General features: G+C 38.3%; 2 protein-coding genes across 3 annotated transcripts; both read left to right on the top strand.

Annotated features, from left to right (window-relative positions):
* The first annotated feature begins 11,325 nt into the window (after positions 1-11,325).
* On the top strand, positions 11,326-16,434 carry LOC132117878 (complement C1q tumor necrosis factor-related protein 7). Its single transcript, XM_059527211.1, has 2 exons — positions 11,326-13,051; positions 15,478-16,434. The coding sequence occupies exons 1-2, from the start codon at positions 12,820-12,822 to the stop codon at positions 16,104-16,106; spliced, it is 861 nt and encodes a 286-aa protein (XP_059383194.1). The 5' UTR covers positions 11,326-12,819; the 3' UTR covers positions 16,107-16,434.
* A 2,757-nt stretch (positions 16,435-19,191) lies between these two features.
* Positions 19,192-41,331, top strand: cc2d2a (coiled-coil and C2 domain containing 2A). Of its 2 annotated transcripts, XM_059527219.1 has the most exons (38): positions 19,192-19,584; positions 19,676-19,751; positions 20,014-20,070; positions 20,541-20,621; positions 21,309-21,432; positions 21,540-21,631; positions 21,723-21,824; positions 22,441-22,533; positions 22,719-22,940; positions 23,360-23,519; positions 23,607-23,743; positions 23,839-23,970; positions 26,724-26,933; positions 27,008-27,114; positions 27,207-27,347; positions 27,418-27,574; positions 27,659-27,903; positions 29,407-29,584; positions 29,675-29,828; positions 29,906-30,053; positions 30,142-30,280; positions 30,550-30,753; positions 30,882-30,974; positions 31,589-31,680; positions 33,284-33,451; positions 33,531-33,636; positions 33,718-33,827; positions 35,031-35,127; positions 35,219-35,317; positions 35,550-35,726; positions 37,806-38,009; positions 38,101-38,190; positions 38,279-38,392; positions 38,555-38,689; positions 39,514-39,636; positions 39,900-39,958; positions 40,240-40,417; positions 40,849-41,331. In XM_059527219.1, exons 1-38 carry the CDS (start codon positions 19,559-19,561, stop codon positions 41,035-41,037), a joined length of 5,019 nt encoding a protein of 1,672 aa, XP_059383202.1. In that variant the 5' UTR covers positions 19,192-19,558; the 3' UTR covers positions 41,038-41,331. The 2 variants fall into 2 exon arrangements, with proteins under 2 accessions (XP_059383202.1, XP_059383203.1); XM_059527220.1 differs by lacking the exon at positions 20,014-20,070.
* The last annotated feature ends 21,591 nt before the right edge of the window (positions 41,332-62,922 follow it).

Raw genomic sequence — 62,922 nt, 5'->3', positions numbered from 1 at the left:
ATTTGGTGGCTGTCACGGTGATGTATCTCTGACAGTGAAGGGGTAGGGGTGTCTCGATTCTCTTTTGGTTGGAGTCATGGGGTAAAAGGAAGGTCTATATAGCCCTTCAAACGAAGATTTTTCGGGACCACACTTCAAATGAAGGGGTATTAGCATAAACTGGCTACATGGCAGCCTGAGCGAACGAAAAGACTCATAAATGTGTGCATTTGTGGGGTTAATCAAGTTAAAAATTAATAATTTGTTTTATGTTACATTACATTCATGTGTTCATTTTTACAGTCATGCAAAAAAATGTCACGTTTGCTAACGTAAATCTATTACTGACTACACGATAGTCCCACAACATATTTTCATGTCTGATCAGGGGGATAACCACTGTAGACATTGAAGGGGCTATTCCCCACAATAATTAGAAATCACTAAACCTTTTTCTCAAATATTGCCAATTCGAGAGCGAGAGAGAGAGAGAGAGAGATGAAATTTGTGTGTATGCGCTTCTGTGCCTCTCTCTTTACAATTATTTCAAAAACAGCAATATCCTATCATTGCAGGAAAATATAATGTAGCGATTCTTTTTTGTAGCTAGTTTTTTAACTGTTATTAATAAAAGTTGTTGGGCAGCATTGACAATGACAGCATTTTTATTTTTTTTGCTCCTGGATGTATGAACTTTGCAATCTCATATGTGGTCTAAATGTATTTATATGTATTTATGTATTCTTTGGAAGGCGTAAGTCCAAGAAGCGAGAACAAGAACATCAACAACCTGATCTTCCTTTCTGGTATTGTAGCACTGTTACTAACTGTACTATAAAGTTTTCTTACCGGTTAATGACATATGATGTATTGCAGTAATGTTGTCTCTGGTTGTCTGGTCAGTTTGTATTCATGCATTCAGGAGGCATGGTTTTGGATTTGGTTTTAGATGTCCTACTGCACCTTGAATTTCTCAAGTTTACAGGATAGATACTTAAGTGAGTTCATGAGCTGCTTTATCCCAGAATCCTGCACATTATTTTCAGAAAGATCTAGACCTTTGAGATGAGTGTTTTCCAGACCCAACCCACAACTTTCTCTAATCTGAAAAAAAAATGTATTTCATTGGTTTCCCAATCATGGTCCTGGAGTACCCCCAACTATGTATATTTTGTGTTTCCCTACTAAAACACACAACACGCAGGGACTTAAAATTCTGAAATGATTGTGTCAGATGACAGAGACATCCAAAATGTGTACCATTAGGGGTTACTCCAGGAACAGGTTTGGGAACCACTGCCTTACAGGGTTAGAGACAGAAGCCCCTTTCACACTGCGATTCCGGATAATACACGGTTATTGTGTCCCGGCAATTGTTCCCGGATCGCTAGATTTGTTCCTTTCACACTGCCAGTGATCACCCAGAATATGTGAGTGGGTTCACACACAACTGGTAAAGGTCCTGTAAAGACACGTGACATCAAGATGTGATGTGTAATGTACGAGTCGAAACGCTAGGCACGTTAACTTTCACTGAAGCTTGCGAACGATCTCAGCGTCAGCACGGAAATTGAGGAACTAACTCATCCCTGCTTCATTACAGTTTGCAGATTTTTTTTTAATCGCAAACGTTGATCTTCCATCAAAACACCTGGTAAAAGAGTCGCCCGATAACGTGCGTCATCACTACAACACACCCTTTATGGCATTAGTTCTGGCTTTTGTTCACACAGCGCTCATTCCGGGACTGAACCCGGCAATGTTACTAGGTCCCCGACCCGGGTTCAATCCCGGGACGTGTTTGCATTCACACAGAAAGCAACCCGGCAATGTTATCGTGTGGGCAGCTGTGGCCTAATGGTAAGAGACTTGGACTAGTTACCCAAAGGTCGCCGGTTCGAGTCTCGGTGTAATATTCATAATTAGTGCTTAATGAATGGTTTATTAATTTTGACTAATAGGTTATGCTGTTACCAAATTAATGTGTGTTAGATGACAATGGCACATACAAAGTTTGGTGTCAATATGTCAAAGATTTGCAGAGATACAGCCTCAGATTCAGTTTGGCATCTTTCCAACAAATTTATTGATGCGCTAAATGAGAACCTTTTCATATATAGACACGAAATCCATAATTTTTTTCCTGTGTGGTCTTCAGATTATCCAGGTCAATTTTGGTGAAAATCGGACTAATGGTCTAGGAGGGGTTAGAAAAAGTAGGTTTTCAACATGAATCAAAATGGCGGACAGGAAGTTCAGCCAGATATGCCTAAATTGGTATCAGTGCATCAGATTCCACAGAATCTATTAACATCAGTCTCATTACAATAGGCTAATGTAAGCAAAATTTATTAGCATTTTTAAAAATTTCACTATAACTTTTGACCAACTTTTGGGAGGTGATTACATTATTTTAATAGATTTGTAATGAGACCTGTTAACCTGTTTTCACAGAAGTTAGAGTTATCTGACAAAATAAAATCTCAACTACAAAAAACAAAGACTAATATAAGAGAGAAATTACTGTAACATTGCAGGCACAGCAAGCTCACCGTTCACAATGCTCAATATATTGGTGCCCTCAATCTTTTTGAGTGCCATCGGGGCATGGGGTCGAAGGTGCATACAGAGTTTCATAACAATACATCAATGTGTCTGTAAATTATAGCATTTTATGACAAAATAAAAAATGGCTGACACGTAAAATGGATGACCTGGGAAAATTGGATAAAGCTCGACTCAGCTTGACCCACCAAATCTAAAGAGATCAGTTTTATGTTTTTTGGTCAAACCAAAGTTATAAGCAAAAATATGAATTTTTCATATCTCCTGACCACTAGGTGGAACTGTGCAAAAACACTGCAGGGAGTCTCAGGTTATGCCTGTTATAACACTCACCAAGTTTGGTCTAAACATGCAATACCGTTATAGATATAGCCTTTAGACTAACCCTCTAAAGTAGGTTTATTGAACAATTGAAAATAGTGAAAAAAATCAACCTTACGATTTTTTTTAATCAAGGGTTCAGAGGAAAAAAAAATTTCCTTCTGTGACTTATGGTTCAAAAGTTATTAGCATAACATTTTTAACATTTTGAACAAGTGGTGGCGCTAGAGATTTTGAGTTAATAGATAATATATATATGTATGTATTAGTGCTGGGCAATAATATATATATATATATATATTTTGAAATCACAATTAATTGCATTATTGTATGTTATTTATTGCAATTAATCACACTGTTATGCACAAAACTAATAATACATTACAAAGTAGTGTATTGTGCACTTTATATGTAATACTAACTAAAAACAAAAAAATTAATCAATATGGCTTAATCCCCTTATCATTCTGTTTGTGCTGTGTGTTTAAAAGCTAAGCATGCACTTTGTTGATGATCAGCTTGCGATCAGGTGTTTTCCATATCTCAGGGGTCAGAGCGGCTCAGTTCACAGTAAATGTGAAATGTGAAATTACAATTAATTTAAAATAATAATAATAAAAAATAAAATAAAAAACTAAAAACTAAAAACTGCTCATGCTTCAATGTGTACCTTTATTTATTTATATGTTTTTTTTATTGGTGGTTGCCTCCGATTTATAATAGCTAAAGCTTTTTTTATGTTTAGTTGTAGTAGTAGTAGGAACTGTTAGTTTCTGCAAAAACAGAAAATGGCATATATATATATATATATATATATATATATATATATATATATATATATGATTGGTAATTTTTCTCCAGTCAACGGTGAGTGGCAAGTGTGGCAAAAGTTTAGATTTAGGTCCTGCTTGCAAGTGAATAAATAAGGACAAAAGTATTAAGCAAGTGTCTACTACAGCAACTCACAAATCAGGCAACCATCTGGACCTCATCTACATGTGCTGTTGCTCTGTGGACAATTCTTCAGTTGCTCTACTGCACACCTCCGACCACTTCCTCATTACTGCTAACCTAGCACTTACTCCTGAAGCGGCACACACTCCAACACAGGTCACCTTTCGACAGAACCTATGCTCACTCTCTCCATCTCACCTATCTTCTGTGGTTTCATCCTCACTTCCTTCACTCTCTCAGTTTTCAGCTCTGGACACGAACAGTGCTACCGACACTCTTTGCTCCACTCTAACCTCTTGCTTGGACAACTTTTGCCCACTATCGTCTAGAGTAGACCAGCACACATCTTCCCCCTGGCTGTCCGAGGTTCTCCGTGAACATCGCTCTAAACTCAGGGCTGCAGAGAGGAAATGGCATAAATCAAGAAACTCTACCAACCTCAGTGTGTATCAGTCTCTCCTCTCTTCCTTCTCTGCAAATGTCTTCACTGCTAAAACATCCTACTACCACAACAAAATTAACAACTGTTGTGATGCGTGGACACTCTTCAAAACTTTCTCTTCTCTTCTTAATCTGCCTCCACCTCCTTCTTCATAGACTCTTACAGCTGACGACTTTGCAGTTTTCTTCAATTCTCTACACCGCAGACTGAGATTAACTTCACAATGACCAATCCACACTCTCTCTCCTCCTTCTCTCCACTCTCAGAGATGGACGTTTCCTAACTTATCCTGTCCAATCATCCTACTACTTGTCCACTTGATCTGATCCCCACTCACCTTCTTCAAGCAATCTCTTTTTCAGTCATACCTTCACGCACTCACATTATCAACTCCTCTCTTCACTCTGGAACATTTCCCTCAGCATTAAAGCAGGCTCGGGTAAGCCCACTGCTTAAGAAACCATCTCTAAATCCAGCGCTTCTAGAAAACTACAGACCGGTATCCCTTCTTCCATTAATTGCAAAGACACTTGAGCGAGCTGTGTTCAACCAGCTCTCTATGTTCCTTGTACAGAACAACTTCCTGGACAGCAACCAATCTGACTTCAAAAGTGGCCACTCAACTGAGACTGCTCTGCTCTCGGTTACTGAAGCCCTGCAACTGACAAGAGCAGCTTCAAAATCCTCAGTACTCATCTTACTGGACCTGTCTGCTGCTTTTGACACTGTTAATCACCAGATTCTCCTGTCCACCCTCAGAAAGATGGACATCTATGGAACCACAGTCCTGTGTTTTAAATCCTACCTCTCCGATAGATCCTTCAGCGTGTCTTGGAGGTGTGATGTATTTAAGTCACAATAACTTGCTACTGGGGTTCCTCAAGGCTCAGTACTTGGACCACTTCTCTTCTCCATCTACATGACATCATTAGGATCTGTCATTCAGAAGCATGGCTTTTCTTATCACTGCTACGCTGATGACACCCAACTCTACCTCTCATTCCAACCAGATGACCTGACGGTAGCTGCTCGCATTTCAGCCTGTCTGAGTGACATTTCTAGCTGGATGAATGACCACCACCTTCTGCTCAACCTTACTAAGACAGAAGTCCTGGTGGTTCCAGCTAACCCATCATTTCATCACAACTTCTCTATACAGCTTGGTTCGGCAACCATAACTCCTTCGAGGACAGCCAGAAACCTAGGAGTTGTGATGGATCATCAGTTAAGCTTCACAGACCATATTGCTACAACGACCCGGTCCTGCAGATTTGCCTTATACAACATTAGGAAGACTAGACCCTTCCTGTCAGAGCAAGCCACCCAACTTCTTGTCCAAGCTCTTTTTCTCTCCAGACTCCATGTCCAGACTATTGTAATGGTCTCCTGGAGGCCTTCCTGCATATACTATCAAGCCTCCGCAACTGATCCAGAATGCAGCAGCGAGGGTTGTCTTCAATGAGCCAAAAGAAGCTCACATTACTCCTCTCCTCATCAGGTTACACTGGCTACCAGTAGCCGCTCGCATCATATTCAAGGTACTAGTGCTTGCCTACAAGACAACCACTGGCACGGCACCAACATACCTAAACTCACTAGTTCAATCTTATGTGCCCTCCAAAAGTGTACGCTCTGCAAGCGAACGACGCCTTGTGGTGCCATCCCAAAGAAGTTCAAAATCACTCTCACGGACCTTTTCCTGGACTGTGCCCAGCTGGGGGTATGACCTCCCAATCTCAATTCATACAGCTGAGTCTTTACTCATTTTCAAGAAACAGCTAAAGACTTATCTTTTTCGCCAGCACTTAACCAACTAATACTAGGACTTTTCTTGTCTTTCATATATGTAATTTTTTTGTTTTGTTTTTTTTTTTATTAAAAAAAGCCCTGGCTATGTGTTCTGTACTGTACTAACTGAGACTTGTCATGGCACTTGTATACTGTTGTTGTTCTCTTGTTGGTCTGATAGCTTCTATTGTTCTCATTTGTAAGTCACTTTGGATAAAAGCGACTGCTAAATGATTAAATGTTAATGTAAATTGTAATTTTTCTAGTGAAAAGTAAAATAACCTGTGAAATATTCGTTTTAATTTTTTTTAAGTGCAGTTGTTTTACAATATATTGCTATTACTGTCATAATAATTGTATTCCTACAACACCAGTGTGAATTGTAATTTAGACTGTGACACTATATCATTAAAAGGTGACTCAACCCTCTGTTTACAGTCACTCGATCCTTCATAAATCATTCTAATATTCTGATTTGCTATTAAAAATAATAATAAACACACACACACACACACACATATATATATATATATGGCTTGCTGAGCAGAAGAGAATTCTTTCCAAAAACATGAATAATTTTACTGTTCAAAAGCTTTTTTATATAAATGAACTTTTCATACCGGGCATTTTCAAAGTGTATATTGTTTATGTGCTCTAAAGGATATGAAAATAAATAAAAAATTGAAGAGAGTCATCGGAGTGTGTGCCTGGCTTGGTCTTAGCTGTGTTCCAGGTTCCTAAGTGGACTGCTTATTTGCATTGGGTCGCTTTGCAACAGGTTCTTTTGCAATGTTATCCTCACATCTGAAATAAAAAAAAGTAAGCATACTGTTTACACAAATAAACTGATTCTGATTCTGAATTGTGTTCTTTTTTTCGCTATAAATTACTACTTATAGGAAATAAATTATCAGTGGCCATCACAATGATGTTAATAATGTAGTTTATTTGTGCAAACAGTATGCTTACTTTTAACACATTTATTATCGGTGATATTTACATTTACATTCAGTCATTTAGCAGACACTTTTTTCCAAAGCCACTTACAAATGAGCTTACTTGATATATTTACACCTCAGACAATCGCAAACACCAATGACAGGGTATAACATATAAAATAGTTGTTCTCATCTCTGGCTTTAGCTTTGAGATCAACCTCTTCTGGCCTGATAGAGCTTGATTTGAGCAAAAATTTCCCAGGATGCATGAGAATAATGCAGCTTTTTTACAGTCCTTGGAGAAAACAATGCTCTCAAAAAAACTGTGGTCAGTATTTTCCAAAGACAAAATCATAATTTGTGAATGTTGAAGAAATGAGACAATGATATAAAGTAATATTATTACACTTCTTTAGATTATAATTGTTCTAAATTCTTTGTCCATGCAGCCTGGACTACAGATATGTGAGATTTAGCAGCTACAGGTCAGACTGTGGATATTAATGTGTGGTTGGTTGGGGAAAACTGTGTTCAGGAAATGGAATAGAATGTAAAAAGAATGGAATGAGTTCCATCCATTAGAAAAAAATAAAAATATAAAAACTGCAGTTTGTGCAGCAGTTTCATTTGATAAATTATTCACTGGTTGAGTGTGTAGTGTATGATTGCTGTAGCTAATGTGTGACCTCACTGAGAAATGCTGGAGGTGTGTCTTTCAAGTGGGTGGTTCAAATCTCTCTCCACAAGTAAATCAGTAATGCTGAAAGATCACTGCAAACATCTTGCAGAAATGCACTCATTTAGAGAGATTGATGAACAGAGAGGGACAGAGACAGACAGAAGCATGAGGACAGATAGAGAGAAGTCAGAGAGAGTCACAGCAGTACAGAGGGAGAGATGAGTAAGCCATATATGTATCTGCTCCAAATGTTTGGCTTATTCATGCATGCACAGAAAGGAAAAAAGAAGAGAAGTAAAAGACAAAAATTCTGAAGCAGAGAAAAGACGACACAGCCAAAACTGAGGATTTCAACAAGTAAAGGACATCACTGAAATCATAAATCAGGACAACGAAAACAGTCCTGCGACAGAAACTGGCAAGTCACTATTTTCGTTGTTTGGACCATGTATTAAACAGTAATTGTTTAATACTGAATTTGGTTAAATATTGTTAATATTGTATCTGGTTTTGTCATCAGTTGGAAAATGTGATTGTGAGACGTGACTTTTTAATAAAAGCTGTATTTTGATTTAGAACCATTTGTTGTGCTTTTAAAAGATATCAGAGATTATTATAATGCTTTAAAAACTTTTTTAGTATTATTATTTGTTGGTAAGATCAGGTTTTATGTTTTTCATGTAAAAACCTGAAGAAACAGTTAGAAAAATTCATAATTTACTCACCCTCATGCTGTTTCAAACCCACAATAATAATAATAATGATGATAATAAAATGTATAGGTAAATACTCAAGATTGACTGTTTCTCTCATAGACCTTTTGCAAGACTTTGAATCGTCCACATGTCATATTGATCACTATTATGATAATTTAACTGTGTTCCACAAAAGAAATACATAAGGGTTGGAAAGAACATGAAAGTTTGTAAATGATGAGTTTTCATTTTTTGGGTGACCTTTTCCAGACTACAGTTTTATGATGGAACAGAGTTGTCTTAGTAACAGTGTTTGTCTCTCAAAGGAGGATGTCTGGTAGTTTTTCACACTTCTGCTGAATGTCACAGATGTTTTATTGCAATCACCATCACAACTGGATTTAAGAGCGTATAATTGTGTTACGTTCCAAACTGCTCTCATAGCTGTACTTGGCTCATCAGACAGTACCCCAGCTAACAGAATTTTGTTACAAGAACGTTCTCCAAATATTCAGTGTTTGTTCTGGGAACATAAAAAATGTCTAGTTTTCTTAACATTAGAGCAGTGGTTCTCAAACTTTTTTGGTCTTGCACCACTTTAAACCTATAAAAAAGATCTGGCGCCAATTCCCTTTAGATATAATAACAATAAAAATAATGTATTATAATTTATCATTATATATCAGTGACGCTGTCTACACTGGATGTGTCATGATGCGACACGACTAAACCCCAACATTAAACTGATACCTTGTTCTATTTATGACGTACTGACACAAAGTTACAATTATTTGCAACGGTTGCCTTGTCACATCTAGCGTAGAGCTGTTGCAACACAATGAAACAACTGTAGCATCTGGTATAAACACGGTGAGTGAAACAGAGAGCAAGATTTGCCTCGTCATATTTTCTACATTTAGCTTTTGAATGACCAGCAACTGCATGGGTCTGTTCGACTTCATCTATGGCTTTTCTCGTCCCTTTCACAAACCGATCCATCTCCTTTGGCTGTCGGGGATGGCCCGAGCCCCCAAGCGTAAGATTGTCCAAAATTATTTAAAAGTTTATTACATCACACTTAGACATCAGCACTCATCATACAAAACACAACAATTGTGACAAAAAAAGCAGCAATGAATGCTGGGAGCCATGAATGTGTTTTGTATGCTGGCATGATATCAACATTGTTGTGTTTCATTTGTCAAATGTTGATGTCTGTAAGTATTAATCACACAAAAGATGTTTTAAACAAAAAGTTAACGATGACAGTATTTATGCACTCACAGACATCAACATTCAGCATCTAAAGTGCAACAATAGTGTTACCAGTTATTTATTTTTATTTTTGTTTATTTATTAATTTTAGTTATTTAAACCACTTTAATGCACTTTTAATGTTATTAAAACAGACACGTTGAGCTGTATCTACAACGCAGAAACATTTTCTGAAAATACCTGCAATTGCTGCAAAAGCAGCAACTCAACAAAAGTCAAGGGTCAAGAGCACAACTAAGGCAAACACTAATCTCTATTACGATGACCTCTGCTAAATCTCATTAAGAACTTCTGTAGATGTCTGACTGAAATAAAGTCAATTTGGTCAGAAATAATTAAAGCTGGTAATGCTGTTTATAGAGTTGTTTAAACAGTGTGACGAGTGGGGCGGGGCCGAGAGCTGTGGGAATGGAGCAAGGCGGGTGGAGTAATTGGGAAATGAGCAACACCTGCTCCACTCACCTGTCTCGAGTCCCACAGAGAAGACTGGAAGGATACAAAAGAGGACCGACGACAGTGAAGGACGAGAGAGGACCAGGCCTGGGCTTTATTTTGTGTTTGTGCACGGAAGTTGTCAACGAGTCGTGATGTTGTGTTTATTTTATTATTAAAGTTTTATTTTGTCCGTCAGTTTCCAGCCTCCTTCTTCCCGTGATAATGAAGTTTTTATACTGTTACAATCAGATCTTGAAAATTTTTGTGTCTTTTATCTTCAGTTTATCTAAGGCTGTGGCTGAAGACAGCCGTCCTTTGTGTTCTTATTTCTCTTTCTTCCAGTGCTTGTTCACATCAGGTGTTTGAATGATTGAAAGAATGTTTCAGGAACATCATACTAACCTTTAAATAACATTCTACTAACATTAAGCAAACTGGATATTTTTATGTTTTTGGAATTATACAAATCAACGTTCCTAGAATGCTGAATTTTAAATCAAAATTAAGTTAAAAGAACGTTTGAGGAACATCATACTTTTTAAAAACTTTCCTCTAACATCAAGAAAACTTGAAATTGTTTATGTTTCCAAAACTAACACTGAATATTTGGAGAACATTCTTTTAACAAAACTCTGTTAGCTGGGACAGCTATGAAGGACAGATTTCTGAATGGCGAGATGATTTTTGACACTTTTTGTTGATAGAGATTCACTTAAACCTGATCTCTGTATCTGAGCAGTACAGCTTACACAACCAATGAGCTACAGTTTCAGTGTTCTGTATCGCTTGTATGGTTTCAGAATGCTTTATTTGGTGCTAAAAATCAGGTGGTGTCAATATTTAGATGCAAAAGAAAGCCAAAGATGAGCACACCAGAATGGATGTAGCCCAACTCTCTGTTGGCAAATCATATGACAACATGTGCTTGTTTCTTCTTCTGTGTATTTCCAGATGTCATTTGCATTTTTTTTGTTTAAAATCTGCCCATATATTACCTAAAGCCTTACAACATTATGTGTGTGTTAAGCATACACCTGTCATTTATTATGCATTATGCAAACAATTATGAATTATAAACTATGCATAATATATCCCAGTGGGCAAAGAAAGAAAAACTTATTGATATATTCTTTGAAAACAAGTCTTACTAGAATTTGTTATTATTATTATTATTATTATTATTATTTTTTGCAATTTAATTTAATGCAATACATACATTTATCTTATTTTAAGGGTGCTTATTTTACTAAAAACAAGACAAAATGTATTTAACGCAATAACATATGACAATAATATGGAACTAGATTCAGTATCTTCAGAGTCTTACACTCATGTTGCTTTCTGAAGTAGTTCAGTGATGTTGTAGCTCTGGAATGAGCTGGATCAAAGCCTCAGACTCATTACCATATCATCATTCAGAAAGGCCTATAAGATTACTTCTGCCGCATACCATGCATCTGAGCTGATGTCAAAACTCACAAAGTGCTGCAAGGGTTCATATTTTTGCAGCATATTGGTGGACGTTTGAACACACACATTTTAGGTAATCGCATGCACATCTGAATTCTTAAGGACACAATATGTGATCTTTTTGGAATACTTGGCAGGGATAAACTCAGATATGTAATCATAATAAACTGCTCATGTATTTATTTTCCATTAGTTGACAAGCTGTGCAGTCTTGTTTTAAGTGCGGTACAATGCATGTGTTATTTTACCACTGTTTTTATCTGTTTCAAGACTGGACAAGTTCTTCATTTTTAAGAGTCTCAGTATTGTGTTTTCTTTTCTGTAAACTTGCCTCTGGTAAGTTCCCCTGTTGACCTGAAATCTTTTTTAGTAAAGAGAAACAAATAGTGTTTCAATTGTATAACATATTTTCCATGATATGATCCAATAACAAGCAAATAATAAACGCATGCACTTAATGTATATACATTTGTAAGGTTTATATTTATATTGAATTTGCTTTTTTTGTGTGTAATTTAAAGCACAAATTACAAATAATATCAGTGTGTATGTGTTGTCAGCAAACAGTCTAAAGAGTAAAATGATCTGTTATGAAGTTCAAAGACACTTCCTCTTAATGCGAAACAGTTTGTCATTCTGAAATAGAGACACTTCTTATTATTTGTACAAATACACTGGCATGATTGCCAGTAGTCTTGTTTAAAGCCTGTGACACACCAAACTGAAAACTGATGAAAGCTGAATTTCATCTAGCATCACCTGTGTCTAGGCCAAAATTTGTGCTTGAACAAATGTATGTTCTGTGCCTTCACAAGCGGAAACAGCTCTCCAAACCAGCAGGTGGCGATCATTTGTATTTATCATTTGACTAAGACTGTGGATATACAAACGGTAAACAAAGCAGCACTTCATTAACATTTTGAATATGAATAATACTGATTAGCTGGACTTACTTAATTCCAGATAGCCATGAAAATGTTGGTGTATTGGAATGCTCAGAAATTATGAAGATGTAAATTTACAAGAGCCTTCTGTTGTTTTCTTTCCTTTGCCACTTTGGTTTTTCTTCTCATGCACTGGTTCACTAAGCTGAAGTGCCTTTCAGAGCCACTGATGGAGTCTGACTATTAGCCAATAGTGTGGCATGCACCACAAAAACTGGGCACTTAGAGCATCAGCTTAGTGTGTCATGACCCTAAGGAATTCAGCCAAAAATTGGATGAACAATCTGGTTTCTGTTTAATCCTTGCTCTATCATTTTTGTGCTTAGGTTTGAGGATGTGGACGATTGTGGGTGTGGTCTGTCTTTCTCAGTGCATTATTGGTCAGCTGCTGGAGGCCAGGACCAAAGGAGCCCTACCTCAGTTTATTTGCAGCATTCCAGGTGTGCCAGGGGCCCCGGGAAAGACCGGACCCCCTGGACCTCGTGGAGAGGATGGCCATGTCGGAATTCCAGGAAGAGATGGCAGGGATGGACGCAAGGGGGAGAAAGGAGAAAAAGGAGAACCAGGTATAGGAAATTTCCTAAGCAACTGAATGGTTTCTAAGGCAAAGCTAGTCCCTGATGATGTGAACTATCATAAAATGTTTGCAGCTAAAGGTAACTGAAAATGTCAAAAGGTGCTTCCCATTTCTTATTTGTGCATCCTTGCTACCTTTCCTTGCATTTTAGCTCCACCCCCCTTAAGCCCAGCATGACACACTGCATGATTTTCGATATGACATCTTGAAAACAACCATGGTGATTTCTGTGATTGTGGCTCCTAATCATTGGTCCTGTGTTTCAAAGGTAAAATGTAAATGAAAATTATTATGACAGGTTAAGTAAAAGGAGAATTTATATGTGCATCCGGTTTTTCGTTGGAAAAGACTTCTTTATCGGATACATCTGTGTATCCTGGCTCAGGGCTCATCAGGAAGCCTCCTTATACCTTGTTCTTTGCTTCCTCATGGTGTTATTAGAGAACAGAGATGTACTTCAAGATAGCTGAGTTCAAGGTTCTGAGTTCCAGAACCCTTTTGATGATGAAAAGTGTGTCACGAGGAGAGTGTGCGGACAGTCGCCGAAGTACACCTTCGGCTTTACAGGCCAGTGAACAAAATAATCGAGCGAAATACCAGTGTAAACATGGCAGCCACAATCACAATTATCGCCTTGCCAGACTTTGGCCTCCCCAGTTTCTCACTAATGATCGGTAACAGTTGATAAATGTAACTTTTCCCAAAACCTGTCGGGACTCGGGAGTAGGGCCACAACTTCACCTCCATTCAAAATGTGAAACAAACACTCTTCTTGTTCGGACTTCAGTTGGCAAATGCCGGGAATATTCTCCACAACAGAGCGAATAGCATCCCGTGTCTCTGTGTCCATTTTCAATTTCCCTAACCTAAACTACAATCCTAAATTCGGCGCTTAGTGTCTATGTCACGGCTCTCAGCCCGCCCTCTGTTCGTTGATTGGCCAGCTGTTTTGGAGCCGGAGAAAAACTGGGAGATAGAACTGAAATTGAGCGGAAGTACAAAGTCTGACATAGTCAGACTACTGCTTTAGATCTAACCTGCTCCAACACAACGGGCTGGAAGTTTTTAGTCATTCTGATGATCTTGATTAGTTAGTTCAGGTGTGTTTAATTAGGATTGGAGCAAAACACTGGATGAGAGTAGACCTCCCGGAGCAAGACTGGACACCCCTGTTCTAAGGCCCTGTCCACCCGAACACAGTTATTTTTTAAACCGCAGCTTTTTCTACACGGTTTGTCCATTCATTCACACGAAAATGAAGCACCAGGTCACTTAAAACCGAACACTTTTGAAAACGTCTGCCAGGGTGAGGATTTTCAAAAAACCCACTTGCAGTGTTGTTGTGTAGACAGCGAATCTGGCGTTTTTGACTTGTGACGTCGGAGCCAAAGCTGTTATCTCCGCCTACTATAAATTTTTTCAGGCATCTGATTGGCCAACAAGGATTTATGGTTAAGATTATATCGCCACCTGTCGGTTTGGCATGACCTTGACAGTACTTATTGGCCTGTGTTTGCGTTTTGATGTGGATAGAGATTTTCTTTTTTTTAAATGGAAGAAGTAAAAACTTTTAAAATACCCATGTACGTGTGGACATGGCCTAAAAATATCCCAGTAGAACAGGCCCTTGAGATTCACTTTTACTGCAGCGTTTAGCTTTAATCTTTAATCAAGTTTGGAATTGGGAACATTCGAGTTGAAATCACCACACTTGCCCGTTGGATGCAGTGATGTCAAATGATGCATCTTACTAACGTTGGGTTGATCGATCTGCCCTGACTTCCCAAGTGGGATGTTCAACTTCAAGCAGCGTTCTAGATGTTATTTCCAAGTAGGTGGTGGGACAAATCCAAATTTTCAAGGAAAGTGTATATCAAGGGCCAGAGTTGAGAAACCTTGCAGTAGAACATGGGTGTCACATTCAGTTCCAGGTGAATTTAGCTCCAATCCTAATTAAACACACCTGAAACAGATAATGAAGGTCTTTAGCATTACTAGAAACTTCCAGGCAGGTGTTATAGAGCTACACTCTGCAGGAAAGTGACTCTACAGGACCAGGGTTTGACATGTGAGAAGAATATTATTTGGATATTTACTTCAGTACATTTTGTGATTCGTAATGACAGGTTATCAAATTGTGATAAATCACACATAGATTAACATCTTATTAAGAACGGGTATTAAGAACTGAAGGAATATTTTTATGATGTGAATGACAGATTTGTAGTCCTGGGAGAGATCTGAGTTCCAGAAAGATATACATCATAGTATTTTAGCATTTCCAACCACATCCTGCATTCTGAGTATGATGGTTTTTATTAATAATGATAAATCATTTGATTTAAATCATTTCAGACTGGGCCAGTGCACTTATGATTTTGGCTTAACATCAATATCATCTTGTGTTTGTTTCAGGACTCAGAGGTAAAGTCGGGCCGACAGGAACGCTAGGGGAACGTGGAGAGAGAGGTTTTATTGGGAAGCGTGGACCTGAAGGTGATCCTGGAGACTTAGGGCCTCCTGGTCTTCCTGGGCATCTCGGACTTAAGGGGGTCAAGGGCCAACGAGGCCCTCCGGGAGAACCAGGCATCTGCAGATGTGGAAGTTTGGTTCCCAAATCTGCTTTTTCTGTAGGCATCACCAGTAGCTACCCCACTGAGCAAGCACCTATCAAATTCAACAAAGTCCTTTTTAATGAGGGTGGCCACTACAACCCAGAGACGGGGAAATTCATATGTGCTTACCCAGGAATATACTACTTTTCCTATGACATCACTCTGGCCAACAAGCACCTGGCTATTGGTTTAGTTCAGAACGGACAGTACCGGATAAAGACTTTTGATGCCAACACAGGGAACCATGACGTCGCATCTGGCTCAACAGTGATGTTTCTCAACCCAGAGGATGAGGTGTGGCTGGAGATCTTCTACAAGGACCAGAACGGCCTGTTTGCTGACCCCGGCTGGGCTGACAGTCTGTTCTCTGGGTTTTTGCTTTATGCAGATACAAACTATATGGATACATTGGCAGAAGACTACAAATAGCAGCTGTGGTAACATCATTTAATCTTGGATCAGGCCCTGCTGATTTTCAGCATTCATGCCATGAATGTTACATTTGTAAACACTGATTCCATTTAAAAAAAGAGGTTTTATAGTAAAAAAAAAAATATATATATATATATATATAGTATATATATATATCCTGCATTCATTTTTTTTCTGATATTTTTTAATGGAAGAATGTGTCCAGTGTGAATGGCCTCTAACTTGCTGAAAGTCACCATTTATATTATTGATGAAAATACGGAAAATGAAAATGATGTTGTTACCTATCATAAAAATAAAAATGAGATTGTTTTTGTTTTATATACATTCAGGGGAAGGGGAAGTCGTGGCCTAATGGTTAGAGAGTCGGACTCCCAATCGAAAGGTTGTGAGTTCGAGTCCCGGGCCGGCAGGAATTGTGGGTGGGGGGAGTGCATGTACAGTTCTCTCTCCACCTTCAATACCACGACTTAGGTGCCCTTGAGCAAGGCATCGAACCCCCAACTGCTCCCCGGGCGCCGCAGCATAAATGGTTGCCCACTGCTCTGGGTGTGTGTTCACAGTGTGTTCACAGTGTGTGTGTGTGTTCACTGCTCTGTGTGTGTGCATTTCGGATGGGTTAAATGCAGAGCACAAATTCTGAGTATGGGTCACCATACTTGGCTGAATGTCAATGTCACTTCACTTCATCAAATCGCTATGATTGGGGTTTTATCAGTTTGAGGTTGCAAATATTCACTTTTTTCACATTTATTTGGAAGTATCTTTTTCCACTTCCATATTTTGAAAATACCAATATATGGCACAGAACATATTCTGACTCAGAGATCCCACTTAAAAATATATGTAAACATATTTTAAGTGTGGATGTTGTATATTTAGTGAATATTTAAAGGCTTAATTCACCCAAAAATTAAAATTTGCCCATAACTTACTCACCCTGAAGACATCCTAGATGTATATGACTTTCTTCTTTCATATGAATCCAGTCAGAGTTATCTTAACAAATGTCTTTAATCTTTCAAGCTGTTTGATGCAACTCAGCGGGTGTTGCACTGCATCGGTCCATGAGAAGTTTAATAGAAAGCGCATCCCTTAAAAAAAGTGTCTCACATGGCTCCTGAACAAAGGCCAAATGTAGGGAAACGATGTGTTTTTGTAAGAAAAATATCCATAATCAAAACGTAATAATCACACTTTTTTTTAAATGGACGCGCTTTCTATTAAACTTTTCATGGACCGATGCAGTGCAACACTCGCTGAGCTGCATCAAACAGCTTGAAAAATCAAAGACAACTTTTAGGATAATTCTTACTGGATTTGTTTGAAAAAAGAAAGTCATATACACCTAGAATGACTTCAGGGTGAGTAATTTGGCTTCATTTTCATTTTGGGCTGAACTAACCCTTTAATGTTAATACAAAGTAGTTACCCTTACAGAAAAAACAACAACAACAAAAACTACAACAAAACACATACAAATCATATGTGCAATCACATGCTAAAATAACATTAAATAAAACATGATTTGGGGATATTTTTATGGTTTAAATATGTGAAACCCATATGATCATGTGTTTCACATGGGGTAAACATATTTCATGTGATTGCACATGTGAAATGTATGTGATTTTTCTATAAGTGTAACAATTTTTTATTTATTTAAATATTTACTTATTAAAGATGCAAAAGAAACAATGAATTAATGTTTATGTGAAATATCATACTGTATTATACAAAAATTACATAATGAATACATAATGACAATGTTTGCCATGAAAGCTTATGCTACATAATTATTTGCTGTGTGTATTCATGTGTCAAATGAACCCAAAGATTTGAACAGAAACTCCCTTGGTTTTATTGTTTTGATGAGTCACTTCTTGAATTCAGTTTAATTTGCCATAAGAGAGTTTGTCAGAGGAAACAGCTCAACCATCTGGACTGCTCGGAGACCTTGACCTGAACAAAAGCTCTGTGGCTATATGAGTGTTAGAGAGTAATGCCATATTTGTTTTGAATATTTTGGGCATTTAAAAAAAAAATCTGTTTAGAAGAAGAAGAAAAATCAGACATATGTTTGTTAATTTCAAAAGTTTAATAACTTTAAATAGGATTATTGGACCAATATGTCCCTGTAATTCTGCACTTGTGCACTCGTAAGTGCATGTTAGTGCGTAAATCCAATCCATATGTCACCAAATGGATAAGTATGAGAAAAGTTATTACAGCCAGACAAATGATGTGGAAACCAAAGCTCAGAGTCCCGAAAACGCCCTTTTTAAATTCTGATTACAGCCATCTGAATAAGATCAACTAACTACAGTTATGGGGAAATCAGCGCATTGGTTGCCTTTTCCTGTGAAAAGAGGAAAAACTGAAAACTACTCAACATCTTTATTGCAGAACACATTTGTTTTCTGGAGCAAACAGGAAGATGTTTCCAAAATACAGTGAATGAGGTCAGATCTGTGCTAAACCAAAGGACTGTTCACATATTGCAGCAGAAATCCTAGTTTCCAAGGGTTTTAGTGATCTTCTAATCTATCATCCAATAAATACTTGAAATCAAAACAGGGTGTAAGGTTTATTACTGGAACTGGTCTGAAGAAAAATGTCTAGTGGGATGTTTCAGAAATAATACACTGTGTTTTAGATGACGTAACTCAGACTCAGACGTCTAAATAATAGTTCTAACAGGTCTGAGAACACACTCCTCGAATAATAAAATTATATATATAAATACACACACACACACACACACACACACACACACACACACACACACACACACACACACACACACACACACACACATATATATATATATATATATATATATATATATATATATATAAAACATACGTTTTTGTTTTTACATTAAATAAAGTAGTAAAGTAGTATTGTAAACGTTAAAAAAAAAAAAAAAAAAAAAAAACAACGTTTACGCAGGATCGGATTCAAGCCCGTGACGTCTCCAGATTTAGATGATTGACGGGATTGTGGGCCAATGAAAACCATTCTGACGTTAAGTGGGACGGACCGGACGCAAGCTGCTCTGTGTCCGGTACAGATTATTTTGATCCGTTACCAGGCAGCGGAGCGCCGCATGACGGTAAAACTCTAGAAAGATAAGAGATTGAACAGCTGCTCCTTTAGAGGATTGATGTTGTTTGCGCTGTTAAAATCTAGAAAGCCTTTGTTTATAGTTGTGTTCATTTGTTTTTTTTATGTCCTGCCTCGAAAGACGAACAGTCTGCTGTTATTAAGAGATTTAACGTTACTTTAACAGAATCATCGTGTGTGTTTATAAACCATCATGTCTGCTGTAGACGATACAGTCTGTAAACTTCACTTGTCCAGTTTCATCAAGAAGTTCCTGTGAAGTCCTGACTTCTGATCTGATATGAATTTGGGAAGATATCTCATGTAAATAATTAATTGTGTTCATGGCCACCAAAATGTCATCGCCCAGGTAACCTAACTCAGTCTTTCCGTTTCTACTGTTTCAAGAAACAAACCGTAAGATGTTAAGACTGTTAAATCCTCTCTCCTGTCATCTCCAGTGATGTACGAGAGAAGATCAGGAAGAAGAGGAGAGAGCTGCAGGAGTCTTTAGGAAGAGTCCGAGATGATAAACAGGTGGAAACACTACACATGATCCACTGTAGTAAAGTGTAGGCCTATTGAAAAATGATTGCTATTTGCTCTGTTTATTGTCTATCACCTGTTATTAATGGGCTGCACTTTTGGACAGTACACACATACATTGGTGTATTTCACATGTGAAGTTGCTAGACATGTTTGTTATACAAGACAAACTGCATTGATATAAAGCTAGCGTAAGCTCCTTGACTGACACATGCATGAAGCTGTGTGTGAGGTGTGTGCTGATCTGCTGTAGGCTTTGGTTCCTTCACGCTGGGATCTGTCTAAGGAGAATCAACACACTGCGCTGGAGGTTGGTTCTGTTCTCACCCTTGCCATTTCCTGTAGCGCAATAATATATTTCTGCTAGACTTTCCTTCAATAGAGCTTCTGTCCTAATTCTTAGTTATCTATCTATCTATCCATCCATCCATCCATTTATTCACAAATTGAGATGTTAAGGAGAATGTCTATGCTGATCTTAATATGCTCAGTAACAACATTTCAACTATTCTTTCAGTGCTTTTCTATTGGATTTCAGAACTCTCTTGAACATTCTTTGTCATTCTTCTTGTATCCAAGCATGGAATTTCCTTAAAAACTGCCTCTGACCAGTGAGAAAAATACTGCATGTTATTTTTTATCTAACTGGACTGGCATGATTAACAGCAATTCATTTATTATATATATATATATATATATATATATATATATATATATATATATATATATATATATATATATATATATATATATATATATATATATCATATGTTATATTAGGAGCTTCCAGGTGGAGAAGAGGACCCTGGTGAGACACTCAGACGTTCAGTGATGGCGAAGAGAATGAAAAAGAAGAAGAAGGTCAGGACTGTGATAACTTTACAGATAGACAGTATATCATTACCACTATACAGAGATGATTTTTAATGATCAGTTTCTGCTTTTTGATACAATTATGACATTATTTTAGGACTTATTATAATTTTTATAATTTTTTGGTCTTATAATCATTATCTTGTGATTTATGACATTATTATGATGATGATGATTATTATTATTTATTAAGCAATAATGCAAATAATATTGTCAGTAATCAGTTTTATTCAGTAATTCATCTTTGCTTTAGATTAAGACTAAAAACATATTAATTTTTCATAATTATTTTGCCAATTTTATATATATATAAAACATTTTTAAATAACAAATAAAAGAATGGCTATGAAAGATACCGTAATAATAGTGCAAGTAATACAACATTAAATATGGAAGTTACTTTTGCATCATTTTGTGGTAGACCCAATAAACAACCATTAACGACCTTGCTCGCATTTCACTGCTGGTTATATATTCTCTATATAATCATGTATGTGATGAATACAAATCTTGAATATTGAATCTTGAATCTAAGTAGATAAGTACAAAAGTATGAGTATTTCTACAAAATATCAGTCCATCTAGAGGTTGTTAATGAATCACCTCAGACCTCATGGCAGTGTTCTTCCGTTGCACTTGGGTTTCTTTTGTCTGTAATGTCTGCACATGTTCCAGCTGCTCAAGGAGATGGCAGTAGAGTCTCCTCCAGATGAGGAGGAGGTGACAGCAGTGCAGGAGATGAGAGAGGAGCAGGACAGAGGAGATGATGGAGAAACCCCACCAGCTCGCTCACCGAGAGGTTAGGACATTCTGTCATTTATAGACGTTATCTCAAAGCCTTGGTTTCACTGGGGCTGTGTGTGACTGACATGGAGTACAACACTCTCATCCTCACAATCTCTCTAGACCTTCCTCCTCTTCCTGTGATGAGGCCAGGATCCAGCCAATCAGAGACCAGCATGAGACAGCGCATGACTGAGAAGCTGAGAGCAGCAAAGGTAGAGGTCGTCTGGGGCCAGTGAGAGGAAAATATGTATTTCAGAATAATAAATGGTTCCTAATTCATTCATAATTGTGTCGTCCCTTCAGTCTAAAGCCGCTAGTCTTCTAGAGCAGGAGAGCATCATTGAGCCTGCCAGCCGTCTACAGAGTCTACGAGACAGAGACACCCTCACTAGATTCGACAGAGACGTAAGCCCAGATGAATACTGATCGCAGTAGTACAGTAGGACACACTTCACTGATCAAAAGTGACAGTAAAGACATCTATAATGTTACACATTTCTTTTGAGCTTTCAATTTATCAAGGAATCCTGAAAACCGTATAACGGTTTCCAAAAGAATATATGAAGCAGCACAGTTGTTTACAACATTGATAATAATCAGAAATGTTTCTTGAGCAGCAGATCATTATATTAGAATGATTTCTGAAAAATCATGTGACACTGAAGACTGATGCTTTACAGCTTTACATCACAGGAATAAATTACACACACACACACACATATATATATATATATATATATATATATATATATATATATATATATGGATAGATGGATAGATAGATAGATAGATAGATAGATAGATAGATAGATAGATAGATAGATAGATAGATGGATAGATATAGATAGTCTAGTTTAAAAAAAAAATAGATATATATATATCTTGACTTTTATAAATGTTTGAGCAGTAGTAAACACTGTAAACACAGCTAATTTTGTATGCACATTTTATAATTAAACTAAAACGCGCTACCTGCAGTTTAGAACTGAAAATAGTCTGACCATGTGGTTTCCTCTTTCAGTCAGATCCAGATCTACAGGCCGATGAAGACTCATCCTTTGCTGCCAGGCTGAAGTTTCGTGATGCAGCTAGACACGCAGCAAAACACAAAAGGGTAAGAGTCTGCTGTTTCTCCTGCAGGGGTTAGAAGCACCCTCAAAAAGTAATGAAATGGTTATTTATTATATACCTGCGAACTACACTGGAGATTTGTGCTCTGTATCAATGATATTTTCCACATTAGCTGAAGTATAAATGGACAGAACTGACAGAATCTAGAAGGGTTTGGTTTCTGAGCAGGGTGAGGCTGGTTTGCCGACCGCTGAAGAGGCGTACAACTTCTTCACCTTCAACTTTGACCCGGAGCCTCAACAGCAGCGGCGCCATAAGAAAACACACTCCAGGAGAAGAGAAGGAGAGGAAGGAGAGGGGGAATCAGGGGAGGAAGAAGAAGAAGGAGAAGGGGAGGAAGAGGGTGACCTGGAGAGGGAGCATGAAGGGGAAGAAGAGTCTGAAGCCAGGGTGACTTGAGTTTATATATATATATATATATATATATATATATATATATATATAATTATTTATTTATTTTTGTAACACTTTTCAGTAAGGTTCCACTTTTTAATATTAGTTAACTGCATTTGCTGTGAACTAACACTGAAAAATAATAATAATGTTAATTAGATCATGCTAATCTGAGATTAACTAATATAACATTTTATTCATAAACTTTTATTTCATGGAGTTAAGCTAACATGAACTAAAAATGTCTAGTTGTGTTTCTATCAACTGTATTTTGTAATGATTAATAAAACTAACCACTGTATTGCTCAGTTTTAGTAATAAAATAATGCAATAGTTAAGATGAACTAATCTGAAATTATTGTAAAGTGTCCATATTTTAGTTCTGGTTGTCATTCATTCATTCATTCACTGTTTAGGATGAAGATGCTCCTCTGGTCAGAGATGATGAGGAGGATTGGTTCATCATTGACCAATCAGCACAGGACTTCCTGGAAGTGAGGAGAGCAGAATATATAGGCTACAGCAGACGCCTGCAGAGGGAGCGAGAGACGCTGTTTGTTCCCAGCATGAGGCCAGGTACAGAAACCCAAGCAGCACTTACGCAGTTCTTCACCTGAGCCTTCCTGTAGGTCAGATAATCTGTGATTTACATTGGCCACACAGTTCCTGCCTCCAGTAAGCTGCCCGAGAACGTGCGTCCCCGTTACCTGGAGGAGGAAGGGTTATATGTGGGGGAGAGGCCCCCCGTCTGTATGACCAATCAGAACATTTTGGAAAACCGAATCCTGAAGCAGGCTGAGGTAATTAAAAAACCTGTAAAAAAAAAAAAAAAATAAAAAACGAATTTGTTTACAAATGTTATTGTCTGTAATGTGAGTGTTTGTGATTTCTGCAGGGAAGGAAGTGGTTTGGAGATGATGGGTGTATTATTGCTCTGCCTGACCCAATCAAAGAGTCCTCGTCCAGACCGCCTCTCTTCCACCTGGGGGATGAGCTGGACCCTGCGCTGCAGGCGGTCTACAGAAAGGTCAGAGATTGAACAACATTGTGTGTGTTTATGTGCTGGTTTCTTTAGAAATTATCTTTATCATGAAGGGTTAATAATTCTATACAATATTTTCTACACAATAAGGTCAGTATTTAAATATGAAATTATAAAAGTACTTAAAATATGAAAGCAGGCTAACTCAGTGAGTAATTAAGTTTTTGTCAGATTAAGTTTTGCAAAGTTTGTGGAATTCAGATGAAACCTGACTCACATTAAATGCACCGGTTTTGGAAGACAGTTTTCTGTGATCCCAAGGCACTGGACCTCTAACTCTGGGATTATGTTTCCAAGAAAAAACCCCCAAAAACCCTTTCCTTTTTTTACTTTAATAATTCCAAGGACCCCAGGGTCATGGAAGACCTGGAAATATCTTGTAGGTCAGAAAAACATCATAAAATCTTAGCAAGTTGTGCAAATTTCTATAGTGAATTAGTGAAAAAGATCAGGCATCAGGCTGCCCACCCTTGTTTTTTTTTATGTTGAATGCTAAAATGTTTACTAGCACTTGTTGGTGTCATATCCTCCATACAGTCTGTTTCCAGGCAATAGGAACTGGCAGTAATATTTGTGGAGATGAGAGGTGTGAGAACGGAGATGGGATCCAGATGTGTGATGATGTCACAGGTTCTGCTGTGAGACAGGGCAGTGAGGTCACATGTGCCTGTCATGCCTCACACAACTTAAAATAAATAAGATATGTAATAGACGTTATAATACACACACACACACACGATAGAGCAATAACACACCCATTCAGCCATGTGTGATTTATAAAACTTGGAGGTACTTGTGTGTTATGAATGCTGAATGCCAATAAAAGTGAACATTATGAAAGTGCTCACAGTCATGTGGAACTAATTGACATAAAGTGTTCCGGTAATGCAACCCAATGAGACATTAAAGAGTGAAAATGAGAAACATCAAGCAGACACTAGGAGCACAAGGCTGATGAACAATGAGAGAGTCCTCATGCACAGTACAGGCAGAAGTGTTGAATGTATACGACAAGCTCAATCATTCAACCCTGTTACCTAAAGAAAAAGAAAAATAGTGAAAAAAAGACACGTGATTGCATAACATGCAAACTGAAAGTATAAAAAAAAGCTATTTTTTCTTTGTCAACAATTGATACAAAAATTTTGTTAAACAGTTTAGAAATCAGAATTGTTATAATTGTTATTATAAAATTGCTAAATGCTGCAAACTGTATTTAAGCTTTGTAAATATATGAAAAACAATTGTAGAAAATAGAACTGTAATGAATTAAACCTTGCTAATCATCGGGAAGAAGGAGGCGGGAACCGGCGGACAATCAAATGAAGCTTTAATAACAAAATAAACACGAAACAGCGCATCAGCCCCTCACGGACGACTGGTGCGCTCAAATAAAAACCAAAACACAACTAAAAGCCCAGGCCTGGTCCTCTCTCGTCCTTCACTGTCGTTGCTCCTGTTTTATATCCTTCCATCTCCTACGTGGGACTCGAGACAGGTGGTGGGCCGCAGGTGCCACTGATTTGGCCAATCATTGCCGGCCTCCCTCCTTGTTCCCACGTCCCTCGGCCCCGCCCCACTCGCCACAAGAACATTTTTGACATTATTAAAAAAAGCAACATTTGGGCCAAGACTAGTTCGCCCTTACTGAGTAACAATGTATGCTCAATCTGCAGCCCTGTTACTTATTCTGGATTTATTTATTTAGGTAGTATTTTTTTAAACTATTTTTATTTTATTATTTTTATTACTATTATTGCTAGAAAATCACAAAATCAAACTGTACTTAAATGTCCAGTTTAGCAATTTTATGTGCATTTGTCATTTTTAATTATTAAATTCATAAATTGTTTGTTTTAGTAATTTTAGTACTTCGTTCCTTTTTAAGTATCATACCGGTAAAATTTTAAAATGAATAATTTGATGTAGCGTCAAGCATAATTTCAATTTCCTCTAGCTATACAGTTTAAATATAATGGCACAAGTTCTGCAGATTTGTTGCTACATTAAAGATGGTGCATCCTGGATTGAAACATAGAGTGCAGGTAGATGCAGTGTCTATCGGAGAGCAATAGACGTTCCTATGTTATGGAAGATTGTAGAGATGCAGCTGTTGAATCCTTCAGATGCCCCTCAGTATTCAGTTGATTTTAGTATTGATCAGTACTGATTTCCTATTGAGCATCGAAGAATGTGTTACGTGTCCACGCAGCGGGAATGATGAAGGATACAAACATTCCTCTGATGACCTCAAGCTCAAGCACACTTGGTTTATGCACCACGACAATGATACCAAACACACCAGCAATGAATCTTTCAAAAATACCAAAATTAAGGTTTTGGAGTGGCCAAATCAAAGTCAGGACTTAAATCTGATTGAGATGCTGTGACATGACCTCAAACAGTCCATTCATGCTCGAGAATCCTCAAATGTGGCTCATTTTAAATAATTCTGCAAAGAAGAGTGGGCCAAAATTATTCCACAGCAATGTTAAAGACAAGTTGACATTTATCGCAAACTCTTGATTGCAGTTGTTTCTGCAAAGGGTGGCACAACCAGTTATTATATTTAGGGGACATTTACTTTTTCACCTACAAGCTTCCTTTATTCACTGATCCTTTGTTGAAAGAATACCAAAAGATCTACTTTTGAAGTGTCATATTGTATGCTATTTCTGAAAATGCATAATAACTTGCATAATGACATGGCATTTCCACTGTTGTCTGCTCTATCCCAGGCTCTGAAGTCGAAGCATGTGAACCACTACATAGCTGGAATGGGCGACCCCCAGGCAGACTACCAGCTGGATGTAGATGTATCCGGCCTCATCTTCTCCCATCATCCTCTCTTCAGCCGTGAACACGTGCTGGCAGCCCGTCTCGCCCAGCTGTACGATCAGCACCTGACCAGACAGCACAAGAACCTCACACGACTCCTGACTGATAAGGTAACCCAGAAGTGTGCCAACAAAACCAAGCTTCCTGTTCTTTAGACTCGTTCTGAATTTGTGTGTGTGTGTAGTTGAACAGCTTGAGGAACACGATTCAGAATATGCTGGAGCTACACAGAGGAGAGGCTCTGAGCCAGGTGTCCCAGCAGAGGATAGCGGAGTACAAACAGGAAGTGAGGTAAGAAATTTCTAATTACCTCTACCTGTTACGTTTATGATCATTGTTTCATCCCGTTTTAATTGATTCCTGGTCTCTTCCTGTATCGTCAGACACACCCGTCAGTTGCGTGATGTGGAGCAGGAGAAGGACAGAGCTCTCCTCAAAAGCATCATCAGAGTGTGGAAGGAGCTCAAAGCTCTGAGAGACTTCCAGAGATTCACTAACACGCCCTTCAAACTCTTCATCAGGAGGTACGGCTTCTCTCATACGAGTTTGACTCTGTGTCTGTGCTGTGTTTCATGAGACGAGTGGCTTCTGCAGGGAGAAGGTGGACGGAGAGCAGGACGAGCGGGACTTTGAGACTGACATCATGGCGGAGGTGTCAGAGCTGGAGGCGGAGGCAGAGGAAGACTATCAGAGGAAGATGAATGAATACAGAAGACAACATGAGGAATGGAAATCCTGGAAGAGAAAACAGGTACTACCACACATGGGATGCAACTACTGTTTTTGCAGTCATAAAACCAGATCGAGATGTTCTCAACGTTTTTGATTCCTTCAGAAAGCTTTGAAGAAAAAGCAGAAAAAGAAAAGACAGCAGGAGGAGGAAGAGGAGGATGGGGAAAGTGAGGAAGAGCTGGGCGAGGAGCCAGAGAAGCCGGAACCTCCAGAGAAACCAGACATGGGTGACCAGGAAGAGCAAGTACGGGAAAAGGCAGCCAGGATCCGCAGGAAACCTGGAGAACCGGTTCTGATTCCAGAACTTACCGTCTCTGGCCCCATCACCCCCAATGAACAGTGCCCACGGTGAATGACACACACACACTGACAAATTAATGTTTGATATCCTCTAACTAGACAAAATCATAGTATAAAGCTAAAAAATCTGAGTCTGTCCTTCATAGACTAAACACACTGTCTGCTTTGATTGCCCAATCTGATAGCAGACTGGCTCTGACTTTCAATACATGCAGACTGCAAATAGAGGCAAAATATTGAGTGGTTTATTCCAGCCTTAAGCAACTTTCCTGAATGCCCCAGCCATCACACAGAAGACCCTTACAATAGCATAGCATCTGATAAGCATAAAGAAAACCTTAAAGTCCATCTTTCAATTTAATTGTATAACTTAATTTATACAGAATCTTGTATGAAAATGTTAATTTAAAAAGACATACCTAAGAATACATATGTTTTACAACACCCACGGGCAGAAATTAAGAAAAAAGTGTAGCTATTCTAAGCTACGCTCCAAGAAACCGCCTTTTCCCAGAGAACACGTCATATGGTTCTCCTTCGTGGCTTTTTGGCTGATCGAGCATGGTGAATCACATTGGAGCCACTGATGAGCGAGACAAGGCCTTTGTTCAAATACCCACACTTGCAGTCTTTTCATTTGAACACTTGACTACTTGTATGACGTATTTCCTGTATTTGGCCCAAGTGTTCAAGTGAGAATGAAGACCACTAGTGTGTGTAGAACTTTTCATTACGTGATGGGACACACTTATAGTTTTGTGAAAATGCAAGTGTTTACAAAGCTGAATTTTTATTTTAAATACTTCGCATTTTAAAATTAATTTCTAAATGTCCATTGAGTAGTCCCTATAACAGATGATACAATTTAATTTGTGGTGCTTCTGGTTAAAAGATGGAAAGCAGTTGCAAATTTTGTACAAAATAAATATCACCACTACTAATCTTTGCACCAATGAAACATGATACACTTTTTTTTTTTTTTTGCCAAATTATATGCAAAATCGACTTCTTATTTTAATATTTAACTTCCATTGGAAAGGTTTCATGACCTCTTGTGAGACCTCAGCAAAAATCTTACGATTTATTCCAAAATGTAATGCATGGTAAGATACACTAAGCCTTGAATAGTGCTCAAGTGAGGTATTCAGGTGTGGATTTAGTGTGCTTTAAGTCCACTGCGCTTTGGTGTTTTTAAGACTTGGAACAGTTACATTACGAATCTAAAATTACCATAATCTTAATCACAGTGTCCCGACTACTGCCACCTGCTGTTGTGGAGAGGTATTTCCTCCCACACTAGTTGGCCATTGACTGTTTTTGTGGTGTATTCAAGTGCAACTTTTTGGCTCTTATGCAATCAACTTGAGGCAACACCACAGTCAGCTTTATTTGCTGCTAGCTCTTTGAAGAAGGTGTGGTGGACCTTTAGAAACTTAGGCTCTGGAAACTACATATCAATTGCCTGTAACACCCTGACTCTTGCCTGCGTACAGTAAACATTCAGATTTTCTCCAGAAATGTAAAAATGTAGTTTTTGTTTGCCCTATCTAGTGCCGAGTTTGCCCGTAGAGAGGATGTGGCCAAACGTGCCCTCTTCATTAAGGCCCTGTACAACGATAAAGAAGTTTCCAGAACAGACAGTCGAACCCTCAACATGGATTTCAGAGTTCACTTTGGTCAGATCTTCAACCTCAAGATAGTGAACTGGCCAGAAAGCATCAAACTACAGGTACGGCTTTGTTGGGTTGTGTGTGCGTTCACACAAATGCATTGCTGTTTGTCTGCTTGTGTCTGAAAGGTTCTGGATGTTATCTCACAGGTGTTTGAGAGTGTGGGCTCGTCCACCTCCCAGCTGACTGAGGTGTGTGTGCCGGTTCCAGAATCTTCCGTCCTGACCGGCAGTGCACCGTTTGAGGAGATGGAGTTTAGCAGCAACCAGAGAGTCACTTTCAACCATGAGGGGGTCGGCAGTGGTAAACATCTCTTGTCCTGAACAGATTGTTTTGTGCGTCACAGTCATGAGTCATGAAGGGAATCTTGTTTGTGGTAGGTGCTCCGTTCTCTTTCGAGGCCGACGGCACTAACACACAGACCCTGTTGACGTCAGGGAAGCTCTCCTGCTGTGTGTCATGGGCTGTAGGGGAAGATGACGTCCCCCTCGCTCCCCCATCCAGTCAGCCTGGAGGGGGGATGTACAGGTCAGAGAGCCAAACTGAGATCCAGCCCTTCATTAGCACGTTATTTTCAGTTGTGCTGCATAAGATGCACTGTTTTCTCTCTCTTCAGTGGTCTCAGGCAGATGGATGCTATAGCATGTATTGGAGCATCTGGGCTGAACGACATGAAGAAACTGGGGAAGTGGGCGGCTGAGTCTCGCCTCGACCCCAATGACCCCAACAATGCTTCCATCATGCAACTGCTCTCGGTACATACATCCCCAGATACCTCCATAATAATTATTTCTATCGTTTAATATTGCCTTTACATCATCAATCTACACTGTAGCTCTAGCATATCTAGAAAGGCATCTGCCAATGAGCTTGATGATTCTTCTCAGTGTTTAGTTAAATAAACGAAACGTGCAGTTTAGTCCTTATAAAAAAAAAAAAAGTTTTTGACTGCTCAACACCACCAGTAAGAGTCTAGTGTTCAGGAGCGCTGTGTTAGTTTGTTGATGTCTTATTGTCTCTGTAGGTGGTGAGCGGGGGAGATGTAGCGGTGCCTGAATATTTCCGGCTGGAGCAGCTTCAGGAAGAGTTTAACTTCCTGAGCGATGAGGAGCTGCAGCGTTCCCGCCGCTTCCGTCTCCTGAGGCTGCGGAGTCAGGAGGTGCCCGAGTTCCGTCACTTTAAATGCGTCCCCTCCATGGAGCGGGAAATATCTGAAAAAGTGTTCCAGGTAAGATCACTGAAGAATGGATGAATTGCCAAAGACTACAAAATAAAAAATCGACTGTCCAGACAGAATACTGTATACTGTAAGTAGTTCTTATGTTAATATTCTTATGTCTAATAATCTTGTTTCAGGATTATGAGAAGAGACTAAAGGAGGGCGAGATTATTGATACCAAAGAACACATTGATGCACATCGAGCCCTTGTGGCCAAATATCTGCAGAGAGTGAGTGATGAGTGAAATTTAGCCATGGAATAAGTTCCTTACTTACACCATTGCTCAAAAGTTTGGAATCTATAAGATTTTTAAATGTTTTTGAAAGTACTCTTCTGCTCACCAAGGCTGCATTTATTTGATCAAAATACAGTAATAAACAGTCATTTTGTAAACCATTATTACAATTTCAAATAAGTGTTTTCTATTTTATTATATTGAAAAAATATAATTTATTCCTGTGATGCGCAGCTGTATTTTCAGCATCATTCCTCCAGTCTTCAGTGTCACATGATTCTCCAGAAAATCAATCTGATATGCTGATTTGCTGCTAAAGAAACATTTCTGATTATTAATATCAGTGCTGAAAACAGCTGTGCTGTTTAATGTGTTTGTGGAAATCTTTAGACATGTTTTTGATGAAAGTTCAAAAGAACAGCATTCATAAGATTATTGCCGACTGTCACAAAAGTCTTACGGAACCTAAATATTGTTTTCTTGTCAGTTTTGTTGTCTTTATGTTTTAATAATGTAAGAGCAGTGGACAGTTATGTGTGTTATGTATAAGATAAGCGTGGTATGTAGGGCCCTTCAAATCAAATTCTTTGTTTTTCTCTCTTTCTCAGGTGCGGGAGTCAGTTGTTAATCGTTTCCTCATAGCAAAGCATCATTTCATCCTGTCCGACGTGGTTTCGGAGGACGAGGTCCCCAGCATCGGGTAAACAACTCTATTGTTGATCTAACTGACTACAGCTGACTTTAAATAGAGGCTTTCTGAAGACACTTCTAGATCTCATCTTCAGATCTGGTCTGGTACACATGCTGACTTTTTGTGTGAAGCTAAATCCAGTTCATTACATTTGATGATGGTTCTATTGAAGATTAGCATGTTTGATTGCAGTTTATGCCATCAGCAGTCTTTAATGAAGTCTTTAGACTGCAGAGAACAAGAGGCTTTGTTTAATCTTGAGTCAGTATAAAAGTATGTTTATTTGACAGTTCCTGTCTTTTATTTCTCTCTTTTTGTTTTCTCCTGTACGTTCGTATATTCAGTGGTCCAGGTGCAGGGTATGTTCTGAGGACTTTCTGTTCCGTTTTCAGTCTTCTGTATTCCTTTATTTTTATCGTGCTCCTCCCCTCAGATCTGTGTGTTCATGAGGTGCCATTCTCTGTAGAGTTAGTCAGTGTAAAGTGTGTGTGTTAATGTGGAGATCACACACTCAGAGTGTGTTTGTGTGTTTGATCTGCTGGTGAGTACTGATAGTGAATGTTTAGAGCAATTATGTATGTGTTCACTCACTCACTCACTCTCATGCTATTCCAAACCCATACAACTTTCTTTCCTTTGTGGAAGACTAAAGGAGACGTTTAACGGAATGTCCATGCTGCTCTTGTCCATGCAGTGAAATTATACATTAACCAGGGACTGTCAAACTCCAAATGCAACAAAAATAGTCTAAAAAATGATCAAATAAAATACAAACAGACTGAAAGATTATCTTTTAGCCTTCCTTGGTGATATTCAGAGCAACAGCATGATCGTGATTGTATAGCTTTTATACAGCAGTTCAGTAAACAAGTTAATATTGAGTAAATTGCAGATTAAGCACAATATTGCCAGATACTTGGTTCCACCAACAAAAGATTTCCAAACAAATTTAGAGCAGTCAGTGGTGATTCATTCCTGAATGAATCAGTTTTTCAAACGGATAAGTTAAGTGCATGATTCAATGACTCACTCATATAAAAGTGAGTCTCCTTAATCAATAAATATGTAGATCGTTTATACTTACACACACAGGAAATCTAATCATAAAATAGTAATTTGCATAAAACACAGACAATCTCCATATACAAGTTTCCACAACCTCTCCTTTATAGGCTTTTGTTACTTTAGTACGTAAACTGATAAACCATGATTTTACTCAGACGGTACACACACAATCTTTTGTAATTGACCCAGACCCAGTCACTTCCAGAAAGAATCAGGTTTTGAATGAACTGGTTGAGTGAATGACTCATAAAGAGTCTCCATCGACTGGTTTAATGATGTCACCTACAGAAAGAGTCACTGATGCCTCTCCATCACTAATGTACTAACTGTGACTGTCCATCAGAAACGTGTTCAACATCAATAATAGATATTATGTGTTTTGTGTTCAGGATAGAAATAGAGACTTTAAACCAGTGCGCTGTATGTGAGGCTGATGAAGTCTTGTTTCACTGTCTCTTGTTCACGTTGAACATTAACTCAGATTCCTCACTAATACCGCAGTGTGTTATGGGATATCTCCACTGACTCTCTGCTGACTCTCTTTCAGGGTGTTAGGGTGGAACCTGTTCAAACTGGCCGAGCCCAAACGGCCCCTGAAGCCTCGCAGGAAGGAGAGGAAGAAGGTGACTGCTCAGAACCTCTCAGATGGAGACATCAAGCTCCTGGTCAACATCATCAGAGGATACGACCTGCCCATCCGCAGACCTTACACCAGGTACCTGTTTCTGCACACCCAGAAAAGCTGACCAATAAGAAGACACGAAACAATCACTCATCCTTTGTTGTATTTTCAGCAAACCCCCTGTGTCGACTAAGCCTGGGCGATCATTCACCGAGCCGTTTTCAGCTCCTGTGTCGTCCCAGACGCTCCAGCAGGGCAGTGAGTGGCCCTTCGGACAGGTCACAGCACACACCTGCACCTTTACCTGAATATTATTTGACTCTAACTGTATGTATTGATGTACCGTGTGTGTACTGTAGCCCTTGATCAGGCCGTTTGTGGAGGTGTCCTTCCAGCGTTCAGTGCTGCAGACGTCTACTGCTGAGGGGCCAAACCCCTGCTGGAACGAGGAGATTGTTCTGCCATTCAGGTCAGACTAAAACCTACAGCGTAACTTCATAACTCTACATGTCACTACAGCTGTATTCCTGAATCAGCCCAAAGTCCACTCCAAACTGAAACACAACCTCATAAGTGACTCATATGAAATGCTCCTAGTGAGTAACACTAATGACACTCTTCTCCATCTTAGTCCTCATGTAAATATGGGTGGGCCTTTTGTAAATTGTATGGGTCTTGTTTCCGGTCGCATTCACTTCCAGCTATTTTTACTGTAGCTGTACAAAATGTTTTATTTATTTGTATTTTTATTTTATTTTTTGCTGCTTGATAATGCAAATTGGTGTCTTACTATATTATTTTAACGTATAATCTTAATTATGAACAGGTTTATTGTTTACTGCACGTTGTTAGTCTCACCCATAGGCTTACTTCCACATTTAGGAATAAGGTGGATAAACAAGAAAAAAAAGGTACATAGGTAAAATGGGGGTATTTATTTATTATTATTTTTATTCATTATTCAATATCCAGTACTGAATAATGCATCAATATTTTAAAAGTAAAAATGTATATTATTGAATACTTTCATAATTCCAGTTTTTCATTCTTAATATTCTCCGGTATTGAATATGAATACATAATTTTTTATATACATCAATAATATATATTATTTATTTTGACAAAATATCATTTTCATTTTTTTCCCCTTATGTTCTCAGTTGTTGAAGCTAAAAAAACAAATAATAATAATAATTTGCATTAATGCTATTTATTATTGATCTTGATACATTAGCATTTCTTTTTACATTTTTCTTGATAATTTATAGTATTGAATAAGAATATTTATTATATGTATTTACATCAGTTATATATATATATTTTTTATAAAATATTTAAAAAAAATTTCTTGATGTCCTGCAATGTTGAGTGAAGCATGAGAAGCATTTACATAATAGTATGTATTTATTGCTGTTGAAAAGTTGCAGTTTCGTTTCTTCTAATTTATTTACCTATTTATTTATTTATTTTCATTGAGCTTGGTGTAATCTGTGATGTGATACTACATTACAATTAGGCCAAAAAATTAGACGTCTTAAAAGACAGCATAATGTTCCTATCTAAGTTTTAGAACAGTGGTGATGCCTGGCAGTGCTGTCTTGGTAGGCACCTCACTAGGAAATGTGACCCGTTTCACACTGAGCTTCAGTATTTGCATGATGTGAATCAACAGTGCTCCAAACGGAGACTACAGCTCCACCAGTCTGCAGTCGGTCAGAGACGAGGTCTTCATCAACATCTTCGATGAGGTCCTCTATGATGTGGTGGAGGTGAGAAGCATTCTGATGCGCTTAGGATCATTCCCAGAGTCATTTTCAGCTTCCCGATGTGATGTTGAGCTGTCTGTCTGAACTCTGTCAGGATGAGCGGGAGCGAGGGAACACTATTCACACCCGTATAGAGCGCCACTGGCTCGGCTCCATCAAGATCCCCTTCAGCACCATCTACCTGCAGTCTCGGGCAAGACACCAAACACCAGCACCTCACACAGTTTCTGCTTCTCTACAAGTGTTCTTGGATAATAGCATTATGCTCTTAAATAATCCTGCTCCCCTCTGATTGGTTGACAGAATATATCTCTTTTAAATTCGATTGGCTGATGTGTTTTTTCTCGTTTATTTATTTTGTAATCAGTAAAGCTAAAGATATTCAGGTTTGATTGATTGTGATCGGTATCTATTATTATGTTTAGATTGATGGGACGTTTAAGGTGTCCACTCCTCCAGTGCTGCTGGGATACAGTAAGGAGCGCAGTTTGGGCAGTGAAGGTGGATATGACACCATCCGCAGCCTGAGTGAAGGAACCTTCCTCAGCCTCTTCATTACTATTGAACCCCAGCTGGTTCCTGGAGACACCATCAGAGAAAAGGTACAGCAGAAAAATATGCTTCATTATAGCAAGTGTTATGTGATGACAAAGAAAAATATATACATATTTTTTTATAGTGCTGTGAAATTATTTATTGCAGCCAAAATAAAAGTTTTTGTTTACATAGTGTACTGTATGTTTGTACTGTGTTGTGTACTATGTGTTATGTGTATATATAAACACACACATGCACACACATATATTTAAGAAAATATTTATATTTAAATGCATTTGTATATAATATAAATTATATTTTCAAAATATATGCTTTATGTGTGTGTATTTATATATACATAATAAATATACACAGTGCACACACATATATATTACGTAAACAGAAAGCTTTTATTTTGGATGCGATTGATCGCTTGACAGCACAGATTGTTTATGTTCCTAAAAATAAGAATCGTATTTTTTTTGTTCAATATTGCTTTTTCCTCTCTGTCTCTCTTTTTGACTGCTTTTATAAGATGAAGGAAGTAAAGGTAACATGTTTGGAGTCTGAATCATGTTTATTTTCAGTGGAAGTCTATGGGGAAAAGCGTTGAAATACATAACTGCTTTCGAAGTATCACCAAAAAGCTTAAACCTTTATGTTAACATACAACTGATTAGTAACCTATACTGAAGCCAGTAAACTGGGAGGTATTCACATGATCTGCAGAAAGGATGCAAGAAAGGGACCGTTTACATGGAGAAAAGTCTGCTGATCGTTACCTCTACAAGGATAATAAATAAAAAAAACTTCACAGCTTGAATATGAAACGTTTGATGTGGAATAATGACTAAAAGCGCTTTAACAAATACACAAGATGCAGATTTCTGTTGTCTTGCCCCACAGACTTCAGCTGTAAGTGATTGTATTAATGTAAAGATGACTGTTGTTTGTTTTCACGAATGGAGAAAAGAGTCTAAATGTTTTTCTGTAGTAATCGACAGCATCTGTGAGCATCGTACAGCTTAACTTGTATTACATGTAGCTTAACCCGAGACATTCCTGTAAGTGTTGTCTGTTTAGTGGAGTTTTGTTTAGATCAGGTTTAATATCTCTCGATGTCCAATTTACTGTTTTTACATTTCCATTCAAAGGTTTGGGGTCAGTAATTTAATTATTATTTATTTTGGTTTATTTTTTTAAGAAAGAAAGAGAGAAAGACAGAAGTACTTTTAAGGGTTTCCCATACAATGACTTATTTGTGGTGGCCTGTCACATTATCAACACTGACCGCCACAAAAAGATTTTCCAAAATGCTTTGACTTCGTTTAATAAACATGAGCACTGCATGTATCGAAATCAAAACAGGGCAAGGGTGTTTTTATATGAATGTATCTTTTTGGAAGCGAACCAGTTGTCTTCAGAAAAGTTTTGATGCAATTTTCAGTTAATCTGTCCTATAGTGCCTGATAAAGTAGTGTTCATGATTACAGCAGTTACCGGGGAAGCTGCTGTTTCTGCCGCTCTTAAAGCGCCTCCTGCTGGCAGAGAATTAATTAGCACTTTCAGATAAGCCCTTGTGCTGTTTTATATTTACATTATATATATATATTTCCACCAGGGGAAGTGCTGCCACAGATAGAGTGTAAGTCTGTGGGAAACGCTGCTTATATTTTGCAAGGGGGCATTAAATTGATCACAGTCACAGTAAAGATATGTAAAAAAAAGTTACAAAAATAATTATATTTCAAATACATGCTGTTCTTTTAAACTTTCTTATTATTAAACCGTCTTGGGGGCGGGGGGAGTATCCCCATTTCCATAAATTTTTATAATGTTTGTTTGTTGTTTGTTGTTTGTTTGTTGAGCAGCAAATCAGCATATTAGTATGATTTCTGGAGGATCATGTTACAGTGAAGAATAGAGTAAAGATGCTGGAAATTCAGATTTGATTACAGAAATATTATATTTTATAATATATTCACAAAGAAAACATTTAACCTACATAAAAAAATATTTCTTTCAAATAAATAATAATAAAATCTCGGTTCAGAGATTCAGTGAACAGCTCAGTTTAGTAATATACAGTAAGGGAAACTTGAGAGTGAAATCACGGTTTCATGACCTCTGACCTCTCCTCTCAGTTCGACTCTCAGGAAGGTGAGCGTTTGTTGATGGCAAGTGAAGTGTTTGAGAAGGAGGCAGGTGGGCGTTTCCCCGAGCGGCCCTGTCTCACCACCGTCATCGACATCAACGGGAAAACTGTCTTCGTTACACGCTTCATCCGGCCTCTGAACCCCCCGCAGGAGCTGCTGGACGCGTTCCCAAACGGCCCTCAGGAGACCACGGTCTGTCCACACACTGTTGGACACCAGCTCATCTGTGTGTGTGTGTGTGTGTGTTGTCTTCTGCTCATCCTCTCCTTCGCTCTCTCCTCAGGAGTTGGTTGCACGATACGTGTCGCTCGTTCCTTCTCTTCCAGACAGCGTGTCTTTCGCTGGGGTTTGTGACTTGTGGAGCACATGTGATGTAAGTAAACATGGACGTCTCTCTTGTTTGTTTCTGTTCTGTGCGATTGTGTCATACACTCTTTTGTGTCTGGTTTATGCTCTTTTAGCAATTCTTAGCATTGCTAGCTGGAGATGAGGAGGAGCATGCTGTCTTACTCTGTAACTACTTCCTGTCGATGGGGAAAAGGGCGTGGCTTATCATAGGCATCGCTATTCCTGAGGTGATTGACAAGCCTCTTAGCCAATCACACATCAGTAAAACTGAGGGCGACAAACCACAAATCTTTGTTTTTGAGATCATGGAAACACATCAGTGGAACTCGGTGATGGACATGGAGGTGAAAACACTGTATTTTGCTGTTGTTGTTTTTTCATTGTCTTAGGGCCCTACAGCGTATGTTTTGACGTATGAGCAGAACCGCTATCTGATCTGGAATCCCAGCACCGGGCAGCACTACGGACAATATGACTCTTTCTGCCCCCTACAGACCATCGGCTGCCTGATCAGCTCAGACAACGTTAGTAAACACCACCAAAACAATCACAACTATCAGAACTGACTTCATATCTGTGCAAATATACATTTTACAGTCAATTTGCAAGTCAAAAGTTTAGAATATGTAAATGTTTTGAACATTAAACATTGTGCCAAATGTATTAGATCAGAACTACAGTAATATTGTCAAATATTGCTACAATTTTAAATAAGTGTTTTCGATGTGAATATATTGTAGAATGTAATTTATTCCTGTGATGTGCAGCATCATGTGCAGCATCTACATTGTAGAATGTAATTTATTCCTGTGATGTGCAGCTGTATTTTTAGCATCATTCCTCCAGTCTTCAGTGTCACATGATCTTCAGAAATCATAATAATACGCTGATTTGCTGCTCAAGCAACATTTATGTTATTATCAGTGTTGAAAACTGCTGTTCTGCTTCATATCTTTGTGGAAACTGATAAACCGCCAATTTTTTAAACATTAAAAAAGAGAAATACTTGCAATAAAGACTTGTGTAATGCTACAGAAGATTTCTGATTTAAGTAAATGCTTTTGTTTTGATCTTTCCATTTATCAAGTAAATTCATATTCTATTTTACACAAAAATATATATTCACATCACTCTTTTAACTGTATTTTTGATCAAATAAATGTAGCCTGGTTAAGCATAAGAGACTTTTTCAGATATATTGAAAAAATACATAATTTTTCCAAACCACTCATTTGTTTGTGCACAAAAAAAGCAACTTCTGGCAAAGCTTGGCATTTATTTTATGTGATATGATAAAACATATATATTGTATGGTAATTTTATTGATATGTCTGTCCGTGTGTCTTAGGTGTGGTTTAATATCCAGCCATACGCTGCACCTGTGAGAATGAGTTTCGACGTCTCTAAGCCAAATCTCTGGAAAGCGTTTTTCTCGCGATCGTTCCCTGATCCCGGCCTCTCTAGTGTGCAGGTGAGGACGGCTCCACCAATCACAGGCCTCGATTTACATTACATTTACATTTATGCATTTATTAGACACTTTTATCCAAAGCGACTTACAGTGCATTCAGGCTTTACATTTTTTTTATCAGTATGTGTGTTCTGTGGGAACCGTACCCACAACCTTTCGCGCTGCTAACGCAATGCTCTACTACTGAGCCACAGGAACACTTTAACTAGAGCAGTTTCTTGCCATTTTGGGCCAAATTGCTGATTTTGAGTCATGTTTTTCAGCCGGAGGGCCTGGTGTACAGACACACAGACAGAGCTGCTGCTGTTGAGCTACAAGACAGGTCAGTTTGAATCAAACACACACCAGTCATTAAGGTACACATCCTTTTTGTAATATATATTATGCAAGTAAAGAATGTGACGATGTTTACAAGTGCCAAATACAAAATCACTTGGACAAACGAACATATATACTGTTAGCTAGCATTTCCTGTATATGTGTTCTTGTAAGTGTTAGTATGTCTGTGTGTTCATGTGCACGTGTCATTGTATCTAGGTGTGTCAAATCATTGAGTATCTAACAGATTCATAACAATAAGGTACACATGCTTCTGTGCTGTAGAATAGAGAAGGTGTTGAGGGAGAAGATCATGGAATGGCGTCCGCGTCACCCCACACGCTGGAACCGCTACTGCATCTCTACGTTACGTCAGTTCCTGCCAAAATTAGAGCTGAGCGGAGGGCGAGAGGTGGCTGAGGAACATCGCCTCGAGCTGCAAAGCCTTCTGGGAGAATACAGGGTAAGTCTTCTGTTAGAAATCACACTTCACACAGGCTAACAGCCTTACATAAAGCACAAATGTCAGCTATTATAGCTGTGTATAGGTCAGCGTGAGGACCAGATATACTCAGAGAGATGGTAAAGGATGATTCAGCCAGTTTTCAAGAGTCTTTGTGTTGTTGCAATGTCAGTAGAATATGTAAATGAACAATGTGTGCTCTTTTTCCATGTTACCTGCACCCAGATCTACCAGTTTAGATGTTAAAACTACAGATCATACTTCCAGCTGGAAGTCGGATTGAGCCCAGTGCAGTATAGTTTTCCAGAGGAAAATTCTCTTGTAATGTAGCACAGATTTTTTAAAAGCCTTTTTACTGCATAGGTGGCCAGGTTTTATTGCATCACAGTAAATGGTCCCTTTAATGTTGTCTTCTTACTGATCTGTTTCAGATATCTGGGTTTCCCCTGCACCTTGCTTTCTCAGAGATTCGGCCAATCATTGAAGCCGTTCACAGCACAGGGGTTCATAAGGTCGAAGCCCCAAATGCAGAGTTTGCCCTGGCGGTCTACGTGCACCCGTACCCCGGTAACGTGCTCTCCGTTTGGGTCTACATCGCCTCCCTGGTCAGTGCACGCTAGATCTCAGCACAACACCATCAGCAGCAGTGAAAAGACTTCTTAATATGCTTCATATGAAATGAAAATTTCATATTTTATATAGATTTTTGATTTTGTAGAGCTCCTGTGCCTGTCAGTGTGTTTTAACACTACCTCTATTACTAGTAGTTGTCTTATAATTTTTAAAGAAACTCAAGTCTCTAGAATGTTATTTATTTAAGTGTGAATTTACAGCTTTTATACTTTTACTCTGTATATTTTTGTTGTACTGAATACAGATGTTTGAAATATTTTTAAAACATTTGAATTACACAACTGCTAAGTTCAACATCATTTTTGTGTACCAGTCTTTTAGATTGAATCTCACAAAACACACCAAAATTTGTGTTTGTGTTCATAATGGTTTTAGAATATGTGTATATACTGTATATATATATATATATATATATATATATATATATATATTAGGGGTGTAACGATACGCGTATTCGTATTGAACCGCATTATGGACCGAACGGTTCATTGGACTAATTAATTATATTTGGAAAATAAAAAAAATTGTGAAATATAATGATATGCGTTCAACAAGGTAGCCCAATAACCCAAACGACGTAACAGGCAACGCCCCTGACACCCCCGAAGAAGAAAAAAACACCAACTTATATGTTTATGTTAGGCTACTCAGTCAGGCGCTCGCTCACGCAGTACGCGCTGAAGGCTCGTTGCAAAATGGCCAATGCGTTTAACAGACCAGAAATAGAAGATCCTCCAATAACCAACAGGTCTGGTGTTTGGGTGCACTTTGGATTCCCTGTAAGCTATAATGGTGATGGCAAGAGAGTGGTGGATAAAAAAACAACGATATGTCGCATGTAGGGTACAAAAAAAAAAAAAGACCAGCGGGAATACTTGAAACATGTCAACTCATTTACGCCGACATCACCTTAGTGTGTCAGTATCTGGGAAAAGACGGAAAAAAGGAGAAACGTACATGCAACAAACTATCCCCGCAGCATTTAGACAGACATTTCCAACGGATTCAAACAGGGAAAAAGACGTCACCACGGCGATTGGCTGGCAACATTTACGTTATAGCCGCGGATATGAGACCTTACTATTTACACTTCATTCTATCATCACCATTATAGCTTACAGGGAATCCAAAGTGCACCCAAACACCAGACCTGTTGGTTATTGGAGGATCTTCTATTTCTGGTCTGTTAAACGCATTAGCCATTTTGCAACGAGCCTTCAGCACGTACTGAGTGAGCGAGCGCCTTACTCTGTCGTGGAAAACGTAGGTTTTAAGAACATGCTTAATGTAATTGAGCCCCGTTACAATATTCCTTCACGAGCTCATTTCAGACAGACCGTAATTCCTGCTTTGTTCCAAAAAACATAAGCCCTATAGAGAACCAATTGAGTAAAAACACACTCAATATAAAGAGTTATAGAGTTCCATATAAAAAGTTACATCTTTGTATTTGTTCATAACTAATATAACATTTTCATTTTTTTTTATAAGGAGCTGTTTTTGTTTTATACAGTATGCTGCTAAGAAAACACCATAGAAGATGGGTAAAGAATAGCTCCATCATTGTTCAATGTAAAAAAAAAAAAATACTTTGTTAGTTTTAATAAATAAAACATTTTTTAAAAATCAAGGAAATTTATCTGCCAACTTTTTCTTTTTGCTCTATCTAAAACGTACCGAACCGAACCGTGCCACCAGTGTATCGTATCGAACCGAACCGTGACACCAGTGTATTGTATCGTATCGAACCGAACCGTGAATTTTGTGAACCGTTACACCCCTAATATATATATATATATATATATATATATATATATATACACACACACACACACACACACACACGCCGTATTATTCATTTATGCTTATTTTTCCCCTGTAACAAAAGTCAAAGTTACTGTATAATGAGATCTTGAAGGAAAGTTTAGAATACTTAATTTTTATGTTTTTGTTAAAAGTTTCTTGTGCTCACCTAGGCTGCATTTATTTGATATAAAATACATTAAAACCAATAATATTGTTTAATAATAATTACCATTTAAAATGGTTGTTTTATGTGGTGATATATTGTAAAGTGTAATTTATTTCTGTGATGCGCAGCTGTATTTTCAGCATCATTCCTCCAGTCTTCATTGTCACATGATCTTCAGAAATCATAATAATATGATGATTTACTGCTCAAGAAACATTTCTGATTATTATCAGTGTTGAAAACAGCTGTGCTGCTTCACATTTTTAAGGGAACAGATTTTTTTTTTTCAGGATTCTTTGATGAGTAGAGAATTCACGAGAACAGCATTTCTTTAAAAAATCTTTTTCAACATTATTGAAGTATCTACTGATAGGTTTTGATCAATGTAATGCATCTTCCCTGAATAAAACTATCAAGTTCAGGAGCATCATTGTTAAAACTGCTCAACAATACATCCAGATGCATTACAGGGATGAGAGACTGAGTGGAATGTTTTAATTTTACATTTTAATTATTTTGATACAGAGGTTAAAAAATCACCTTAATATTGGCATTATTTCGAGCACAATCATGAATTGAACCTGTTGATTATCGAAGCACAGTTACATGTTGAAAAGTGAAAACAATACTCAATATAAGCGCTGCAGAATAATGCTTGTGTTCTCTGCTTTCTGTCGAGAGACTTCAGCATAGCAGAGCTGTCTTCACTCTGTGACTGATGTATTTGTCCGGCTCTGATCTGTCCGATCTGTCAGCAGTTCTAGGCTCAGTTGGGTTTGAGTCTTGTGTTCTTGCAGGTGTTGTGGTTTAGTGTGAGTATGACAGCTGTCCCCTCACTCTGGTCATGAAGGGTAATCAAACTGTGTGAACTTCATCAGGGCACTTCTAGATACTAGGTGTTAGCCACTTCTTGTTCCTATTCTTCAGGGGTTCATTATATATTTTATTCTGCAAAATACTATGATGGATTCATAAAACCATCATTGCTGAAATATGACTCGCAAATGATTGTGATCAGACTAAATCATCTGAAGCGTCCTGCAGAGCTGTAGGTGCTACGCACAATCAGAAACAGCACAGGCTTTGACCCACATTTGATCTTTTGATGTGTTGTTGAGAAATTATTGCATCTGTCCTGCTTCCTCTTGATTACCTCAGTAAATAATACGTGTTGTTTAGAAATTCATGTCTCTGATCTCAGAAGTTTTGAAAATTCAGAACAACTAGTTTTTTTTCCCCTGAGGAGGAAATTTTGAGAAAGTTTCAGTGTTTTCATAGCACAAAGAGCTCTTTACTCTCAGATGTTCAGGGAACATTTGATTTCTCATGATAGGAGCTCTTTGAAGTGGAGAATGTTTTCCAATCAGAACTGATCTTTGTAGAGCTGTGTGCTGCTTTGATAATGCTCTCTATCCCCCTACAAATAAAACACAACAGCATGCAAAGGTTGCCAGAAAAAAAACTTTTAGGGAAATCAAGCGTTGCATTGCAGTTATCAGTAAGTTACCACTAGATGGCTCCTTTCATAATATGGGATTAATTTATCAGCTCAAAACTGTTTAACTTGCTCAAGGCCATGACCGCAGATCACAGCTGTATCAGATCAGGCTATCAAACACCACACACATGACCCACCTTCAAACTGAAAGGAATGATTACAGAAATAAATGAAAGCATGATCATTGGTTAAAGCTGCACAACCAAAAAAGGGTGGTGAGGTAAAAGCTTTTAAACTTCACACACAGATGGATGAACTAACCACTCTGTTCTGTGCATATTACTCACGTTGTAAATGTGCGTGATCATGCAAGTTGCAGAAAATCTGTCATTAATGACATTCAAAACTTGTGCGTTCAAAATGTATATATACTACAATATATAATATATCAACGCCATACAATATAAAGTATATGCATATGTTTTGATGTCAGTATTTTCTTTAGGGATTTTTGTTATATTGTTATCCAGCAATGATGCATACAATTTATCTAATGTGACAGACATGGTTACAAAAACTATTTTATTTCAAATAAAGGCTGTTTATGCATTTTGTTCTATTCATTAATTAATCTTCAAAGTATATATACATATGCAAAAATTGTTTTCAACATTGTTGATAACATTGATAATAATAAGAAAAGTATTTTGACAATAGTTTTTGAATTGTATCGGCAAATCAGCATATTATACTGAGCCATAAAGTGTTGTGTGACATTTCCGTTGAGTCTCGGACACATTTTTCCCTGGCATCTGATTAAACGCAGCATTATGAAAATCAAATAACACTGTTGCTGTCATTATCCTGTTTTTAACAGCAGCCTTGCTCTCTTTCATGTATGTTTGGACATAAATAAGTTTATTGTTTATGGTGACTTAATGTTATTTCCCTCAGGAATGTACAAATAAAGTATAGACTGCGTCTAGACAATTGTGTCAGTGAGACGAGAATGAAACCACGGCAAAAACAGCCCCTGGGTCAGGTATTGTTATTATGACATGAATACGCCACATGCATACTGATCATCATGTAGCTGTACTGACAGAATCTGCAGAATCTCACTTTTTCTACACAGATTTTGGGCAAATGTTGGTGCACTTTTGCAGCATGGGCATAAATGTGTTCTACACATGTAGACCATTCAGTTTAGACCAAACTTTGTGATAGATAGACTTTGTTTATCATATAGACATTTGATAATCAACTCCATTAAGAGCCCGTTTTAGGCAGCAGTGAACTAAAGTTACAAACCAGCACTGCAGTTTTTTATATTAATTAATCTGTGTTTGCATGAATGTGTGTGAATGTCGGACGGCTGTGTGTGTGAGGTTGTAGATCATTGAGATGTTGCGGTCATGCGTGAAGTCAGATGGTGAAAGCCGGCATTGTGTGAGTCAAGTCTGAAACTTTGACTCTAAATCTGGGCTCGAGGAGGAACAAACTCGGCCTGAAGGGAGCATGTTTCTCTGCTGAGTGCTATGGTCGAGTCACGCTGGAGATGACCGGACGCTACACCAAAGCAAACCATGACGAAAGAGATAAAGGAAACAGAATAGTGCTTTGGTTGTGCTTAGGTTGGAAAGTCCCCCTGGTCTAATGGAGTAACACATAACTGAACCTCATACTGAGCTCAGCATAGCCAATTCCAAATCACTTTTTGGAAGTAATGAGAAAATTAACAAAAATTATTATTATTATTATCACTATTATTTCTATTTATTTATTTATTTGTAAATATATACACTACTGATCAAAAGCTTGGGATCTAATTTTATATATATATATAAATTATTTTGATAAATTCAATGTGTGCTTGCAGAATAAATGTAACAGTACATTCATTTATGATGTTACAAAACATCTATTTCAAACAAATTATGAAATGATGTGTTTTTGAACTTTCCGTTCATCAAAGATGTATTAAAAATTATGGGTAATGTCTGCTGAAAATAGAGCTTTGCTTCAAAGGAATTCATCACATATTTCACAATATAACAGTTTTTAATCTATTTTGTTCTATGCTGTATTTTTATACTGTTTTTACATTATAATTTTTTTATTTATATGTTTATATTTATTACATTTGCATTGTTTACATATATATATATAGTGGAGCAAATCCGAGGCCATGGTCCTCAGTCGGAAAAGGGTGGCTTGCCCACTTCAGGTTGGTGGAGAGTTCCTGCCTCAAGTGGAGGAGTTTAAGTATCTTGGGGTCTTGTTCACGAGTGAGGGAAGGATGGAACGGGAGATTGACAGACGGATCGGTGCAGCTTCTGCAGTAATGCGGTCGATGTACCGGTCTGTCGTGGTGAAGAAAGAGCTGAGCCGCAAGGCGAAGCTCTCGATTTACCGGTCAATCTACGTTCCTACTCTCACCTATGGTCATGAGCTTTGGGTCATGACCGAAAGGACAAGATCCCGGATACAGGCGGCCGAAATGTGCTTTCTCCGCAGGGTAGCTGGGCGATCCCTTAGAGATAGGGTGAGAAGCTCAGTCACCCGGGAGGAGCTCAGAGTAGAGCCGCTGCTCCTCCACATCGAGAGGGGTCAGCTGAGGTGGCTCGGGCATCTGTTCCGGATGCCTCCTGGACGCCTTCCCGGGAAGGTGTTCCGGGCACATCCCACTGGGAGGAGACCCCGGGGGAGACCTAGGACACGCTGGAGAGACTATGTCTCCCGGCTGGCCTGGGAACGCCTCGGTGTCCCCCCAGAAGAGCTGGAGGAAGTGTCTAGGGAGAGGGAAGTCTGGGGTTCTCTGCTTAGACTGCTGCCCCCGCGACCCGGCCCCGGATAAGCGGTAGAAGATGGATGGATGGATGGATATATAGCAAGCAAACTGAGTAGCATAACAGAACAGTAGCAAAAATAACAACCAACACATAGTAAACTCTTAACCAGGTGCGATGTAAGGTTTCAGTGACAGATTTTATTTGTCTGTGATGTCATACATTTATTATCAGAATAAATGAAAAAACATGGTATTTATATATGCAGAAATTTTGTCCATTGAATTTCATTGTGGGTGGAGCTACTGAACACAACACCAAAGAAATCTAAATTAATCCGACCAGCAAAATTGTATAATAGTTCCTATTTTTACACGTTATGCAATTGTTACAATGTACAGTACCTTTAAATGCATTTACAGTGCTAAAGTATGCAAATCCTTTGAGACCCGGAAAAAAGCCTGCCTCCAGTGTTCAATCCAAATTGAAACAGTTTAATTTGGTTATCATCTGCAGATGATTGTTTGGGAATATTCAAACCATACCAATATGACCCCATGACCGACACACATGCATAACCCTATGCACAGATTTATACCACACAGTTGCATACACATATGCCCAATACACATATGCACAGACATCAGGGACTTTGTCTATCTGCCCTTCCCACATCGCTGCTCTCTTTATGGGCCACAAACTTTTTTTACTGTGTCTTTTTTTTACTGTGATTTATGGAGCTCCATCTGTTACTGCTGAATCTATTCACAACCAGGTATGTGTGTGTGGAAAAATGAGTCATGAGCTACTGTTACGGTCAGGGATTAGGAACGAGGATCCTCTGTGAGAGGAACCAATCTGGGGTGTGTACTTTAATAAGAAAAAGAATGATTCCGATGAACAAGCTAAGCAAATCCAATGATTGAAGAAAAGATCTACAACTACAAAAACTCATAGGACGAATGATACTAAACTTTGGCAAAGCAACGAAGATAAGGTGGGCAGTTAATAGATGAATAGACAGAAGGGTGTACACACGATCAAGACTTTACACTGACTAAACAAACTGAAGGGCTTATATACCGTATTTTTCAGACTATAAGTCGCACCTGAGTATAAGTCGCATCAGTCCAAAAATACGTCATGATGAGGGAAAAAACATATATAAGTCGCACTGGACTATAAGTTAGTATTTAGAACTAAGAACCAAGAGAAAACATTACCGTCTCCACGAGAGGGCGCTCTATGTCTTCAGTGTAGACTACAGGAGCACTGAGCAGCATAGAGCGCCCTCTCGCGGCTGGAGATGGTAATGTCTGCTCTTGGTTCATTTGTCTTAGTTCATTTCTCTTGGTTCATGTCAAATTAATTTTGATAAATCGCACCTGACTATAAGTCGCAGGATCAGCCAAACTATGAAAAAAAGTGTGACTTATAGTCCGGAAAATACGGTACACACAAAAAGCTTCAGTCCAGGAAATGGGCAACATGTGAGTTAAATGAAGAGTGGAGCAGATTAATAATAGGAGAGGGAGAGACTAGAGAGGGCCAGACAAAACCTCCATGGGCAGCTCTGGAAGCCCAAACTCCTCATCATCATGGACACCCAAATGGCCACATAGCCAGGGCTGGATCCAGAATGTTATGCCATGAGACCCAGGATTGTACCACTTCTAGTCAATGAGATACTGTAAGTGCCCTGAACAGTGTAGACTTGACCATCGTGCAGGAATGGCAGCAGAAGAGGGACATTCTTGTCACCAGACCCTGGGGAAGTAGAAGAAGTAAGGAATAATTGACGATGGGCCGTTGAATTATTAGAAAAATAATGCACACCTGAGGTGGTGATGCATTCACAACGCAAAGCGGAGTGGCCATTTCACCTCAGGTGTGCATTATTTTTCTAATAATTAAACGGTCCGGAGTCAATTATTCCGCTTATACTACAGTTACCACACCTCAAGACATCGATCCAATGATTTATTTAAAGGGATTATCAGGGCAGCGCTGACAACACCTTTTTGTACAAACTGCGTGACCATTATTATGCGAAATGATATGGAACTGTAATGTGGTCAAGAGAGCTACCTGTAACTACGTTTGTCGTGCATTTCCCAGAAAATAATTGCACACCTCAGAATGTTTGTCAGCCAATCAGACAGAAGCATTTAATGGCCCCGTAGTATAAGGAATGACAATATCTCCTGGTCATCACACATTGGATGGGGTTGATGAAAATGTAGAATGGGTAAGAGGTCGACTGTGGGAAGAAAAGGACTATGAAGTTGGGAGAGGGCCTCCGCTTTACTGCTCTTAGAACCAGGTCAGTAGGTGAGAGTGAAGTGAAATCAGATCATGTAGAGCACCCACCTTGCCAAGCAAGGATTAAGGTGTTTGGTCAGAGTGGATGTTCTCCAGATTGCAGTGGTCAGTAATGACTTTGAAGGGTAGAGAGGATCCCTATAGCCTGTTCCTCCAATCCTCTAAACTCATTTTGATGGCCAGGAGTTTACGATTATTTGGAGCTTTTTGCAAAGTATGTACAGGGCTGTAGTTATGGAGGAATGACATGGTACTGTGAAAGTACTACTCCTACCCCAGAGTTAGAAGCATCAACCTCAATAACAAATGCCTTATCTGGATGTTTGAGAATGGGGCAATGGTGAAAGCAGTCATAACAAGGGGCTTCACTCAGGCTTGGAGGATGGAACTGAGGGCATGGCTGATGAAATTCCTGTCAGAGCCAGAATCAGAAAGACCACTGGCAGAGAGTGAGATAATAGAGCTGGTGATGATGAGCTGAGGAAAGAGGGGATGTTTGTAGATTTTGGGGGCAAATATCTGAACTCATCGTTCGCCAGGGAGGGCAAACAAGTGTCTGCCAAAGAAAACTGGGAGGACCCCACTTGCATAGGTTCTACAATAGACAATGCAGAGTAACTGACCACGTGAGAGACGGAAAAAGGAGCATGTGGTTTTCATTAGAGACTGGCACCTGTGTCGGCAGGACATTAACCATCCCTCTACATGAATAACATACTAAATTGTTTCACACAAGGGTGACACAAGGGTGTCATCCTTTCCCATCAACTGGATTTGGATCTTAGTGCAGAGCCCAAGGCAAAATGTAGTATGAGGGCTGGTTCACTTCGCTCACCAGCAGCTGCCAGGACACAGGATAGCATAAGTAGCAAATGTATTACCCTGTTGAACTGAGCACCTGTCTTGTCTTGGTCCCATAGCACTATGCCCTAATGAAGAGCTCTGCAGGTGAGATGGGAGATGATAAAAGTGACATTGGTTTGATCCATGGAACTAGAATGTTGAACATTTAGTTTAATGTTGTGTAAAAATACGAGAATTTGAATCAATTGTGCATGCTTCTTGTAGGCCAATCAAGTGTGCATTTTTCCATATTAGGGAGGGCTGTTACCCGATGCCTCAATGTGATCCCATTGTGTTCTTTTATATATAACGCACAATGATTCAGAGGGAATGTGTGAGGTGCATTCATTCACTTGATACTCAGATGCTGAGAGATACTGCTCGATACTGTGTGTGTGAACCCACAATGAGCTCTATTTAATGTGTGAATGAGCGTTGATTGCACCTGAGTCAGTTTCCTACTGACCAACAGAGTCGTAATTGTTAGATACTTTTCACTCTGCATTCTTTGGCTGTGGTCTTGATTACCATCGCACACATTTCCCGGGGCTCGTGTTTTGAGTTTGTTAGTTCTCCTTTTCTCTTCATCTGTTGGATATGTTTCGGCTGAGTGACACCATTAAGAGAATGTGGGAATGTGGGCATTTTAGTTTCCATTGAGAGAAAGAGAAATAGAGATACTCAAGCATCAGTCAGATTGAGATCAAAATGAGATTGATTAAAAAATGAGAGCATGACCAGCATGAGGGACAGAAAGAGAGACGAGAAGGACATTAGAGGACGTGATGCTGGTTTTTTTGTTTGTATCTACAGAGCAGGACAGCAGATGGCCCATACCTTTGTCCATGAGGACTGAGTTCTGTTTATATTTGAGTTCTGAAATTTATACAACAACTGACCCTTTTTAAAGAACCGCCTCCCTTCGTTACTGTTACTCAGTTCAGGTGACATGTGAACCGATCATCTGTGAAGTGAAGTGACATTCAGCCAAGTATGGTGACCCATACTCAAAATTTGTGCTCTGCATTTAACCCATCCAAAGTGCGCACACACAGAGCAGTGAACACACACACACTGTGAACACACACACACTGTGAACACACACCCGGAGCAGTGGGCAGCCATTTATGCTGTGGTGCCCTGGGAGCAGTTGGGGGTTCGATGCCTTGCTCAAGGGCACCTCAATAGTGGCTGATAATATTTTAATGCTAAATATCATTTATAATCTATGAAATAATTCATGCTGTTATAAATATCAGTTTTGCTGCATTGAACACATGGAAGTGGTGTATCATGGCTCCTGCTGCCATCACTGTTGTCAAGTGTGTGTGTGTTCTGCGTGTCTCTGGGCTAATTAGCCTGTGTGCTAATTACATCGCTAACTTTAGCGCTACTGGCAGTTCAGGTCTAATCTGGGGCGGGCCGTGGGACAACCTGTCCCTGAGTGTGTGTGACGCACTCGCCCAGTTTAAAAAGATCTAGTTCTATCATCAGGGGATGCTGACACACACACACACACACACACACACACACACACACACACACGCACACACTGCTGCAGGACGAAATGAAGAGGAAAAAGTGTTGATAAATGATGGAAGTTTTTGGAGGTTTGTGTGTATAAGGAGGAATATCTCATCTATAGTGTTATAATTTTATACTTTACTCTGAATTTAAATCTGTTGACATCTTCAAAGGAAAAAGTGGTTCATAAATAAAGGAGAGAAAAAAAACATTTAAAAGTTTTAAAGGTTTTAATGTATTTTTTAATTTAGGCTTTAATTTTTAATTATCTTTTTTTTTTTTTAAGTACAGCAAGTCAACCTTTATCATTTCAGAGTTTCACACTGACCCAGCATCAGCTGAAGATTGTGAGACATTTCACAAACCAAAGTTGAATGTGATCACATTTCTTACAAGTGAGAATCTACAAGTAACTGATACCAGATGTATTAGAGATCAGCAGCACAAAACCTGCTGAGGATGCACAGATCAGTGAGAGAGAGAGAGGGAGAGATATTTGAAACTCAGTTTATTTGTACACGTTTGCCAGTTGGAGGGAGACACAGAAAGTGTGTAAGGGGTCTGTTGTGAGAAAAAACTGAAAAATATTATGATCACCTCTCTGGGTACTAAGTAAGGTTTTTTTTTTTTTTTTTTTTTTTTTTTTATACATGGTATTTTTACTGTTGTTAGAAAGATGTAGACTCAAATTAGCATATTTATGGAATGAAAGATACAGTATGTTAGCTTGCTTACTTTGGACAAGACTGTGATCTATTAAAGTACAAATTTCAAGAAACAAGAAACTTAGTTCCATCTACACAACATTGTCATGCTGTTTACGATTGTTTACTGAAATTGTGCTTTCGGGAAACCGTTGAACTGCGCTGGTAACAACAGGACTTGTGAGCTGTAGTTGGCTAGAGATGCTTTTGGTAAACACCCCTGGTTGTGATGTCAAAAATGTGAATTGGTGGGTTGTGAATATTAATTAGGTAAGGCACTAGTGATTTGACCTGACCTTTGATGTAAAAGTAGGTCCTCATTACAGTGATTCTTTTTGGCCCATTGAAGTGTTCGGATTATCTTGGGTCCCGTTTTATCTAATTTACTCAATTGAACAACTTTTACAAGGTCTGCGTTCACAATAAGTGGGCGGGTAATATGCTAATGATTCATGTTGACGTCAACATGAAACAGCTTGGGATTCATTATAAAAACTATGTTTCAGTGACTCAGAGTCGACTCTTTCTTTTGAGAGAATAACTATATACACGGTGCACTTTCAGATTTAAAACTTTGCAGGATGTTTTCATTTACTCAGAGCTGTGTTACACACTGCATGAAAGGTCATTTTCAAAAATCCATAACAGGGGCACTTTAAAGGTGCAGACCGAAGCTGTGCTGATGAGAATAACAGGGAGTCTCCCTTCGGAAGCTCCAGACGGATGAGGAGAGCAGGAGAAACCCCCTTCAGCTGATGGAGAAAACAGATGAGATCTGAGAAAATGAGTGAAATGACAAAATAAGGAGGTGAGGTCAGACAGGAATCTCTGTTGAGGAAACACTGATGAATGAATGAATAGAGAGGTGAAACGGAGCTGAGGAAGAGGTTGATTAGTCACATTAGTTTCATTCCTCCCTGCCGTTGAATGGGCTGATGTCATCATTCAGGGTCAGGCCTGGCTTTTCCTCTGATTTGAGGGCAAAGGAAAGCCAGAGAAAAACAACAATACATCCTTTCAGTAAATGCTAGAAACTGCTTTAGCAGCTGATATTAAATATGGCATAAAACATCTGTATCCCTTTTTCTTGTTAATATACTGTAAAACCATTTATTTGATGAAGGTCAATGTACTCTTCATGTCATGCACGGTCGGTTTCATTGTGTTATGAAATGTCGTCACCTTTATTTATATAGTGCTTTTAACAAAAAAGTGTTAATTGATGCTTAGTGTCAAAGCAACTTTACAGTATTAAATAGAAAAATAATGTGTCAATAATGCAAAAAGACAATAGTAAACACTCAATTTTCAGTTAAAGGCAGTTCCTCATTGAATTTGGTGATGTCATCATCCAGCTCAGTTCAGTTCAGATATCGGTGCAATCAGGTCAACAATATCACTGGAAATGAAGTGTCCCCAACTAAGCAAGCCAGTGGCGACAGCGACAAGGAACCAGTAGTTCAATTCCAGGCTGCAGCAAAGTCAGATTGTGCAGAAGAATCATCTGTTTCCTGTGGTCTTGTCCTGGTGCTCCTCTGAGACAAGGTTTTTACAGGGGATCTGTATCTGGGGCTCTAGTTGTCCTGGTCTCGGCTGTCTTTCAGGGATGTAGAGGTCCTTTCTAGGTGCTGATCCACCATCTGGTCTGGATACGTACTGGATCTAAAGCAATTCATAACACAATATGTTGCACTCTCAGTGTAGCAATAAGAGGTGTTATAGCAGGTATTAGTAAATCATTTTCTTCTACACTGAAAAAAATATTGTGTAGGATTTAATTTAAAACAATTTTCACTCAGAAATTGCTACTTCTGCTACTTTTATGCAAAACTGCAAATAACATTGGATGAAATGCTACATTTTAAGTAAATAGACGGAAATAATATTTTCTTCTAAAACATACTACAATAATTATTTTATTTTCAACTTAGAAATATAATTTTTAGAGTGTACTGTTGGTTTACTTTGATGTGATACGCTTGTGTGTGTCACATAGTGTTTCCCAAAAAATGACAGCACCTACTACTGGCCTGGCATGAATAATGCAGCACTTTCTCATGGTGAAAGTGTATCTCTGTATGTGAAACTTTTCAAAAATGCAGAGCAAATTTTCTGTTGTCTAGTACATCGTTGTGTAAACCCTACAAATTTGTTCCAACAACTTATTAATCTGTGGCCATGTTTTAATTAAATCACGGCAATGTTTGATTGATTTGTTCCCTTGTTTTAGGGAGTTTCAGTCGTAGTACAAAAGTATGTTTTAATTTAGTTAAATCGTGGCCATGAACAAATTAGTAGCTAAAACATGTTAGTGATTTACCCAGCGTGACCTAAAATGAGGTAATGAATTAAGATGTGGAAGCAAATTCTTAATTTATCGCTAACAATATCTTTAATTTGTATTTTTTTTCAGTGTCATGGTCAGGCTTCTGTAAAAGGTAGGTTAAACTATTTGTAACTTGCAACCTGACAAATAACACATTCATTTTTGGCTGAACGATTCCTTTGAGACTGGACTGGACTGATGTTGAACGTGTCAGCTGTGACTTTTCCATCTATGAGTGAGAGTTCATAGCCTTAACAGATGTCAAACCACCTTTGTTTTAATGGCTGCACACATTTTGTGACTACACCCACTACAGTACCTTTGCTCATCCCTAAACTTCAAAAAGGCTCTGATGTAACGCAGAATAGCTATTGTTTAACTCTAACACATCCTCAATAAATAGACTGGTATAAAAGACAGCAGAGATGGCATCACACACCACTTCCTGTGTGTGATGATCCTCATTACCATCAGAGATGTTTCACACAGATGCTTACAGTCTCAGTGCCATGAGCCCCATGAAGAGCAGCGTCTGTCTGCGGGCAAAAGGAATGAAAGTGGTCATTTTATCTACGTTTTTCAGAGCTTGGAGGAGCACCAACATCAATGTTACATTTTTCATAATCATATAAAATAAAACACTTTAATGGCCAAACTTTATACATATTCAGTGCGGTTAATTTCTTTATGAGTAAAACATTTGTAATTATCAAAAACCGAGTGCACCTTTAAGATTGGATATAGCATGAAACGTCGCTTAAACATCACTTGGAAATAATGCAAATCGCAGACAGTAAAAATATTCTTAACTGTTCATTTTCAGTTCAGACAACATTGGCAAGTCTGGCTGAATGTTAACGGAGTTGTATGTCAGTTGGCTGTAATGAATAGACAATGTCTTTCTAATACGCAGTAGTAGACAAAACATAACGTCTGGACGATGTCATCAACTACAGCTGTCTCTGTATCTCATAATTGTGCGTCTGTTTTCATGTAAATTGAAGGGTCTCTGTCTCTCAGTAGGTCACGGCTTCACGTGTGCAGTGATCATGTTTCATTATTTGAAGCATCAGTAGCAGGCCACTGTACGGTCACTCTCTGAGAGCAAGACCTTATTACCAACAAATCTTTCAGTACGAAATTACATTTCCTAATTAGACTGCAGCCATCTTTGACATATCTGGTCTTAGTTTAAACGTCATTACTGCTATGAATATTTAGCAAAGGATTTTGACGTGCTGAAATGATTCCCTGATGACATAGAGCAGTGATTACACACCACAATTACAGATATTGGCTTAAAATACATGACCATAACCAAAAATAAAACTGAGACAGCATATTAGAAGATACATAATATAAACACTCTCCCCAGCTTTCTCTTTAACTCTTTCACACACACACACACACACACACAATTCTCTAACAAAACATGTGCTGCCTACACACAGTGCATTATATACTACATTCAAAGAGAAGAAGTGTGGTGTGCATGTGTAAGTATATATATATATATATATATATATATACAGTAGTTGAAGTATATATATATACGTATAGTGCCCAGATCTGAACATGGCCAGTCTGCAATCCCACTTATAAAGACTGAATAGCCAGCAAAGTCCACTTCACAGGCCACTTATGGTCAGATGCAAGCCACCTCATGTTCTATAACAGAGCCATTAACAAACCCACGCATAGATAAACAAGCATTCCCATACAGGAAGTTCTATCCCACCAACAGGAAGTCATCATCAGTGAACCACAAAAATACTTTTTTTTACCAATAAATAGCAGTAGGATAGCGATCTTTATGACTGGAGGGATTTGGTCTTCTCAAATTGTCCTACATTTGATTTTTGATTTTTTTTTTTGTATCTTGCTGCAAAGAGAGTCTTTTCATTAACAGCTATTCAAATTTTTTATATTAGTAAAGCGTCTGTTTAATATCTGCTAACAATTTATTGTAATGATCCTCAACACACTTTAAACTGACTACATTTACATTTATTCATTTAGCTGACGCTTTTATCCAAAGCGACTTACAATTGCTATACATATGTCAGAGGTCGCACGCCTCTGGAGCAACTAGGGGTTAAGTGTCTTGCTCAGGGACACATTGGTGTCTCACAGTGGATTCGAACCCAGGTTTCTCACACCAAAGACATGTGTCTTATCCACTGCGCCAACACCACCCCAGACTATAAGTAACTCTGCAGTTACATCTCAACTGGTTCCTCTGAGCACTCTCGTGCCGGTGAGTGAAGCGTCCCGGGATAGTCTGGGAATAAAGGCCAGTCCCTCGGGTCATCGGTCAGTCATCATCCGCATGTGTGTTCGGTCATAACAATCTTCATTATTATTCAGTGGGTGGTGCTGCTGATCAGTATGTGTACTGCTTTATATCCTTCTATTATCATACAAAGGTCAAGTTATACACAAGTATACACTCATTAACATATTACGTCTTAGCAAACTACTTATTTTGTACACAGAAGGAAGTGTCATTTTGTAATTACAAAGAAGGTCCTCTTTGTATTCGGTGCTTCAGACTACACATCATTAGATTTCTACAGAGGCAAATCCTGACTGATCTTTCCAAGGTAATGAATGTCAATGAGGACTTTACAAACAAACAAATAAGACAAAAAAGTAGTCACTGTGCACTACACACAATTGTTTTAAAGTCACATAATAGAAGAGAGAAGTAACCATGTCTGATTTGTGAATTAACTCTTTTTACTGAATCAGTTCATGTAGTTCACAAAGCCAGTCTGAATCATTCGTTCATGAGTCGGACTGATTTGACTTCAGCTCAGTGAATCATAGGTAGATTATCTGTAATAATGTTGCCTATGCCTATTTGTCTTTATGACTAAAGACTCAGCAAATAATAAATACAAATGAATATAGTAAAAAGTATTCAGTAGCACAAACATAGATGTGTCTCGGATATTTCACATTTCAAGTCTCCCACTCTCTTCATTTCTCTCTCTCCGCCTTAAGCTCCTTCATTTCTCACCCTTAGCATCTCAGTATCTGCATTGTCTTCTGAGGAGGCATAATCAGATATGAACCCACTTTATGACATTTGCTTGGCTTGCTGTGACCCACATACAGACAGGGTGATGGGAATTTGGCTCAGATCACCACAGCACCGTGACAACACTGATTCACAGCACTAGTGTGACTTTACAATCATACATCTGTCCCGCTGTCCATCCGTTTGTCTGGGCCCTTGGGCAAGTTAGCAGTGACCTAAAAACCCTTAGCAACTGTATAGTATTGTCCTGTCAAGCACCCACAACAGCCAGCATCATAGTGGCAAGAGTTTACACAACAAGCACCGCTATAATTGTCTTCAGAAAATGTAAAAATCCAGTTATTATTGCAGATAAGAGGGTTAATTTGTAGCTGTAAAACATTGAAACATTGAGTTTCCAAAAAAACAAAAAAACATCTAATACGTTTCTGGAAGTTATTTTGAAACCCAAACGATAGGCCTCCTCCCAGTGAATGCGCTCAGCTCTATTAGTCTGTAGTCCTGCAGTCTGCCCACAGAGCTTGGCAGCTGCCCAGCGCCGCTCAATAGCAGCTTTTCAAGGGCTTTTAAAGACGGCTTGTTCATCAGCGGCGTCCCGCTGCAGCAGGAGCAGTAAAGACCGGAGCACAGATGAGGAAAAACCCCACACCATTGCGGCTGATGAGATATTGACACAGTTCAACACGAGCACACATCAGCTACTGAAGGCCCATCGGGGTTCATACAGTTAGAACTTGAAGCTGATGTGATGTTTTAGCTGTTTGGATGTTCTCAGTCTAGTTTAATATGTGGAAATTACAGCTCTAAAAGACCCTTAGTAGGATATGCATTTTTTATTTTTCAGTCAGTCACTTAAAATAATTACGTGTTTCTATCAAAACCCCTTCTCAAAAATACTAAAATAATGTCCATTTTAATTTGAAATAAAACGATCAAATATTTTATAGAGCCTACTGTAAACTGAAATAAACATTTCTGTCATTTCTCCAGCTCAGTCTAATCCCAGCAATGTCAAAAGATGTTGATATTTGGTTGAATTTCGGTTGCGACATCGCTGTGACCAAAATTCAATGTCAATTCAACGTCTAATGTCAATGTTAAGTTGATGTCCAATACTGACGTAATATTTGTTGTTTTTACAGTAGGTTGTGTAACCAAAATTCAATGTTAAGTCAATGTCAAATTGGCGTCAAATACTGACGTCAACCTAATTTTCATCCTCAACGAAAAATGCAGTGTCTGTCTGACGCCATGTCCAATGTCAACCTGATAACCTAGTTCCTAGAACATTATTTTTTTATGTTTTGTTTTTGCTTTGTAGAACATTCCCATAATAATATTCTAAAGTTCGTTTTTGGTTTTTAGAACATTATAAAAATGGTTTATAAAATATGACATGTATTCACGGATATAAAAAAAAATAAAAAATTGATTGATATAAGGTAGGATATCGGTACATTCATTTCTTATCACTGAAGAGCACATTCTTGCGTGTTATGTGGCAGTTTCAATGTAAAACATTTGGTGGGTGGTACTGAAAAGTGCATTCAGCTTCCTCCAAAACAGATGAACGTGACTGTATAAAAAATGATCAGTAATTAATTACTGTACGTAGTTGAATAGCTTGTTCCTGAAAAAGTAATTTAAAATGAATTACAGTTAGGCCTACTTCTGATGTAATTTATGTAATTCTGTATAACAAGAAGCAATGTGAAATTAACATCAACATTTTGCAAGGTTAATGTAACCTTCTCCCTTTAAATACTTTAGTCAGTACGGGAATAAGTTAGGCCTATGCAATTGTACAGTATATTATCCTGTTAACTAAATGCACAGTTTCATATCTGTCCATGTATTGGTCAACTAGTCGAGGTTTATAGAAGATTTTGAAAATTAGTAATAAGTAATGCAATACTTTTAGAAAGAGTAATTGGTGCAGTAATCGGATTACACTGTTGAGCCAGTAAATACTTTTTGGATAGAATTGCATTGGTTCATTCATGCGTCTTTTGCAGCAGTTCAGAAATGAAATGGCTGGTGTGGCGATATATAAAGATATTTTCTGTCGCTAATGAAAATAGCATACCCTTGAATAAACCTATATAGTGGGCGAGCTGGATTAAAAGCATTTGGTGGATTTGAGCTCTTTTATCAAATGCTCATGAATTGAGCGTCACAGGCCTCATCTTATAGCTGAGAGATCTGTAAGTGCGACACTTCACCAGGGGAGAAACCTGTTTAACCAAACTTATGTGATGAAAATAGATTAGTTTAGAACTCATGCATTATGTTAAAGGTGCTTTGAGATCATATAGTCTTCCTAACCTCATGAAGATAAGTCTTTAATGATCAATAATCTGGTCATATAATCCTAATTAGTGTAAAAAGGAAAAGCTGTTGCTATTTTACTGCTACCAGTGTTGGCTTCAGCTGAAACTGCAGAGGATTGTATGTATAGGCATGTTAAAGTGAGTCATAGAAAGTGTAGACGGAGGCAAATGTTTCCAGTGAGACTGAGTTGGAATTCTTGGATTCTTGTCAAATAATGAATCATGAAACCCCATTAGCAATCCATTAGCATGCTTTCAGAGGTGTTGCACAGCAATACATAATGCACCTGCCATAGCATGAACTGTTATTTCTGCAAGCTCCAAAAGTGGTCATAAACTAAAGCGAAAAGTCTTCTATCCAATACTTCCTGTCTGTTGTTTAATATAATCAATATAAAGTAGGCCAATATTGAATTATAAAACAATTTTGTCAACATTTTTAAGCATTGGTTAGCCTTATCAGGATTAGCACTGGCATCAAAACATCAGAGAGGAGTGTGTGTGTGTGTTACATAAGCTCTATCATAAGTTAAAGAAACAACATGGTGAGTGTACTATTATGTTCCAGGGAAAGCTCTGCAGGACGGCTGAAGATGTGGAATGGCCTGTAATCAAAAGGTCTTGTCTAGACACCTCTCACATAGCTACTGTGCTTACGAAACATACACAACACACACACTGTGTGCAGCTGCTTTTCAACAACACATAAAAACACTGACCTGTGCCTTTAAAGACATCCAGACTGTGTGTTTGAGCTGAAAAGCTCACAGAGTGATGAATCCCTGCAGTGTAGACTAAAATACTTCACATTCCACCAAACATCTGAGGAAAAAGACAAAACTGCTCAAAGGCTTGTGTCTGATTGCCTCTTGTATATTCAGTTATTTGAGAACACTATAACCCCAATAAGCTCATATCAACTGAGAAAACTGATTGCTTCAATTCAAGTTTCAAAACCAATAGTTATGAACTATCACTAAAACATTATTTCCTAAAATACAATAAAACCATACTCAAGTTGTATGTTGATGAAACAACTGTATTGATTTTGTGCATTTAATTTAATCACACTGACTCTGCTCTCTTATATTTGCCTGCTAGCTAGCTGTAGTAAACTATAACAGGCTGAATTCACATAACATTTTATGTTAAGTGCAATAAATTTCAGTAATATTTGGGTTAAATAAATTTGTTTCATTTGATAAATTTGACTGTTGTTCGAGTTTCACAGTGAAATCAGAAGAACTCTAGTAAAATCTATTGTAATTAGTGAAACAAAAAACTATATATATATATATATATATATATATATATATATATATAATGTGAGAATAAGATGCTTCTTTCAAAAACATGCGTCGCATTGCGCCGGGTGTATGATAGGGCCCATGTTGTGCATTAGAAACAGTGACACAAAAAAATATAAGGATTTGTAATAATCAAAAACTAGTTAAATGAGGAATTTCTGGCATTCTGAATGATGAAATTAATTTCTTGCAAAGATATAAAAAAAATAAACTCAGTTGAAAGTGAAAGTGAAGTGACATTCAGCCAAGTACGGTGACCCATACTCAGAATTTGTGCTCTGCATTTAACCCATCCGAAATGCACACACACAGAGCAGTAAACACACACACACACTGTGAGCACACACCCAGAGCAGTGGGCAGCCATTTATGCTGCGGCGCCCGGGGAGCAGTTGGGGGTTCAATGCCTTGCTCAAGGGTACCTAAGTCGTGGTATTGAAGGTGGAGAGAGAACTGTACATGCACTCCCCCCACCCACAATTCCTGCCGGCCCGGGACTCGAACTCACAACCTTTCGATTGGGAGTCAGACTCTCTAACCATTAGGCCACGACTTCCCTCAGAATTGTGAGTTCATATCTCACAGTTCTGACTTAATAACTCGTAATCCTGAGTTTATATCACACAATTCTGAATTCATTTCTCACAATTGCAAGTTTACATCTCACAGTTATGAGAAAAAAGTCAGAGCTGGGGGCATTTTAGACCCCTGTTGTGATTTTATGAGCAGGCATCACTTTTATATGGAAGCTCATTTCCGTCACTGAATAAAAAAATAAAAAAGGTAATTGCAACATTTTATCTCACAATTCTGCATTTTTTTCCTCAAAATTGTTTATATGTCACAATTCCCTGATACAAAATTGCAGCTCTGACTTTTTTCTCATAACTGTGAGATGTAAACTTGCAATTGTGAGAAATGAATTCAGAATTGTGTGATATAAACTCAGGATTACGAGTTATTAAGTCAGAACTGTGAGATATGAACTCACAATTCTGAGAACATATCGGTCTTTTTCCTCTCCTTAGAGCTGGACTTTATAACTCGCAATTCTGAGAAAAAAAAGTCTGAATTGTGAAATATAAAGTCAAAATTGTGAGATATAAAGTCAGAAGTGTGGGATACAAACTCGCAAACTCGAACTTTACTTCTGGCAATTTCGAGATTATATCCTGATTCCCGCAATTCTGACTTTATAACTTGCAATTGTGATTTTACATCTCACAATTTAAAAAAACAAACAAAAAGAAAGTCAGAACTGTGAGTTTATATGA

The sequence above is a fragment of the Carassius carassius genome, chromosome 37 (genome assembly GCF_963082965.1).
Source record: "Carassius carassius chromosome 37, fCarCar2.1, whole genome shotgun sequence".
In the NCBI taxonomy this organism is placed as follows: domain Eukaryota; kingdom Metazoa; phylum Chordata; class Actinopteri; order Cypriniformes; family Cyprinidae; genus Carassius; species Carassius carassius.
This window is presented reverse-complemented; position numbering and strand designations above follow the sequence as displayed.

Bases quoted from the DNA above. Each gene is read 5' to 3' on its own strand.
- LOC132117878 (XM_059527211.1), top strand. From the start codon at position 12,820: ATGTGGACGATTGTGGGTGTGGTCTGTCTTTCTCAGTGCATTATTGGT. The intron at 13,052-15,477 runs GTATAGGAAATT...TGTTTGTTTCAG, and splicing joins AGGAGAAAAAGGAGAACCAG to GACTCAGAGGTAAAGTCGGG.
- cc2d2a (XM_059527219.1), top strand. From the start codon at position 19,559: ATGGCCACCAAAATGTCATCGCCCAG. The intron at 29,829-29,905 runs GTAAACATCTCT...TGTTTGTGGTAG, and splicing joins CCATGAGGGGGTCGGCAGTG to GTGCTCCGTTCTCTTTCGAG. The intron at 35,128-35,218 runs GTGAGAAGCATT...GAACTCTGTCAG, and splicing joins TCCTCTATGATGTGGTGGAG to GATGAGCGGGAGCGAGGGAA.